Consider the following 57,124-nt stretch of genomic DNA (forward strand, 5'->3'; position numbering starts at 1 on the left):
TCTGTCTACATTCATTAACAGAGCGAGGTTCAGTGTCATCGCCTTTTATTATTTCAGTAGCTACTGCGAATGAGAATATATTGTCTATGATCATATCTCTACAATCCCACAACTCATTGGTGTACACGTAGTTTACGGAAATTTTCTTATTTTCAGGTACCTGAGCCTCTTCATGGGCTGGTGTCTCACCGATGTCATTTTCCTCTTCTGTAGTCACAGAATCATGAATTGTGGATCAGACATTAATGTCTTGCCCAATATTCTCTTCAGGGGCGATTTCATTAGGATTCAGATGTGCCTTTGTTTTCCTCTTTCTAGGAACTGAATCTTTTGAACCTACAGGTCTGCCACGCTTCAGGCGTGCAGTAGATGGCTCATTGGCCGCCACATTATTTTGTCCAATTTGGACATTAATTCTTGCCAGTGCATTTATTGCTGAGATATGTGATCTTGTCACTTTTGCTGTGTCAGTGAATGCATCAGGCATTGTGTTAGCAATATTTTGAAGGTGCAGAATCCTTCGTACTTCAATTTCACTTTCTTTAGTACGAGGGTCAAGATGAGATATAGTGGGTACAGTCCACATTAATTCACGACGTTCATTTGGAACAGTCTTATCTCCCCCTAACGGCGGGAATATTGTCTCATCAAAATGGCAATCTGCAAACCGTGCGGTGAAGGTATCACCCGTCATGGGTTCTAAATACCGAATAATGGATGGTGAATCAAAACCAATGTAGATTCCCAATCGACGTTGAGGGCCCATTTTCGTTCGTTGTGGCGGTGCAATAGGCACATAAACAGCACAACCAAATGTTCGAAGATGGGAGATATTGGGCTGGCTCCCAGAAACAAGTTGTAATGGGGAATATTGATGGTTGGCTATGGGCCTCAACCGAATTAAAGCTGCTGCATGCAAAATTGCATGCCCCCAAGCAGAAACTGGCATCTTTGTTTTCATTAGCAAAGTGCGAGCTATTATTTGAAGTCTCTTAATAAGAGCTTCTGCCAAACCATTTTGTGTATGAACATGAGGAACTGAATGTTCAATTTCAATTCCCATAGACAAGCAGTAATCATCAAAGGTTTGAGATGTAAATTCACCAGCATTGTCTAGACGAATGGACTTGATAGTGTAGTCCGGGAATTGAGCTCGTAATTTAATTATCTGAGCAAGTAGTTTGGCAAATGCCACATTACGGGTAGACAGGAGGCAAACGTGTGACCATCTCGTAGAGGCATCAACTAGGACCATAAAATATCGGAATGGTCCACAAGATGGGTCAATCGGTCCGTAAATGTCCCCTTGAATTCTTTGTAGAAAAGATGGGGATTCGATATCTACCTTTGCATAAGATGGTTTAACCACCAATTTCCCTTGTGAGCAAGCTTTGCAAGGGTTGCTTGGCAAAACAATATGTTTAGTCATCAATGGATGTCCATTGGAATTTGTAATAATCCTACGCATCATGGTGGATCCGGGGTGACCCAAACGGTCATGCCAAAGCATAAATGTATGTTGATTTTTGAACTGCTGGTTCACAACATGCATGGTATGCCTCAATTGGTTGAATGGTTATGAAATACAACCCAGATGATAGGGCAACCAATTTTTCCAATATCTGCTTCTGGCAGTTTTTATCGGACATAATGCAAAGATATTCCACATGATTATCATTTGTGGTCTCAATGTGGTATCCATTTAAACGGATATCTCTAAAACTGAGGAGATTTCTTCTGGATCTCGAAGAGTATAAAGCCTCTTGAATGGACAATTGAGTTCCATTGGGTAGCCTAATGTGGGCTCTTCCGAAGCCTTCACACTACAAAAAAGAATTCATTTGGCTTCACCAATTAGCGTCGGCGTCAGAATGCCGTCGCCATTGATCAAAAATTCGCTACGGCAAATACGGCGTCGCAAAGAGAAAAATTATTTGCGACGGCAACGCCATGACGTCGCATAAATATGCCTTCAATTGCTACGGCAATATATTTCCGTCGCCAGAATTTACTTTTTTTTCGATAAGATAAAAACTCGGGCCAAACCCAGATCTCTCCAGACTCTCCATCTCATCTCGTTTCCTCTTCTTCTCTTCATCCTCGCTCGACGCCATCCCATTGATGTAAAGGCCAAAGCCAATAATCCGGTCATTAGGTGAGTGAATATGTCTCTCCCAAATTCAATTGGGGTTTCTCTCTCTTCTCCAAATCCCTCTCTCCTGCTCTGGGCGGCCCTTCGAGGCTTCCACCGCCAGATGTGTATGCATCCATTGCCTCTCTCAGGTACTTCGGCCGCTCTCTCTTTGTCTCTCTTTCTCTGTATCTATCGCTGTTTGTATTTACCTGATCTAATTTTTCAATCAAAAGCTTCAAACTTGGGTGGTTTTTAGGGATTTCGAGGTTTTATCTCATCGCCGCTTCCCTATCTCTATCTGTGTGGTTCAGTTTTTGGTTTAATTTGTTGTATTTTTTTGGGTTTTAGGGGTTGAAGTAGTTTTTGCAATAGAGAAAGCTGCGGTAGAGATATGACTACTGTAAGATCAAGCTTGCCGTCTAAGATTCAGCAACTTCAGTTCGCCGAAGGTGCTCTCGGGCTGTCTATCAAACTCGACTCCAAGCCGGTGAGTTCCTTCCCTTTCGCTTTCGGTTTGGTTTGATTTTTACATGGTGGAGTTGTATTGTGTATAACTTGTGAGAATTTTCTACTGTTTTTTGTTTAAGTGTTTTAGAGATTAGGATTTCATAGGTTAGGGTTTCTGAATGGTCCATCTGTTTAGTTCTTTGGAGGTAGTCAAGCGTTTGGGGTCCTTAAGATATGTGATTGTACATCTGATTGATTTGTTACCATATTTTTGTGGCAGGATTATCACATAGATGCTGATTATCAAGTGGGTGATGGCTTCTCTTTCAGTGGAGGTGCCTATTCTCTTTTCCACTACCTCTTTCAGTGGAAAACACCTTTCTCTGTATTCCATTAGTAACTAAGAAAATTCGAACTATTGCTTTCTGTATGTTTGCAGGTGGAATGGGAAGAGAACATCGATCCTGATAACATGACATATGAGGTATGTTATAGATACCTTGTCCTTTTGTGGCTTGTCTCTTTTAGATATTAGAGCTAAACCACCTTTTGTTTTTCATGGGAGGGACGTTAAGCAATAACACAAACCTGAGTGGTTGCACATTCATGACCACATGAAACTTTGTTCGGCTGCTTGTTTGAATTTATCAATGCATGATGGTCTTTTGATGAATCTATAGGTTTCAAAATAAATTGAACAATGAATATGTAAAAGCCAAGGAGTGAATGAATTGTGATCTCTTATGTCCCGGGACCAAGGCTGGTGGCCATTATAATATAATAGAGACTTATTTGCCTGGTCATAGGTGGGTGTGTGTGTGAGTGTGTGTGTGTGTCATATTTATAGTACAGTTACCTATTTCTTCTATGCAGAAGCTTAATAGGATTTGCAGTGTTGTCAATGTCATCCTTTTATGACACTCTGCTTTAAGCATATATTGTATGAAACATAGACGGACTTTGAAAGATTATCACATGACTTTGAAAGATTATTATAAATTTGACTTTGAAAGATTATCACATTTCTTTCTAAAGTGTTTTGGATATGTTTAGTTTACTAGATGAGGCCTAACTACCACCCAGAAGGCTCATTTTAAGAAAACAAAGTAGCTGGAAAGAGTCAATAACCTAATGAGTTCAACTTCTCTTAGCTTTGGATATTAGGAGGGTCTTTTGGTGAAGATCTGAACAACATTGAAGCTGGTTGGCAGGTATTATTTTTTATTCACTTTAATCCTTAAGGCCAGAAATGATTGAATCCTTATTTTTTCTTTTTGAAGGTTGAATTATAAATCTTGATACTTGTTGGTGCATAACAATAGGTTAGCCCAGACCTCTATGGTGACAGCAACACGACTGTTTTTATCGATCTCAAAGGTCTCTGTTTTCCCCTCTTTTAAGTTTTTCACTTAAAGTTGATTCTTTTTTTAGCAATGTTAGTAAACTTATCTTCAATGTCTATGGGGGATTCCTTCTTGTTATAGGAATTGGTGATCAATTTCATATTAGTACTTGTGAAGTTATGTTGCGAATTTCCCTTCATTGATACTTGAAGCTTGATGATACATTTGTGATTTGTATAGCTTAGTAGTTGACTAGGATTTGTATAGCTCAGTAGTTTGGATGATTTTTATATCAAGGAAGGTTATCTAAACTAGTAGTTTTTTACGTATCAAGGATGCTCTATTGTTAGGATGACTTGCATGTTAATGTGAATACCGCATTGAATGTTGATTCTGTGTTGCAGGTAATCACAAAAGGTTGTAAAGCAACTCAAATAAGAAGCTCAGACACAAGAAGATGGTTCATATAAGTCTGTCTTGGCTCTATCTTAGATTCTGTATAAAATTTAAGAAAATCAAACAGAAAGTGGCAGCATCGCATGGGTGAACTGCCTAGTTTTAGCTAAGGTTTAAATATTAGTGCATTTTTGTATCTGTATAATCATACCTCAAATATTATCTATCCAAGGATTCCAAGCTTTGTATTTCAATTTTGTTGGCTCTGTACTTATAGATTATCTTGTTTGCATAATTAAGTAATTGAACAGAATGTCAATTGTATGCGTTTTGTTAAAAAAGAAAAGATTTTTTTTTAATTAACAATTTATATTTTGCGACGGCATTGTTTCCGTCGCAAAAATTCCGTTGCGGTAGGTGGCGTCGCTATTGACCTTTGCGATGGCGTAGTTGCCGTAGTCAAACTGCAAGCTACGGCGTAATTGCCGTAGCAAATAGCAATGGCGACGCCCTCAACGACAACGGCAAAATTGCCGTCGCCATTGGTCTTTTGCGACGACAATTTGACTTTCTGCGACGGCGTTGCGCCGTGGCCATTTGAATTCTTTTTTGTAGTGTTCAATCAGGTCTGCAGGACCTGAGATAGTAGTCACATTGGCTTTAGAAGGTGTTAAAGTGGAGAAATAAACCCGATCGCGAAGGATCGTATGTGTAGTGGCACTGTCAGCAAGACATATTTCTTTTCCATCCTTCGTAAGTTGAGAGCATCCAAAATCCATTTTCATGCGTTGTAGAGAGTAAAGAGTTACATCTATATAACACGTTTTGGACTCTGAACGTCTTGCCATGATCCACTTCTGGTGGCATTTCATGGTGTAGCAGTAGTGAAACTTCAGGTTCACTTGTATTATGAATAGTAAGTATGCTTGATAAAACAGATAAGATAAATTTATTTAAATACATATTAAATATGCGATAAGTAATGAAACAGAAAACATATATTGTTAACGGCATACATACATACATATATATATATATATATATATATATATATATATAGGAATCGTGTTAAACCATCAGTTTACGAAACCATATGAACTAATGGTTACTCAATATCAATAAAGAGAGAGGTAGGGTCATATATGAACTAATAGTAAGGGAGACCAAACCATCATTCGGATATGTACTCGAATCATGGATCATATGAAACCATATATATATATATATATATATATATATATATATATATATATATATGCAGAACTAAAGTGGAATCGTATTAAACTATATATATAGAAGCAAAGTGCAGTTAGAGATCATAATTAGCAAACATAAGAGAAAGCTTTGACGCATGCTTGCCAATAAAGATTATACAGTAAACGTAAAAATTGCTGCAAAAAGTAAATTGAAATATAAGACTCATAGATCTTGAGTAATGGTTAGAAGCAATAGAGTTGCACCATAAGGACTCATGGATCATCATAGAGTTTTAAAGAAAAGAATAGAGCGTGCTGATAACGTGTTATAAAATATCAACTTACGTTGTAGAGAGTAAAGAATGTATAAAGAGAGATGAGGGAAAATAGAGAAGTGTATTATTCAGTCTCAGAGGCCTCCCTTATATAGAGGTAGGGTTTACATGATAAGTGTTCACACTATTGAGATATTACATGTAGGTCCCTAACTAATAACGTGGACAGCCACATAAGAAATAATATTTACAACAAAAATATAAATATACACATCTTTGACAATTGTGTTTCTAAAAAGCCACTCAAAAAAACTATAAGATTGGACACGCACAAAAAATAACGTAAAGAGGGACATACTCGCTCTATCTAGAGTGTACTAGTGTAGCATTCCACCACTTAGCCTAGTAGCACAAACTCCCATAACTCCATTTTCACAATATAAATTGATCACATTTAGCTCGCGGTTAAAAATTAATAATTTATGAATGAATGAGAATGACTAGAAACCCTAGTTTTAACTCCAACTTCTAAAATTATCTTCTATTATTTAATAGTTGATATTGAAGTTTGAAGCTTCTTTATAAGTATTTCTATTGCATATATCTTATGAATTTGATTTTCAGTTATTAAGTTTATCGTAATTTGATCTTGGTTTTCAATTGCAAGGGAAAAGAAAAGTTTCTAGGGTGGTGCTATTCACACACCTCTTTTCTCTATTCACACACCCCCTCTATTTTTCTATTACTTTAATTTAATTGTTTTTTACAAATTACCCTAACTACCCTCATTTGTAATTTTATTTCTTTTTCTTTTTCTTTTTTATATTTGGCAAGTCAATCATGAATCAAGCATCATTATACAATAAATCAATTTTTTTTACCTATAATGAAGGAAAATAATACGTTCATTAAGTGGAATTAATAATCCAAATGAATCCAAATTGCAAAGATCTTCCAAGTAACACTAATTTTCTGCAGTAAATATGGTTTTCCTCTTCACACTCTGATTGTTAGGTAGAAATGTACTAGACCTAATTCAACATTGTGAAGAGAAAGCCAATCCAATAGCTAGTTGGTTATTTAGAGTATTAGTTACAGTTAGTGAACTGAAACGTATAAATGGTTGGTTGATGAGGTAGCAGTTACAAAACCATAATATATCAAATTGATTGGAATCTTGTGTAATATTTTACCCTTATCTTGTGAATGTAATTGCTAATTAAGAAGAAGAAGAAAAAATAAACAAACGTGATTGGCAGACAAAATGTTAACTGTCAAAAGTCCAGCACTTAGTGTGGTAAAGTTTAGAGCTCAGATGAAAAATCACTATGTGACTGAATTTGGGAATTTAGGTATGTCATGACTGCTATACAGAATTGAAGAAAGGTATAAGCATATCACCTAAACTAAAGGAGATCCAAAACCTCTCACATCTGCTTCAGCAATGTTAATTCAAGATACCATTCCTAGTGTTTTAGCCATTGTTCCACTGGTGGAATTAAGCATTCTATAAATTGGTGATATGGCTAATTTGTTCAATCCTTAATTTAATCTGTCTGTGTAGCGAAAATAGAAAACAATTATAAGAATGTATTATGCAAGGCCATGATAATCAAAATATGATCGAACATGCAATTGTCAACAATAAGAGATTATGATTTAGGAATGATTGACTTGCTAAATAGAAAAAAGAAAAAAGAAAAAAGAAAAGAAAAAAAAAATTCCAAGAGAGGGTAGTAAGGGTAATTTGTAAAAAAAAAATTGAATTAAAGTAATAGATAAATAAAAGGGGTGTGTGAATAGATAAAATGGGTGTGTGAATAGCACCACTCAAGTTTCTATTGTAATACATTCATCCATCGTGTTATGATGAAATTTTTATTTTAGGTTCAAATATACTTGTTAGTTGAAAGAAAATACTTCCATATAGGGAATGATTTCTAGCGCTGTGAATTTACTTCACCTTGAGCCCTAGATTCTCATAACCGACCCTACTTTTGATTGCTCAATTTGGGACTGAGAATGACTAAAGAGGCAATTTATGTTGGGTGGCATGCTTTGTTGTGGTAGTTTTGGCTTTCTTCTCCGACAACACGATTTTTTGCACTTTCCCTCTCATCCCAAATTACAAGTGTAAGAGTGGGACGCAAGGAAGTAGGAGATCTGATGCCAGGAACCGTACACGTACTTGCATTGCATTTTCTCAATAGTTACTCTTCCATTAACTGCTCTAAGTGGCTCTCCCATTTGTGGAGGATATGATTGTTCAACCCAATATAGTGAAAGTCACTAGCTTTCTCTGATGTGGTACAGGAGCAATGATTTGCCAGCTGTATGAACAAATTAGTTGATACACTTTTAGAAAGTTTACACTCTTGCAGTTGATACCATACAAGTGTGTTTTCGGGTTCCAAAATTCGATGTGAATATGTTTTGTTTAAGCCTTTAAGGTGCTAATGAACACAATGTGCTTGTGCTGAGGTCATAACAGCAGAAAGTGTGACTGTTACAGTAATGCTCAGTTCTTTAATCAAAGAATAGTTCATGTCAAGGCAATTAGTGTATGCATGATGTTGAAAAGTTTAGAAAAGATTTGTATATGTTTGTGAATTTGTGTTCAAAGAATAGCATTAAGTTGAACTCCAAACAGTGACCATTTTAGAATAGGTAGAGTATGCTTAGAATAGGTTGAGTGTGTTGCAGTCTACTACTCATAAGCCAAAGGACGCAGATGCTTGTTTCTCTTGTTATATGAAAACCAAATGGTTCACAGAAGAAAGATGGCTTGAAAGAACTTGCAGTTTGCCATACATGTAATCGGGGTATCTCTATTGTGGCAGTAATGAGTGACCGTTGTTCATATGATTGGAAGAAAGAGTTGTCCAAATTCAAATCGTCCAAACTAGGGGTGTTACAACTTACAACTATTCCTATTAGATCTTGAAGAAAACCATAGATCATAATACTTGAGGTAAAGGTTTGTGACAATGATCAAAGGTATTGTTCAAGTCGGAGCCGTTTTGTTCGCAGCAGCCAAAGTACTATCTTTCAAAGTGCCTTACATCAGCTCTGTTTCAGATTGTTCAAGTAACAGTGTTTTTGTAACGTAGCGCTTGGACTGGAAATGGTTTTTTGTTAGAGGCGCATAGAATTTTTGTATAATTTTTTTTTAAGTGTTTAATTTATGTAAAAATCTATCTTAGGAAGTGCTTATTAACAAAGCATATTCAATTTTTTTTTTTTTTTATAGAAACCACAACTTTTTTCCCACTCCACCAATCTCAACTCGACACATTAAATGTCAAATAGAATTAATAAGGGTCTTTCTAAATCACCCAGCAAATATCTAAATAGACCCAGCATTTATAGAATTATCCTGAACTTTCCAACTATACCCTTATGTTAAAAAGACTTCTAAACACACCCAGCATCGATCTGGCTTTCTGCTTCCACTCCTACCCCGTTTGCAATCTTCAACATTAGCAATAAGTATAGATTGATATTGAAATATGAAATCTGAGGGATATGAGGAGCAAACCCATGGTAGGTAGCAAGGCTGCAACGGAACCAATCAACTTTATTGTCTTATGCATGCAAATGATGCAATCATACCCCACAGATCTGTGATTCATGTTTTCAGTTATTTAATAGTTCCAATCATATATTTTAGTTAATTGGATAATATTTGCAACTAGTTCAGAAGAAAGGATAAGCAAGAATATATACATATTGGAGGATTCAAACAATAGTTAATCAGCAAACCCACTGTTCGAGAAGCGGTCGAAGAAATTTGGTATCAAAGGGGAGTTACTTCCCAAGAGGGATTTGACCCAATTCATTAAATTCCAAGGCTGTTCAGATTAAGAGGAAGAAAATGATCCTCAAGCAGAGGTTGAAGCTTCCTCCAACTTTGAATCAGTTCACCAAGACCCTTGACAAAAACCTCGCTACAAGCCTGTTCCAGATGCTTTTGAAGTACAAGCCTGAGGACAAAGCAGAGAAGAGCGTCTTTTGAAAAGTCCCTTATTTTCCTTCATAAGGGACTGTCGTACGATAAGGTCGAGTGGTCGACAGCGAAATCTGATGCGGAGTTGGAGAATGCTAGGTGCTGGGTGCGTTGAAATATAGGGGTAGACTTGGAAATTTATGGATAAAAAGTGAATGTTGGGTGTGTTTAGATTTTTGCTGGGTCTATTTAGAAAGACCCATTAATAATCACTAAATTAACCTCATGTTACAGTTTTCTTCTCAAACCATTTTGTTCAAAGCACATTTATTTGAATTTCAAGTTTTTCTGTGTGTAATCCATAAAACATTGAACTAGTAGGCAAATGGACGACGAAGATTAAGATTCACCAACCCCAATATACTTCTCTTTATCTTGGTCAGACGAGGATTCTGATTTCTTCAAACCTCAAAAGAAAAATCCCTCTGACTCTCTGAGTACACTTGTTTCAAATCTGGCATATGATAAACACAAAACATGTCAAAGACGCAAAGAAATCAGCTGCCTTCTGATAAACTTCTCAAATGTTAATGTTTCTCGTGGTTGGTTACAGCCAATCCTGAATGTGCCAAAACTCAAATCGAATTGGCTATGAAATTATAAGTGCTCTTCCTCTATTCTAATCAAGGATATTTTTATAGTTTCATAGACCTCCTCAGTGCGTTACAACCAAACATGATGGCTTTGGTAGTTTGTTAGGTTTGGATTAGTCCCACTTGTTTATAGCCCATAGCTATTATTCTAAAAAAAAAAAGAAAAAAAAAAGAAGCCCATAGCTATTAGCTAAACTTCACGAGGATGTCTAGTAAGTCATACATGTCTATCAGATTAATTATCAATAGATAGTGGCTTATTCAAATTGTTGCGACTACCTTGAGTAGTTTCCAAATGGATGAAATGAAGACCATGTATTACAAGAATTCAATCCTCTCACGTTGTTCTACTATTATTGTGTGGCTTGATATAATTGACGAGCGTGGATAAAATTAATCTCACATCACAATATTAGATCAAGGTCGATCTTTGAGACGAAACTCTATATTTAGAACAATAGTTAAGTTATCAATAATATCGATGCGGATAAGGATTAATAGTATGTGGTCACTAGCTCGATGACTTGTTCACCAAAAATAAGTGCATCTTACATGCATGCGGAACCTCTGAGGAGTCGCATTATGCATTACAAAGGATTTGAATTCTCTAAAGTTAATTTACATAAATTTCATAAAATTCTAATCCTCCTTCTAATCTAATGAGTTTAACTGTGCCACATAAGCTAAAAATCTTTCTTGGATTTTTGTTTTTCTCAAATCAATCTTAACGTCGTTAAAATACCACAAGAAGAAGAAGAAGAAGAAGAAAAAAGAAAAAAAAAACTAGTCTTCGAACTAAATTCAGATCGAATGAAGTTAGGGATTTCTAGTCATTTTTATTTCTCCTCTGCCTCCAATTCCTTCTTTGTGCTTCATTTGCTATTTCTCTTGGCATCCATGGATGCATTAACCATGAAATTGACTTCTTGCAGTTCTATTAATTGGAAAATTCATCAAGAAATAATGATCCTATGCTATTTAATTTGTTTTCATAAGTACAAATTCGATGTGTTCTGTACAACATAAGTTTAGGGCTCCTGAAAATTTTGATTTGAAGATACCCAAATTAAACATAGGAATCAATATATTTGAATAGGAAAAGCATGAACACGAAAACTGATGGGAATGCACACATTGAATTTGGCAAGACTGGTTTTCCCTTGCTGCACGTTGTCCCTAATAGATTGAATTTCCAGTCATGGTTCAAGACTATCAGTCCTCATTGAAGATCCCTTTTTGAAGCTTGGTCTGTTACACTACAAACAATCCTCATGAGGATTGGAGGTCAAAGCCAAATTATGGCGCATAACTACCTTTCTACCAAAGGATGTTATGAATGCAGCAGTGCTTTGGACGCACTGGCTGGAGAAAGATTGACCCCGTTAAGAGTTAAACCCTTTTTTTTTTAGACCCATTAAGCGGTGTTTACACAAAATTTTTAAAGATTGGTGATAAGAGTGATGTGTTCAGTGTTAGGACCATTAGATTATATGGAGAGTCAAGATTTTATGAACTTGACATAACTTCACATCCTCCCTCACTTTAGAGGAGACGGATCCCATTAGAAATTGCAATTTGCGTCACAAAATCAGAAATTCTATGACTCTTTGCTCTTTTTCAAGCCTTTGCATATGGTCATGTAGCTGGTTTTGTGAATGAGATTATACAAAATTGTTGTATCCAAAACTTCCTGCTTCTCTTACTCAAATTGTTCAATGTTTTTCTATCTCTCTCGTCATATGACCTCACATTGCATTGAGAAACTACAGTAATGGTCCCCAAATGTAATGATTAATTACTAAAGAAGCTACATTATTTTGCAGGTACAAAGAACAAGATACAAAAGTTTGCTAGAGTACCATTTGCAAATGTATAATATCCTCTCCATCTACAAACTAATCTGTTCATCAGAAATGGGATTGGAAGGGGGTCCATTAACAAAGGGTTCCACGTAGAAAGTACACGTTATCAATTCAATCCTAAACTGCAGCTCCAGCTTCTTCTGTACTCTGTAGTTCCAAAGTGGAGGAAAAAGGTAGATTAATACCACCTCAACATGCACCTACTCATGTCATGCCTCTACTATAAATATAGGACTCAGATACCTTTGCTCTCTCACATCACAGCAACCTCCTAAACTCTTTTGCTTCTAGCTACCTGAGCTTGCATTGCTTGGCCGGTTTCATTGTTTAGGGAACTTGTTTGTTAAAGACATGGGTGGTTTTCATTTTTTTCTTGCTATCCTAGGCCTAGTGCTCTTGCCAACACTATGCACCTCTCAAGATACATTTACACGCTCCAGAGCAACCTATTATGGTAGCCCTGATTGCTATGGAACCCCAAGTACGCAACCTTTTCTTTTCTTTGTATACCATGGTAGAGGCCTAGCTAGGATGCATCTTACATATATGTGTGATCTTTTTTGGTGATGGACATTAACTATTTTGTTATTCTTATTTCAAAATGTCATTGTCTATTTCAAAGCCAATATTTTATTATTTCTAAATTCCCATAAAGAATGTAAAAGAAGTGCAAGCAACTTTATGAGCGTGTTAACAACGTTATTGAGTACACATACTTATATATGCGATATTTTCAGTAAATGTAGTCATCTTTTTTGTAAATTACGCAAATTTGACCTTGGTTGCCAAAACAAATTGATCGGGGATAGCTATTCAAAAGATGTTTACCCGAAAGGAGTTGTATTATGTGTCCATATATATAAGCCTGCATGAAAGAATGCATATTTCGCTTGTAAGTAGCAAGTACTATTGGATTGTTGACTAGCATGCATTTTGGACAGTCTTTATATTAGAAAGAAGCCAAAGCAGCCTTCTTTTTTGGCCAATAAGCCAAAGCTAGCAAAGTTATATTGCAAACTGATAGCCTTAATTAATGTCCAAATGCTTAACCAGTTTTGGTTTATCATCTAAAATGGTTTAATTATAATTAATGATCTATATGCTCATCATGTAGCTGGAGCTTGTGGCTATGGAGAATATGGAAGGACCGTAAATGATGGTCAAGTATCTGCAGTTGCTAGGCTCTACAGAAATGGCACTGGCTGTGGTGGATGTTACCAGGTACAGTACTTGAACTTAGTTTATCATTCTAGCTAACCTAGAAATGTTTTAATATTCAAAGTTGATTACCTAGCTATAATCATGCTGATTAGCACTAACAATAAGCTAAAACAAGTGCCTTCTTTAATTAATAGCTATAATGAACTTTCTGTGGGTGTACTGTGATTCAGGTTAGATGCACATACCCTTCACATTGCAGTAATGATGGGGTGAATGCGGTGGTGACTGACTACGGCGAAGGAGACAGAACTGACTTCATCTTCAGCCCTAGAGCCTATGCAAAGTTGGCAAACAACCCAGCTTCAACGGAGGTTTTATTTGATTATGGTGTGGTTGATATAGAATTCAGAAGAATCCCTTGCCGGTATTCTACACCCAACCTGGTTTTCAAGGTCCATGAACATAGCAAATTTCCTGAATACTTGGCTATAGTCGTTCAATATGTAGCTGGCCGGAATGATATCACAGCTGTTGAGTTCTGGCAGGTAAAATTTATCTCAATTGCAAGACTATTATATAGTTGGAACTATTCTTTTATCCGTCCAATTGACGATGTAGCAATATAACATATGACTCGTAATATTAACTATGCATATAGTAAACATAGATGATATTTTTCAACAATTTTAAAGTGGACTGAATATTTAAAAATTAAAAAAAAAACACACACACAGTTTTGTTTGGTTCGAAGGGGTTTTGAATTTGAATAAGAACTGGCTCGACACAGAACCTCATTGCCAATTTGCAGAATCCACTTTTGAATTTCATCTCCGGTACGTCTAATCTATATAGATCGATCAATATTCACATTTTGTTTGGCAGGAGGATTGCAAACAATGGATCAGCATGCGTAGAGCATATGGAGCAGTATGGGACACTCCAACCCCACCTAGGCGTTCCATTGACATGAGGTTCCAAGTGAGTGGCAGCTCAGGGATCAAATGGGTGCAGGCATCCAACGCCATCCCTGCTGATTGGAAGGCCGGGGCTGCCTATACATCAGCCATTCAGCTCAATTAGTCTACCTACTTCACTACCTGCAGCTATATATATACACTCCATCTTTATATTATTGAGATGAGCCTTTATCCAATTAATTAGGATAGATATTAAGTTTCCCTGTGATCACATTTCATGTTAGTTGCTTGCTTGTTATATTATTGTAATGTATGCCGGGTATTAGGCGCAAGTGCACTTGCCGCCCAAGTAGTGGGATTCTGTACTTCTTTTTTTTTTTTTAGAATAATGGGATTCTGTACTTTGGATTCTGTAATATGAATAAAGTTCCTTGCTTTTGGACCCTTTAATTTATTTATTTAATTCGCAGTTCTATTCCTTTTTTTTTTTTTTTTTTTTTTTTTTAAGGAGGACGTCAAGCCTTTAAAATAAACAAATATGGGTTGATGCATGACTTACTCAAGAGCTCACGTAAATATTAAGTCGTGCAAGTTATCCTAGAGCAACCTAATCAAATTACCATAGTAAGAGTACCAAGAACCAAAATCTAGACAATGTTAAGGGGAGAGAAAAGAAAAAAGGAACCTAACTTATTCAACAAAACTCAGGACCTTCCTATGTAGAGGGGGCATCCCTGGGCACCACAGTAATAAGAGCCATTGAGGTGTCCATGTAGCCTCAGCAGGGGCGGAGCTACCCATTAGCCAAACGGTGCCCAGGCACCCGCCAAACTTTCTGAAAACATGTTAGTTTACTGTGTTATTAATAGGATTGAAGGGGTTAGCTCTATAATTATAAAGGTTTGGCCCCCCTTTTCCAATAATATCATGACACGTTACAACTTACAACTAGTTTGATTTTGAATTATACAATTTTCTTCTCTCGACTGCCATATTCATCATCAAAATTTAATCAATTCTAGCTTTTGTAAATTTTATTTTGCTTTATTAACTATTAGTTCTACATATATTTATATCTAGTCATGTGCCTATACATAATCTTAAATGAAATTCTACAACAGATAGACAACTTTAGAGTTCAAAATTATGCATAAATAAGAAGTTCGGTTTCAATTGATACATAATGCTGTCAATCGATTTGAAATTGTAACATTTTTTTCGTATGTTAAATCTCGGCCCCCCTAAACCTACAGTCCTAGCTCCGCCCCTGTCTCAGCCACCACCGGATCCTCCTCCATCTCTAACACTCACTTAGCTGAGATAAATTAATGTTTGTTTTTTCACTTTCTTCGACCCCAAGGCATTTGCATCAAGCATCCAAGGGTTAACATTCTCAAACTTAGGCTTGTTCTTAGCACCTAGTGGCCTCCCAACCTTACGCTTCCAAGAAGATGAACTAATGCATTCACATCTTCAACAATATAAATGCCTACCATATATGCTTGTTAGAATACATAGATTTAGTAGAGAATCTCGATATTATTTTTAAATGTTCTTTTGAGGCTTATTGTTATGTGGGGTTTAGGCATCATGTCCTCCCATTATATTCTGCGGTTTCATTAATGATCAAGACTTGAGTACAACCATTTTGGCCCTTCCTTTAAAAAAAAAAAAAATGCCTACCATCAATGGGGATTCTTTATGACCTAAAATCACAAGAAGAAGAAAAATGAACATCAATTATTGTACAACAGTTACTTTTGAAAAGAGTAATCACAAATTTATCATGCACATACTATAACCGCATTTTCAATTTCATAACCCATAAACTCACGTACTGATCATGTCTCGGATTTTCCAGTTCACCTTGCAGTAAAGGGTGTACGTAATTTTATATAAACAAATGGAAAACTCTCTCCGACCTTTCCTATGCCCTAGCTGCCTCTCTGCACCTATCAAAGGCTGGTCTTGCTTGACACACATCCAACCAATTTCGACGCCTTGCAATTTGGACATCGGATCTTGTTTCGCTGAAAGAATTGGTGGTCTAAGTGATGCCCCAGCAATTGGATTTTTTGCTAGATTGGGAATGGATGAGCCGACCGCGTCGGGCCAGACTTCAGAACTTTGATGATCGAATTTAGCTTGGACAACAGCCTCTGGGCAAAACGGCGGGGGAATGGATTACGGCCTCGAGGCTTAACGACACCGGTCATTAGTGGTCTTTAATCTCCGTTCTATGAGGGCAGTGGCGAGTGGTTGTATGCTTGGGGATGCGACGGCGAGTTCTTTTAAGCATAAAGATCTACCAAACGACGGTGTAGCCGCTGCGTTGACTGCGGTGCCATCTGTCGTCGACATAGAGGCTGCCACAGATGGTGGTGGCGTGGTGCTACTGCTCGTCATAGGTGGATGCCTGGATCACCTTGGGTGTCCAAAGTAATTCTGAAGGAGGCCCAGAACATTTTGAAGGCCCAATCATTGGTGGCCCAAATCGGAAATGGGTTGTGGGTGGCCAAAACAGATGTTTTCTGGACTTGGGCTCTTTCATGGACCGAACTAACGAGCTCCGGCTCTCTAGGATTTCGTATTTGGGATCTAGGAGGATTGACTCGGCTAAAGTTGTTTACAGTAGGTCTATGTACTATGTCTATTTTTCATAGTGTAATAGACATGCATGCTAGAAATAAGTGGGCGTTGGATGTTCAATGAGTGGATCTATTTCTATATACCACCACAACTTCTTGCCTGTCTCTACTAATGGCCGCGGAAGGATATGTAGTTGAACAGTTGAACGACTGGGGTTTTGTAGTTGACCGTGAAACCTTCAAGCGGGATTTGAATTCCAGTTTTTGTGGGAATCATATATATCTCATGGCATGGAAGAAGGGGAAGAAGAAGGTGCTCACAATTACAAAAAGAAAGTGGGATTTACATGAATATAACGATAGTTTAGCAGATAATTACGTTTGAATGAATAGTTATATCAAGAATTTATTTAGTTAAGATGATCTCTTGCTCAAATCTTATTCAAGAAAGATAATCTTGAATTTAAAAACTCTTTTTTGTACCACATTGGAGACACAGCAAAGCTTATGTCTGAGTAATTGCTAAAAATAAGATGAAAAATGTGATTTACCTAGCATTACTCAAATAAAATAAAATAAATATGCCTAATTACATTCAGAACGAACCGTAAACTGATAAGTAAGGAAAAGCGAGCTAACAACTCAAAAATTGGGGCATAAATTTTTGAAATTGGGGCATAAATTTTTTGGAGGGGTTATAGGCTGGCCGATGCGTTGACGCTGCTTACTTTGTAGAACTCGCTCGCGCGGGCCACACCAAAACATTTTTTTTTTCTTTTTTCTTTTTTGATTTGCTACCCACCCATTGAGGATGAGGTTTCCTACTAACCCGAGGGTGGGCGTGCGCAGCAGTGCTCACCGAAGTGAACTACAAATCAAGACCCCGACATCTCTCCTGGCATGGTTTGGCAATCAATTCACTTTAATGCCCCGCTTAGTTACAAACCCACGCTACTGGGCTCGGCCGGGCCACACGAAAACATACTTCAAACGTTTTGATCACTTTTACCTCTCTTACCTTGAGAAAGCCATTGACATTCTTTGGTTTTCAAATGATGAGGTTGATGAGATAGCCTTAGACCTAGCTTGACCGTGTGATGAGAGGGATTCAGAGCCATAGTAGGAATCACGAAGCAGGAAAAGAGACTGACTAAGAAAATACTATAATGGCGCAATAGCTAGGGTTTCGTAAATGCTTGAACGATTAGGGTTTTATAGTACTATGAAAGTTTCAAGCGGCCGGATTTGAAATCCAGTTCCTGTGGGAATCATATATCTCGTGGCATGGAGTTAAGTTAAGAAAAGAAGGTGCATGCTCACAATTACAAAAAGAAAGTGAGTCTTATAATATAGAGTTAATTACTGGTTACTCCCTATACTTATAGGGTTTCGTCGTTTCAGTCCATGACCTTCGAATTTCACCTAAAAACTCCTCAAACTCTCAATTTCTTAACAATTAGTCCCTGCCGTCAAGCTCCGTTCAAATTAACCGTTAAATTGCTAACGTGACATCCATTTCACTTCAAAATGTCTATTTTACCCTCAATTGTTTTTTTTTTTTTTTTTTAACTCTCTCTCTCTCTCTTTCCTTTTGACCTCATCTTCTTCCTCCAGGCTGTCTTTCCTCCTCTATTTATCTCCATCTTCTTCTTCTAAAAGCAAACCCCAACCCAGCTCTCTCTTTCTCTCTCTATCTCTTCTTCTTTGGAGATGAATATGTCTAACAAACATTGCCGGATTTCACTATGTTTTTCTCGCCTTAATTTATTCAATTTCATGGCAACAACCACATCTACTACTACTTCTCTCAAAGCTCACCCCCATCAACAGCCAACCATCAAACCCAGACGCTGCAACAACAACAACAACCTGACTCGAAAGCTCGACCCGCCGACGATTGTCTCTCCCGAGAACTCCTGGTGCTATCCTGCCTCAAAACCAATCCCGACCCATTCCCGCCGCGGCGGACTACCCATTCCAGAAACAATCAGAGCTCTCGATCCGTTTCTGCTTGTCGACGACCCGAAGCCACGACCCGGACAAAGTTCCTCCGTCCGGCCACCTCTCCAAGCTGGACCACTGGCATTCTTCTCGTCTCGTCTTCGCCGACGTGCCTATGGTGATGGATCATCCATGCACAGTTCATGAAGGGAGATTCGAAGCTCAGAAGGTGTGAAGCTCTTTCGGCAATTTCTGATTTTCCGGCGACTCCAGCCACCATCTGGGTTGTCTGAGGTACGAAACGAAATCCTCTTGAAGATTTCTGCATCTGTGTATAATTAGTTTTCAATTTTGGTTGGGTTTGATAGACTGATGTTTTGGGTGTCTTCGGCCTCGTTGGCGTTACCGTGCACGGCGGCGAATTCTGGAACATCTGGGCTTTGTTTTTGATGATGGTTCTCGTCCTAGAACACTAATCGGTGCTTGGTCCAGTTAATCTCACGATTTGGGCAGTGGAAGAGTAGCCGAGTTTTTTATTTCTGGTTAGGATGCTTCTGCTCGGAGTTTGTTTCAAATCGTAGGTAAATTAAAGTACTGCTTGGCTTTCATTTAGTATTAAGGTCAGTTGGGTTATGTTTGGAAATTTTGAGGATCATGAGAGTGTTTGAAATTCTGGTTGTTCATGTTGATGCTTACTGTAATTTGTGTTATGAGATTGAGGAATTGGACTTGGTTTCAATCTTGGATAACTAGTTATAACATGCAGAATTGAGAAATTGAGTTGTTATGATTTTGAGAAGCATAGTTGATGTACTGTTGTACTGATTGGAATGGAACCAAGTACTTCAGAAGCACTTCAGATCCACCAAAACAGCGTCGCGCCGCCGCCGCAGAGGACTACCCACATGGGAGGTCGTTAACATTAGTTTAGGGAAGAGAGAGAGAGAGAGAACAGAGAGAGAGAGAGAGCGAAGAGAGAGCCTGGAAGAAGACGAGGTAAAAAAGGAAAAAGGTAATTGAGGGTAAAATAGATATTTTGGCGTGAAATTGATGCTAAGTAAGCAATTTAACGGTTAATTTGGACGGAGTTTGACGGCAGGGACGAAATGAGAGGAAATTGAGAGTTCAGGGACTTTTTAGGTGAAATTCGAAGGTCAGGGACTGAAACGACGAAACCCTATAAGTATAGGGAGTAACCAGTAATTAACTCTATAATATAACTATAACGATAGTTTAGCGGATAATTACAATTGAATGTATAGTGATCTTATGAAATGTTTGCGAAACATTGTTGCGAAATTTGCACATTAAGAACAATTCGGCACTTTCACGTATCAAAAGTGACATTTTTTTTTTTGTAACTTTCTATAAAAATTGTTTATGTTTAGGTGCCAATCGATTTAAATAATTTACCTTTATTTACATGTTTCTACACTGGTATGTAATTGGCCCCAAGTTGTATAATCTGATTTCACTCGCAACAAACGCAATAATTTCTTGCAATCTCAAAGGCACATTGTTCAGACTAAAACTTCATCATTGAAGTAGAACACACAACTTTACATATTTTTTTTTTTTTCGGTTCCACAACTCATAATACTTGAGAGCGGTCGAAAGGAAATTAAACATTCAAAACACTATTCCGCGTTCCACATTGAAACAAAAGAGAAGCTCTGTCCAAGTCCTATAAATTAGAGATGCTTATTAACAAGAAAAGTATTTCTAAACCCTTTTGTGTCCCACATCCGAGACACAGTAAAGCTTTGTGGAAACAGAGAGATATAAATAAGATATTAGGGCGTACATTCAGAACTAGCCGCAAACTGATGAGTAAGGAAAACAAAGCGAGCACTGAGAGCTGCTCGCGGTGCTACTGACTCAATCTTTGGAAGGGTTATAGGCTGGCCTATGCGTTGACGCTGCCTACTTTGCAGAACTCGCTCGTGCGGGCCTCCCCAAAACATAGTTCAAACGTTTTTAACCACTTTTACCTCTGTTATTTTACTTTTTTGACCCACGTACTGTTAGTTTTCTGTTTTACTCGTGATCACTTATATTTGTTGTTAACGTTAAATGGATTCGGGGACTTTTCTTTGTTGTTACTAGCCTTCAAACCCGCGCCTTCTCTCGGAGAGACAACGAAGAGAGAAGAAGTTTTTACCCCCTCAGTACCATCCTTCCACACTGTTCTTAATTAGCCTAAGAAGGATGGTGCATAATTAGGCATAATGAATCAAAGATTCATAGCAAATGGAAATTCAAAAAATAAGAAAAAGAAAAAAAGAAATGCACCAAGCTACCTGATCTGATCTTTGCATTTGCAAGAAACCTCTACAGCTTCGTCGAGAAGTACCTTTAGTTAAAAAAATCTCAAGTTGCAGACTGTATTGTACGTGATGGACTTAACTGCAAAACTTGGAACCAAAAGAAATTTTTTACTACAACCAGTACAACCAAATACAATTACAATATGCATCATATGGAACAATAACCCAGAAGAACTCTTCATGTTGGAATTTATCCTGAACTTCAGTCTCTGCATCTTAGACCGGCCTCTATATTGGCATTTATAGATGCTTTTACTCTTTTAAATAACTGTGTGACAGTTAATGAAAGTGGGATGAGGAAGTAGTCATGACAGGTCATGCTCTTGATCGATTCTCCCTCCCGCGATCTCTAGTTTAGAATTGCTTTGTTTTTGTTGTTGTTTTTTTTTATATTTCTCTTCTGATTCATCCTTTAGTTTATCAATTTTTTTTTTTTATAAAAATAACCCTTAGAAATGCATTAAACTATTAGTTTGTAGAAGGATATTTTGGGACATTTAAAATTTGGTGAAGCCTAGCCTTCGACACCAAAAGAAGGCCTGGCTTTATAGTAGTAGAGATTAGGTTTTCCTATTGCGGATGTAAGAAAGTCATAAGGTTTTCTCAGGAATCATTTTTGGTGTAGGTTTTCTCCATCTATTGCAGACGTAAGAAAGTCATAAGGTTTTCTCAGGAATCCTTGTTGGTGTAGGTTTTCTCCATCTATTGCCAACGTAACTCACGTAAGAAAGTCATTAACCGGGGACTTCTGTTTGTTGTTGTAAGCAACTCCAACAGTTTCCCTATAATTTTTGTATTATAAGGAAGCAAAAGTCAAAGCTTTAAGCAATTTTTGATCTCCAACTCCAACAGATTCCTTATTTTGCAGCAATCTCTAAAATCTTAATAATTATTCCTTAAATTTTAGAGATTGCTGTAAATTTAGGAAATTTGTTTTCTATTTCCTCACTATCTCCAAAATATGGATAGTTATAGAGAATCTATTGGAGCAAAAGAAGGTCATTTTTCCCTAAAATAGAGAAAAATCAAAATATGGGGAATCTGTTGGAGTTGCTCTAAGTTTTCTCCATTAATTACAGTGCATGTGAATAAATCGTTCAACTCATCATCTATTTAATTACCATAATTTGATTAAAGTCCAAAAGAATATAAGGTCTGATTGTAGTCCGCATCAATTTTCTTGTTAATTGCAGTCCAATGACTCAGCTGCCACCTCGGATTTAACCCTCATTAATTTTTCTTTTTTACATGACTAATATGCCCTTATTGAATGTTTTTGCATGCACATTAAAGTTAAGAATTTATAGGATTAAAATTAGCAATCTGATTAGTAATTTAAAATCATATTTGATGTATATCTTTATTAAATTATTCTCATTGATCCGGCATAAAATTTTGGAATTGATATGACATTGAATACCATATTTAATGTAAATCATTACTAAATTTATTCTAACTAGCCCCTTAATATGTGCTCTGAACATGTCAATTGGCTTTTATTTTAATTTTTTTAAATTAAAAAAGTTATCTCTCCTGATTTTAGGGAAGTTTCTCCTTTTTTCATGGGAGGTATTACAATTTTTTGAAATATGATATAATCAATTGACTATCTTATCCTCATATAGAAATTATTTATTTATTAAACCTGTATTATGTGAGGACATATATGGTAGTTCAAAAATTTAATCATTCCCTCAAGAATTAGCTTAATTATATAAGATTTAAAACATGTCTTCTATAAGTTATGAATCTTTCTAAAGCAATTTTTTGATAATGTTTTTCTTCTTCAACACCAAAGCTTCTATGGTTATGCCGTCATGGCTCTAGCATGTAATGTCATATTTTTTTATGAAGTGGTTCTCCTTCATCAATATTAAGCTTTCTATGGTCAAGATATTTTCTTGTCAGCCTTACATGATTGTGATCATTTTGGTGTTCGATTTTCTTTTTCCTCCATCCATAGATAGTAGCTTTTCTTCTTGTTCTTGTTCTTCATTTTTTACATTTCCTTCTTAACTTACCTTTAACCTAGAAATGAACATACATATACAAATCACTATTTTAACTCATTCTAAGGTAAACATTACGCAATTTTTGCGGTAGATGTATTAAGAGCTCAAAAATTCAGCATTTCAGTATACCTCATATATAGGTAGTCTTTCTCATCATATGTATCTCGATTATATATACCTACAATAAAAGAAAACTAATCCGTAAATTTATATCTCTTACTTAAGTACAATCTCAATTATAGTAATCAAAGAACATTAATCCATATATATATATATCTCTTACTTAGAGTATCTTCAACAATGGTAGCCATTTTTTAGTCAAATTTTAGCCAAAATAGCTAAAAAGTCATTTTGGCTAGCCACTTTAGAAATACGTCTGCATCAGTACTTTCTATTTTAGCTAGTTTTGAATTTATATTATTTTTTAAATGAAGATTAAATAGTTTAAATGTATTTATAAATTATATAAAATAACTTAAAATGAATGTTTTAAATTATAGAGAGCCTCAACTCGCTCTCTGTGGGAGTGGTCAAATTTTGCTGGGCCCGCAATTAAGGCGATTAACTCTGTAGTTAGTATGGCGTTAAATTTCAGTCATAAATGCGGCGATTACTACGACAATAACTACGTACAATGATTACGATTATAAGTGCGCAATGAATGACAGTCGAAAGTACGCAATGATTAACTGTTATTAGTGCAGCAATAATTGTCATCATAAGTGTGTAAATAAATGCAGCCATAAAAGCAGAAATAATGGTCGCTTGTCCCCCAAGTAAGTCATCGCCTATATAAAGGAGGCTCGATGTCCAGGTAATCATCGAATTTCAATTCTCTCTACTCCACTACTAAGAAACGTACTGACTTAGGCATCAGAGAGTTTTCTGCAGGTACCCCCCTCCTCCTCGAGCTGACGGTCAAACTTCGAGTCAACGCTCGAGGGAAGCTTCTCGATCATTCCCGGTCAGCTCCCGCTCCAATCCGCATTCATTGGTGAGTCAAACTCCTCTACGGAATTTTTCGTCACCAACACTCTCCATATTTAGAAGTGAGATAGCTAAAAGTTATAATGGAGAGCCACTTAGGAGTTTGGTGCAACTGATAAAATAGATAAAAAGCTAAACATGCTCTTGTAAACACGAAAAATCCTGCAACGAATGAAAGAAGGACACGTGTACAAAATAATATATTTTTATTAATGAATTTGCGGGTTACAATCTCTGTAGATGCTCTTTCACAAGATTCTCCTCTGATTCGATCTCTGACGTTGATTTAATCCAAGGGTGCGTGAATTTGCGGGATTTTGCTGACTCACAAGCCACGTGGACAATTTGCGGGACCCACATGCTGACTAAATTTGTTCGGTCATAATTTCAAGTGGTGACCGAATTATTTGATGAATTTTATTTTCATTAAATTTTTGGTGTCTATAGCTCCCTAACATAGCTAAGGAGCCAAGATAGAGAGTCTGCTAAAGATGCTCTTAGGTACGTATCTCTTACTTATAGTATACCTACAATCAGTGGCGTAGCCAAAAATCCCACTTAGGAGGGTCAAAATTTATTAACTAACAAATTAAACTCATTTTCAGTCATTCTCTAGAATTAACAAATTTTTTTGCCAAAAAAATTATAATAATACTATATTAGTATAAGAAAATTTAAGTGTAATATTTCCTGTACTAATGTGGAAATCGAAAGACCCTTAAATCATGTTAAATAAATTTTGGGATTTGAGATGAACGATAAATATAGAAAAAATTATGTGTTACTTCGGTCAACAAAGAATCGTAAATATGCACATATGGGCATATAACAATCAATAAGATAAGGAAACATTGAAAAGATTCATATTAATTGGATATACGTAGTGTATTAATAGTGTAAAATATTATTCCATTCCATTAAAGTTCAAGGATAGCTAAGACTAATTAAAATAAATATTAAATTTAGTCTTATTAAGAATTTTTGAAAAATTGAGAAGGGTCAATTTTATTTCATTCCATTAAAATTCATAAATAATTAAGACTAATTAAAGATTTTTCAAAATTGAGAAGGGTCAATTGACCTTCTCGCCCTAGGCTAGCTACGCCCTTGCCTACAATAGAAGAAAGTTAATCCGTATATCTCTTACTTTGTATATAGCTCGATTATTTATACCTACAATAGAAGAAATCTAATCCAAAAATTTATATCTCTTACTTAAGTACATATCTCGATTATAGTAATCAAATAACATTAATCCGCAATCGTGTATCTCTTACTTAAGTATGTATCTCTTATTTATGGCATACCTAGACTAGAATAAATCCTTAAATTTATATCTCTTATTTATATTATACGTATCTTTTAGCTAGAATGTTTTGGTGAACTTTTTTTTATACCTTCCAATTTAGGTTGATTTCTCATCTCTATTTGCTAGTTTTATAATAATAATTATATTTTGAATTATTGCAGGTTCATCAGGCGTTCAAAATTCAAATTGAAAAAAAAAATGAATTAATCAATGCTTAAAAGCAATTAAGTTGTTTCTATATTGAACTCAAGGGGCCAAATAGGCATGAAAATATGACAAAAGTTTTTTTTTTTTTTTTTTGAGTAGAAGGAGGTCAGCCATTTTTATTCAATATGGAAAAAGCAATATTACACAGTGACCCGCCCCTGTGGGGCCGTCAGAAAGAGACACCGCTAAACGCAATATCACTCCACCTATTGAGTGAAGCTCAGGGGAGAGTAAACTAATAAGAAACTGACAATAAAATTTTCCGCAGAATCTATCAGTAGACTCGCTGACAACCTCAAACCAATAATCCCTACAGTTCCTCGTAGGCATTGATCCCAATAAAAAATTAGGTATCGAGATGCAAATCGTCCTGGATCCCAAATTTTTATAGAAAATCCACCAGGATCCCAAATCCGGATCCAGAACAAAGAGAGCCCACATAATGCAACCCTAGTCAGCCCAACTGGGCCCAAGCCCAAATCTGGAAAGCATCGCAAAGCCCAAATGCAATTGGGTTTTGCCCTTGCAGCCAACTTAGCGGAGCTTGTGATCTTGCCGCCGTCGCACCAACCCGCCAGCAAGCCTCCGGAAATCCGGCACCGCTGAACCAGTGAAACGTCCCTGACTCCCGTACCAACAGACGACCCAAATGGAGAGATGCGACGACATCAAACACCTCGGGAAGCCACATAGCCCTCGAAGACGTAAGACTCCGGCGGACCTGCAACATCCCCACAACTCCAGCAACCTTGCTTCTTCTCCACAGCCATGTCCATTTGAACGCGCCCTCGCCGCCATCCGTGGAGGACGGACTCCAGCCGAACCCGATCAAATCCCGGCTCAGTCGAAACCGTGAAACGCCCTGGATCCCAAATCTTCCAACCACCAGTTCAGTTGGCAGCCAAACGAAGCTCAGCCTCAAACCCTGATGCGAACCAAATTGAGAAGGAGAGAAAGCCCTCGATCTCGACTTAAAGGAGAAAACAGGGAGGATGGACTGAAAAGTACTCAATAGCTGCGACCCCAGGGGAAGGGCCTGAATTTTTCTCCATCGGAGATGGAGGCAGGTACAGAGGCGCTTAGCCATGGCCGACGCTCTCTCAAACCCTAGCAGAGAGGGTTAAATTGAGAGAAAAAATTATTGGTTTCCTTAATGTAATGACAAAAGTTAATAGACCTAGATTGATAATAAAATTATCTATAGACTGTATCCATTATGACAGAATGAAAGTATTTTATTTTATAACTTGAAGTTATAGGATCCAACCTAGACAATATTAGCCGTCAGAGATGTGATTAATGAAAATCATAATCAAAATAATATAATAATTAGAATAACAAAATTGGTTTTTATATAATTCGTGTATACGTAATCCACTCATGGGTGTTGGGCGCTGTCACTATGGAAGTATGGTGCATCTTATGTACTTAGACTGAAAAGACATATCTTTAGAAAAAGCTTGGGTAGAATGATAGTGAAAAGATGACGGTTGGGAGAGTCTAGCCCTTCATTTGAGATGTTGTCTGACATGCAAATTCTGACCCACGCAGATGACTGAGGAAACTTGGAAGATTGGGAATTTTTAACTTATACAACATTCCATTTTTTTTAATCGGAGGTCAGTCAATTTTATAATTCAGCAAGCAGTACCAGAAATGACACACTCCAGAGGGGCCGACAGAAAGAGCTATCCTTTAGGACATACAAATGATCTATTCTAAGAAAATAGAGCCTCGCACTCCAGGGTACACCCACCTTTTAAGGACAATCAAGCACCTTTATTCTAACAAAACCTAGAAACTCAGAAGCTAATAAAATAAATGTGACAACCGAGCAACTAGGTCTTGCAACCCAAGAGAAAATTAAACAGTGCTAGTAGAAAAGGATACCATAGCATCCCCTACAACGCCTCCAGTTTTTAGCATTTCCTCCATCACAGCCCACGGGGAACCCAACATCCAAACTTGGGCCCAAAAGCCCTAACAATTAGCCAAGGTCCACCCCAGGCCCAACAAACCTGGAACCCAGCGGTAAACCCTAGTGTCCCTATAGCTAGCGGCCAATTGTAGTCTTCCCACGCGTCAGCCTCATCCACCCCATTGCTGCACCATAAGCCGTTGCCTCCACCGCGTAGGTCCACCATCAGACCAACCCGCATCAGGATCAAATTTGACAAGGAGAATAGAGCTCCACCACCCGCATCAAAGTCCAAAACCAATCCAACTGTGAGCGTTGCTGCCGAAGAGAAAACGGGATCTCCACCAAGCCCTGCGTCCTCGAACACCAAAAACAACCAATCTCATTCGATCAGATTTGAGCCCAAGTTGCCCTGATTAACAGAGCCATCTTCAAATCTCCATCCAACACCCCCTATTCCAGAGGCAATAACAATCTCCCAATTCCAACCAGACGCAACAGCATAAGTGCCGGTCCTCGCACTATCACACCAACCCCTACTCGATCTCAGATCAAGCCCAGAACCACCAGAGCTACCATCACCGGCCTCCAGCGATAGTAGCAAGCAGAAAAAGCCCAAAGCCCAGGAGCAAGGGGTGCCGTAGAAAACAGCCGTCAAAGAATTAGACCAAAGAGAGGTGAAAAGACACCCCTCCCCTTCAAAGGTAACGAACCACCACCAGAGAGAACTGGTCGCCGTCGAGAAGTCTCTCTTTCGAGAGTCAGAAGAGAGAGCATATTTTTGCTATTGCTTTAAGATTTTGATGAAGATGGTAAAAAGTAGAACTTATACAACATTCCATGATTTAGTTTCTTTCAATTATTCAATATGTCAAATTTCTTTAATGTTTTTAAGATAATTGAGAGGAACAACATATTAGAAGGATGAAAGAAGAATTGGCAGGTGCTCCTTTGATAACCAAGATATGGTGGCGTGCCTTCGTGAAATGTTACAAACTCAACAGAAAAGTAATGGTTAAAGCCATTTTCAATCTAACTGTAAAGTCTACTCTTTTCAAATTGAAAACAAAATATGAGTTTACATATAAAAATCAAAATAGTAAAATATCGTAGCTTAGCCCTTATATTACCCTGTCTTTTTCATGATATTTAAATAGTGACTTGTGAACCTGATTGTCATATGAACAAAATTACACACAATATATGAACTGGTTATACACTTGTACCAATACATTATGCCCAATAAGGGTTTACCGCAGGGGAGAGGATGTTTCGGATCTAAGAGGATCTTTTAGATCCGGAGCTAAGTTCTCACCTGAGCTATCTAAGCTTTAAAAGATATAGTGACACGTGGATATTATATTTTTTTTCTCTCTGCTGTTTTTCAAGGCCCTAGAAGCCTTCCGGGTTCCATTTCTTGAGCAATGGTAATTCCGGTCCCAACATTTAAAGGTACAAGTGTTTTCTCATCCACCCAACCCTTGAAAACGTTTCCAAGTCTCTCTCTCTCTCTCAATAGCAGATCTCCGCAGAGAAGACGTTCGCTCTCTGTTAAGTTCTTGAATCCTGACTCATCTGTAAGCAAATTTGATGAACCCGACATTGTATAGAACCTAAGTATATATTCATATATGATTTAGTTTTGAATTCAAATGTCAAGTATAAGTTAAGGACTTAAGAAAGTCATTTTGGTCAAACTTATCACATCTGCTAGAATTTGAAATTCGTAAATACAGTTACGAGTTTATCTAGTTTTTGAAAAAGCAGTTAGGAGGAATTGTACGTCAGTTTCTTGATGGAAGAAACTGACAATACGATGCTTTATATACCAGATATTTTGGTCCCTTTTGATGCACGATTCATTCTCATCAATTAGTCCCATCACTGAGAGAATGCTAAAGGTGAAATCAGGAGAAGACTAAGATGGAAAACTCTACTGTGTCAAGTAAGTTTGTTCTGTCTGTTTTCTGGTGTTTATGTATTCTGCAGATACAAGATTGATATAACGACTTCAATCCCAAGCCTAAATGCAGAATCTGATGATGCACAGTGATTTCATTTATATTGTTTTACATGCAATACAGTTCATACAATATGTATACATAGGATAAACATGATATTTCAATCCTATATGCTAATTACGATCACTGCTGCACTGCTACATATATTTTCATAGAAATGTTTGTTTACATGTATTCATGCTAAAATAGATTTACAGCAATAGAACTGAGAGTAAGTTATAACATCGTCCTTATGGGTTTTGGTGATTGATAAATTTCTTCTGGGATTGGTTGGGATTCAATTGATGGGTTCCATTTTTGGGGCTGGGTTTTCCACTGATGTGCTTCTTCCCTGAAAAATTTCATAACTAATGGAATATGATTATTGAACAATCCCCATCTGAAAAACCAATTTCTCTATACAATGAAAAGAACAAGTATCAGAATCCATCGAGGTCAGTGGTGAACGACAGTGTATAAGCTCCAATTCGCACTGCTCGAAGGCGCCATCATCTCCTGCTCCGACTACAACTCGCACTGTAAAATTTCAATAACTAATGGATTACCATCAACCTGCTTTCTTTCTTCAAGCACTGCGGGGGATCGACTACACCCATTAATTTGGTCTCTCTCTTTTATTTGAGAAAATCAAATTTGTTCCATATCAAATATCATTTAAACCACTTGATTAGTTGATATATGGATTGGTGCTGAGTGAAGTAAATGAAGAACAGGGGAGAGAGAGAGATGGACTCTGAATGATGCTATGTTCGTCTTGCATTTTGTAATTCATCAGTTCCCAGTATATTAGTCTGCATATACCCAATATTTCAAGCTACTCTTCTCTACTTGTTTACAGCTGAGACTTTCAAGTTGAGAGTATGCTATTGAGAATCCACTATGAGATTTATATAAGGTTCTACCTGCAGGTGGCGTGGTTGAAGGTTGAATTATGCAAGCTGCTGGAGGAAAAAAGATTTGCTTAACTCAGGTTAATATTTTATCTCGTGTTGTTATAGTTTTTTGCTTATAAAATCTATACCTGCATAGGATGAAGGTATGGACTATGGAATATGTTTAGTGACATTGACATACTCTTGGTCCTAATGATTTTTCAGAGCTGAGGAGCTGGAGACAGCATGTTAGTCCAAAACTGAAAACTAATACAATTGCATATAAACACAAACACATATATTGCACTCACATACACAGATGCACATATAATTATAGAGAAATAATTATGCAGATCTTTAGAACAAGATGTATACCTGCTGTAACTGATGAAGCCATCTCAAATACAGATCTTCTGCACTTCTCTTTGTTTGCTATCTATCTATGGGGCAAGAACTGAATAGCTCGTGTCAAAGAGGGTACAGGGACCTAGTATTTATAGTGAAAACATCCTAATACAATGCCCTCCCATAAAGGATAATTGTAATCACAATAATGTCTGTAATCACTATGAAATATGTATTCCGACATCTTAGTGCTTGATTCAAGCTATTTAGGTTTCCCAATATATTCATTTGATTCATATAATAAATATATTTAACAGGGAATATGAATTACTTAATATCTCTAATTACTTGCTCTATTAGTAACAGTAATTGTTGTGCTAAATATAAGCTTGTAATTGTTCAATATCAACTTACAATCTCCCACTTGAACATTTATAAGTTTATACAACAAGAGTACTGTAGTTCTAGACATAGTAATTAATCCAAAGTGTGCACCTGAGATAAAAATATTCAAGTACCTAATCAAATCTCTGTCAATCCATAATCATGATGAAGAACTGCAGAAAAGGTTGCACTTAAAAGCACAGCTACTCCACAATCACATATCATCACAACCATGAACTACATGAGACACAAAGATGTCACTTAATATATACCATGCAGGTTTAATGAATCTTCTAAATGCATTTGTATATGGTCCTCTAAATGGTTCCATATGCCTGAACCTCAACACATAATTGCATCAGCAACTATTCCGAATGTGTTATCCAGCTCAAGTCTGGAATGAAACTAAAATGATTCAAAATAACTCATAAACTGAAGTTGTATACAATTATGAAATAGTTATTTGAAAGAATCACAAGAATAAAACAAGTACTGCAGTAACAAAAATTACGCAATTGGATCCAGTAAAAGAAAATTTTTATTGTACATAAATTCATAAGATTCACAACTCAATGAGATCTCAAAAATACAACCAAAAGAAAATTCTGCAACTTAATGGAATAAAATTTCCAGCTTTACTATATGAACACTAACTCCCACTGAAACTAGCAATCAAACTCCCACAAAACTCAAGTATCTATAGTAGACAGAATGCCTATGTTTTCAGTGTGTTTTTCAAAAGCTGCAATGGTTAATGGCTTAGTGAAAGGGTCTGCTAATTGGTTCAAAGTGTTGATTTTGGCAATAATCAACTCATTATGCTTTACTCTCTCTCGGACACTATAATACTTCAAGTCAATGTGCTTGGAGTTGGTGGATCTCTTGTTATTCTTTGTGAAATAAACTGCTGCAGAGTTGTCACAATGAATCTTCAAGGGTCTTGAAATGATGCTATCAACTAGTTTAGTCTGTGCAAGAAAATTCTTCAGCCATAGTCCCTGACATGTAGCCTCATAAATAGCAATAAATTCTGCCATCATAGTAGAGGTTGCTATTTGTGTTTGCTTTACACTCTTCCAAGCTATAGCACCCCCAGCTAACATAAAGACATAGCCTGATGTCGATTTTCCTGAAGCTGGAAAATGTCCTGCAAAATCTGCATCAGAATAACCTTCCACTTCAAGATCTTTGACTCTTCTATACACCAAACTATAACCCTTGGTTTTCTGAAGATATCTTAACCCCTTCTTTCCAGCAATCCAGTGTTCATGTCCTGGATTTGACTGAAATCTTGCCAACATACCCACTGCATAGGCTAAATCAGGCCTAGTGCACACTTGTGCATACATTAGGCTTCCCACCAATCTGGAATAAGGTTTGGTTTTCATGTCTTCCTTCTCTAACTCATTCTTAGGACACTGATTTTTGTTCAACTTGTCACCTTTTGACATAGGTGCAGCTCCAGGTGAACAAGTATGCATTTCAAATCTCTTCAACACTTTTGAAATGTAGGCTTGCTGAGATAAACCTAAAAGATGTTTAGATCTATCCCTGGTAATTTCAATCCCCAGAACATATGAAGCATCTCCCAAATCCTTCATGTCAAAATTTTCAGAAAGAAAATGCTTTGTTTGCTGCAATAACCCTTTATCAGTGCTTGCTAACAGAATATCATCAACATATAAGACCAGAAAAATAAAATTTCTGCCGCTGATTTTCATGTACACACATTCATCAACAAGATTTTCAACAAAGCCAAAAGAAGTAACTACTGCATCAAATTTTAGGTACCACTGCCTTGATGCCTGCTTCAATCCATAAATGGATTTATTCAATCTACACACTAAGTGTTCATTTCCAGGCTCTATGAAACCTACTGGTTGTTTCATATAAATCTCCTCATCCAAATCTCCGTTGAGGAATGCAGTTTTACATCCATTTGATGTAATTCCATATCATAATGAGCTACTAGAGCCATTATGATTCGGAGTGCATCTTTGGTAGATACTGGTGAAAAGGTTTCATTAAAATCTATTCCTTCTTGTTGTGTGAACCCTTTCGCCACTAGTCTAGCTTTAAATCTCTCCACTGACCCATCAGCACACCTTTTAGTTTTGAAAACCCATTTGCAACCAATCGGTTTATGACTCCCAGTAGGCTCAACCAACTCCCAAACATTGTTATCATACATGGACTGCAGCTCTGCTTCCATTGCCTCTGTCCACTTTAAGCTTTGATCACTATTAATGGCTTGATTAAAATTTTCCGGATCATTATCTTCTCCCCAATCAAATTCAGCTTCCTGCAAATACACTATATACTCCTGTGAGTTGATGGCAGGTTTTCTAATTCTTCCAGATCTTCTAAGTTGTTGAGGAGCTGCTTCAGGATTAACTTGTGCTTCTTGCATGTTTTGAGGCTCAGGTTCTTGCTCTAGTTCATTTAGATCACCCACTGCATTTTCAAAATTGTTATTTTGATTTTCTGCAACAACTTCAAGTTGAGGTTGTTCAATATCTCCAGCTGCAGTTTCAAAAGTGATGGGAATGGCAATGTTTTCAGACTCATCTTCAGGTAACTCTTGAAACTCAAGTTCTAGGTTTTCATATGAGTGAGAATAATTGATTTCATCAAGGAAAACAGCCTTGTTGGTCTCAATTATTCTTGTGGTGTGAGAAGGGCAGTAGAACCTGTAACCTCTAGAATTATCTGGATATCCAATGAAGTGGGCCGAGATTGTCTTTGGATCTAATTTTCCTTCTTGAGGGTTATATGGTCGAGCTTCAGCCTTACAACCCCAAACATGCACATGATGCACACTTGGTTTTCTGTTTTTCCACAGCTCAAAAGAAGTCTTAGCCACAGCTTTGCTTGGAGTCCTATTTGTAATGTAATTTGCAGTTTTAAGAGCCTCTCCCCATAAGAATCTCGGCAAACCTGATGTGCACATCATACTCCTCACCATATTAAGAAGAGTTCTATTTCTTCTCTCTAACACACCATTTGATTCTGGTGTACCTAGAGTTGTATACTGAGCTTGTATCCCATGCTCCTGCAGATACAAAGCAAAAGGCCCCTTCTGCTGTCCAGCTTCAGTATATCTACCATAATATTCCCCTCCTCTATCTGACCTCACTGCCTTAATTTCTTTTCCCAATTCTTTTTCTGCTTCAGTTCTAAAAATTTTGAATTTTTCTAGGCTCTGTGATTTTTCCGAAATGAGGGAAACAGTACAATATCGGGTGTAGTCATCTATAAAGGTAATAAAATATTTATTACCACATATAGTTTGGTGTGCAAAAGGTCCACAAATGTCTGTGTGGATAAGTTGCAATGGCTCTGTGCTTCTATTGGATTCCTTATTTCTGGATTTAGTCATTTTTCCCTTTACACATTCAATGCAGGTGTCAAAATCTGAAAAATCTAGTGCAGGCAGCAAGTTTTCTTTCACCATTCTCTGTAATCTATCTTTAGATATGTGTGCAAGCCTTCGATGCCAAAGATAAGCTGAGTTCTCACTGTGTTTTCTCGTTTTACTTATATCTTTCGGTGCATTCTCAATCAGCAATATTTCTTTAGGATAAGAACATTCAAGAGACCAATAATCATTCAAGAAAGAAGCTGAGCCAATATAACGAGAATCATGGGAGATTTTTATTCCGAAAGAGTCGATGTAAAAAGTAAATCTTTGTTTCACTAACTGAGAAACAGAAATTAAATTCCTCTTCATCGAGGGAATGTAGAAAACATTGCTCAAATCAAAATGAGTGCCTGAGCCTAACACTAAACGGACTGTGCCTATAGCCTTCACAGTCACTCCCATGCCATTCCCAACTGCTACTTGCACCTCATTTTTCCTTGGAGCTCTCTTGCTTAGAAAGCCCTGCAATGAATTCGTAATGTGAATCGGTGAGCCGGTGTCAATCCACCAAGAACTAGGAGATAAATCAACTAAATTAACTTCAATAGAGAAAGTATCTAACTGTGACTTACCCTTCTTTGCCATCCAATCCTTGAATCCCTGGCAATTTTTCTTCATATGACCTTCCTTTTTACAAAAGAAGCATTTGAAGACTCCCGGTTTCTTACCCTTGCTGTTTACAGATTTCTTGGGGCCAAGTTTGTAAGGCTTGGTCCCACTGGTACCTTCTCCAGAATTAACTGCACTAGAGGCAACAGCTTTGCCTTTTCCCTTCCATTTCGACTTTGAGATCAGATTCACAACAAGTGGTCCATCCCTCTTGATCCTATCTTCCTCTTGCACACATATCGCTATTAGCTCATTCAAATCCCACTTATCCTTCTGTGTAAAATAAGTGGTCTTCAACTGACCAAAAGAGGCAGGCAGGGTTCTTAGGGACTGATGCACTATAAATTCAGCAGGCAGGGGTATCTCAAGATCTCCAAGCCTAGTGGTGATGTCTATGATCTTCATGATATGCTCACGGACACTCTTAGAGGAATCATACTTGATCCCCATCAACATATCCAGCAGAAGAGAAATCTCTGCCTTCTCATTCTCTCGAAACTTCAAAGCAATAGCAGCCATAAACTCAGTGGCTGTGTCTTTGTCAGCAATACTCCCCCTAACCACAGCAGTCATGGTTTGCTTAAGAATAAGCTTGGTCATCCTGTTGGCTCTAACCCATTCTCTATGTTTCACAATCACTAGGTCAGAGCTAGTGTCATCTATTAGCGGTTCGGGTTCAGTCAGACACCAATCAATTCCCTGAAGGCCAAGGTAAAGCTCTATGGATTCCTTCCACTTCTTAAAGTTACAACCATTGAGAGGTTCAATGGTTGCAAGGGACAATCCTGAGGCGTTCAAAGCTGGGAAAGAAAAGAAAAGAAAACTTTAGTTTTCGGCCTTAGTTTCTGTCTAAAACACATTTCAGAAAACTATGAATACAACAGAAATCAAGTCATAACAAAACAACTTGAAATCAAACCAGAATATATAGTAATCAGAATCCCCAATATATGCATATTAATTTTCAATAACAAATCTTACCTGTATGGCAAAAGAATATGTTATTGCTGAAGTTTCTTATTTTGCAAAACCAAAATACTAAAAACCAAAGTATCCCTGGAACAGTCAACACATGTATAGCAAGAAGAAAAGTCCAGTTCTCTGAATTTAGTTGTTAATACTTCATGATGCACTGTTTTATTTTTAAGAACATAAAGTTAATCCTTCTGTTGAAGATACAATTTGTTCCAAAAGAAATAAAGACACAATTTTCCTAATTCTATATCCAAATGATTTCAAAACAATACATTGACAGATTGATGTGTACAATATGCGTCAATATATCATCTTGCAATCTAGAACTAGTGGTTATTACTCCTTAATTTTTAACAAAGCAAGCTAAGTTAAAACCAAAGAAAAAGAACAACCTGTTCATCAACGAATTTCCATGAGCAAGATTATGAAAGTTGGATTACCAAAATGGGAGATTATCTTGTCAACAATTCAAGACAAACAAATGTATATATAATTCAACCAGAATTCAAGAGCAGACAATTGATCATTCAGAAATTTTCAACCAATTCCAAACATCAAAAATTCAAGATCAATCATGCTAAAGTAAATTTCATCTGGTCCCCATGTACTCTAACCTAGGTGCACGCCAGGAATGCTTCTAGTGTTTCAGATGCTCAATCAAGAATCATATATACATAAAAAAATATTGAAAACGGGAACTAACCCGGTGTTCTTGCTGCTGCTGGAGTTAATCGGAGCAAGATAAACATTTACAGCAACAGACAAAGGCATATCGAAATTGTATCTTACAGCAATTTGGTTCAAAAACGCGGAATTTACAGGATCAATACTGATTTTCTCTAGAACCCTAATTCCCAATTCTGGGAAAACTGAAGAAGACAGCAATGGTCAAATTGGGGTCGTGATTTTGCATAAATGCACTATGTGTATGTGGTCTTGTGGACCCGAAAGCAGGAGAAGTGTTGGTTTTGTTGGAAACAAACTTTACATTTTAATAAGTTATTGCTCTTATTTTATTATATTTTGTTTAGGAAGAAAACGTGCAAAACCCAACATACAAAACTGAAGTGGTTTATGACATATGCAATAAAGCTCTGATACCAATTGTTAGTCCAAAACTGAAAACTAATACAATTGCATATAAACACAAACACATATATTGCACTCACATACACAGATGCACATATAATTATAGAGAAATAATTATGCAGATCTTTAGAACAAGATGTATACCTGCTGTAACTGATGAAGCCATCTCAAATACAGATCTTCTGCACTTCTCTTTGTTTGCTATCTATCTATGGGGCAAGAACTGAATAGCTCGTGTCAAAGAGGGTACAGGGACCTAGTATTTATAGTGAAAACATCCTAATACAATGCCCTCCCATAAAGGATAATTGTAATCACAATAATGTCTGTAATCACTATGAAATATGTATTCCGACATCTTAGTGCTTGATTCAAGCTATTTAGGTTTCCCAATATATTCATTTGATTCATATAATAAATATATTTAACAGGGAATATGAATTACTTAATATCTCTAATTACTTGCTCTATTAGTAACAGTAATTGTTGTGCTAAATATAAGCTTGTAATTGTTCAATATCAACTTACACAGCATTGATGGAGATGGTTAAGAAGGTTAGTATTGTGAGGAAAGTAAAGAAGGTTGTAGTTAAGATTCTAGTAACGTTTTATTTTTATTATCAGTCTCAGATCCAGATTTCTGAATTGTTGGTAATTATGTGATTACTCCTGCATGTTTCTGTAATGCCATATAGTCAAATTGCGGTTTGCAAGTGGCTAAACTCCAGTGTACATAATCTTGTTCTCAGGTTTATTATTATTATTAAAGAGTACAAATTTGTGCATGCACAAAAATGATATCTCCATTAAATTCTGATCAGAGTTATGATCTAATGTGTGCATATGTCATATTTCTTTTTCAGAGAAATTTTGTATGAAGATGAACAGTTTGGTCTGCATCAAAGGCAACTGGCTGCATTGCTTGTTTCAAAGAGACCTACAGATATATCATCACCTAGACTTGATGAGCAGCAGCAACAAGAAGCAGATCGATGTGCAGAAAATGCAGCGGCTGCTATTATCAATCTTGTTTGTACCAAAGAGTATGACAAATGTGCCAAGGATCTCGTTTACTTTCTTCAGCTAGTTATAGTCATTAGAATGTTAAGAATGCCTGTTATTTCTGCCTGTCCTACCTAATTTGACCCCCATCTCCATGTCAGTAGTTAGTTATAGCCAAGGATCTCTAATTGTAGTTGATTGAGATAATTGTACTTCTATTTCGATTCAATAAATATCTGAACATGATATGGCTAATGGCTGCAATGTTTGGGTGACCCTCAATTAATCGATTTTTTTTTTTAATTTTGCAAAAGACATTTACAGCATGCAGTGCGCGCCATAAATAAAAATTTACGGCGTGCGTTAAGTACATTTACGGCGTGTATCTTGAATGCCGTAAAATTGAAAAATTCAGTTCAATTTTACGGCGCGATCTATAAGGACACATATCCGGGCGCCATAAAAAGTCATTTACGGCATTTTTTGGGTGCCGTAAATGGCATATTTTCCTGTAGTGATTTTTTTAAATACATGTATGTGTATTGAAAACTATAGCGCGCATATAAAGCTAGTATTTAGATAATCGGTCAACTGGGTATTTACCAAAACCAAACCAACTTTTTTGATAATTTTTGATTTCGGTTCTATAGATCGAGATCTGAGTTACCAAAAAGTCAGTTTACCAAACCTAAAACATCGGTCGGTATTCGGTCAGTATTCGGTCGCTTTGGTAATTACCAAACCAAGTGGCAGCCCTACTCAATACCCATATAATGTGAAAGTACAAAACATCCCAAAAATTTGAATTAGTTCCTGATAATACCAACTAATTTGACGAAAGAAGTTGAATCCTCAAGAACCTTGAGAATTGTGTGTTGAAAATATTTCCCATTTCAACTGCATGAAATAGGATATATTTTCAAAAAAGACCTAAAGGAAATACAGCTTTCATGAAGACCCAAACAGTTTATGCTTAGATACAATAATTTGTCATTTGTCGTTGCCATGGTTAACAAATGATCATGTCATACATATTGAAGCTCCACCCAAATTAATGGCATGGGAGAACTGGTTACAAATAATGAAGTGAATACATTAATTACATACTAGAACATATCAAACACATGTTACAATCACATCCAATTCCCTAATTAAAATACAGTTGATATGAAGGAATCGGTCATTGAGAATTAGTATGACATATGAACAATATATTTGAGGAAGTGGTAACCTGTTAGCCCCTAAAACAAAAAAAAAAACCAAAAAAATGAAGCTCCTATTAGGAAAAACTCATTCCTGTTTAAGAAAAACTGAATTGGAAGAGAATTGAGTCGTACTTTCATTGATAATAGGAGCCTCTTTATATAGAGGATTACAAGACATAGAATCAAAGTTGTACAATGAAAGATAATCGTACAATTAATCGGATATCTATGAATATCTCCGAAAATATCTCTAATTCATAACTCTATTACAACTAGGTCAAGTAACCTAGAGTTTGGGCTAGACACATATTCTGGATTTACTTGAATAATTCCTATATTTTCTTTTAATCTACACTCGATCATTCACATAATTAAACATTCCTTATAGGTTTTAAGTCTATACACTATGCCAAAAAACCCTTCAGACGACAGACTTTGACTGTCGTCTGATATGAAGAAAATCTGTCGTCTATTAAGCTGATATCTGATTGGTGTTCAGACGACAGTCAATGCCCGACGTCAGAAGGTGACTCAGACGACAGTCACCAAAAATATATCTGTCGTCTGAATGTTGCTCAGATATGCATAAAATGGTAGTATATGTGGTTAAATATGATATCAGACGACAGTCAAATGTTGTTGTTGTTTAACTTTAGCAACAGACTTTAATAACATTCTATTGTTTGATGTTGTTTAAAAAGACATTTATATGTCGTCTGAATATGGAGATAGTTGATGTTTCATTGTTACGTATGTTGTGAGAAAGTATCATACATCACAATATCCTGTCGTGGGAATGAGACTAAGACTATAGAATTTTATTTTTGTCTGTTGAATCTTCTTGTTTCAGACAACAGTATTTTGCTTGAATTCTGTTGTTGGACGTTCAATTGTTCCACATTTTTATATTTTGTGATTTGGTTTAAAACCACAGAATTTGGCTTCAATGTGCCATACCAGAACCTGGAAATATACATAAACCACAATATATACCAATACCATTCATTTAGAAAATGGTACCATATATTCATCAAATAACTGGAAATCACTAACATATCCACTGCAAATCATGTACTACCAAGCACAGTACAGCTGAACATAAACTCAAATAATATCAAAATAAAAACAAGGCGTAGTCAGAACATAAATCATAATTGGGTAATGCTTTCTTGAAGAGGTGACTAATCAATCTTTGCCTCTTTGGAGACTAGAGGCTGAAAGCCATGTCGAAGAGTTGCTTGCCAAACTTTGTCAATGCTGGACATGGTGTGACCACACTCGTGCTCATTCCAACCTTCCAATGCATGCACTATTCCTGCTATACGCGACGCACTCATCACCCTCCTTGGCAACCAGTTCTGATTGTCACAATATATAAGCTTTAGTTAACCAATTACCTACTAAGTAAATAACAAACTAATAATGGATGAAGAAACATTATAGAAAATTCTTTTTTGGTTACTAATTACCCACCTCACAAGAGTAAACATTCTCAAGAGACTTGGGGATCTTCATTGCTGGTGTGTAGTGGTAGAGGCAGTCTCTGCGCAACTGTTTTGGTGGAAATTGAGAGAAGGGAACAAAACTTGTTCCTTTTGGTGCACTCAACTGTTCTTTTTTACTCAACCCATCTCCCACCAACCAAATCTGCATTGAAATTCCACTGCAAATTAAGTATCAAAAAAAGTAATTTGAAGAGAACAAGTTTTCTGTGTAGCTCTAAACCGTAAACCCTAGAAAAATAGAAATCCCTATTTTCTACCTAAAAAATTGTTAAACAGAAATATATTTCTTCAATTAATTTGTTATGGTTGTTAAATATCCATAGCATATGATAGATAGAAACAATAAGAAAGCTGGTATAGAGAGCCAAATTTTCCTTACCTTTTGAGCATAGCTTCTGTCATGAACCACCTTACCCTCTGTACCATTTAATGATTTGGTGAGCTTCAAATACTCAGCCTGCTGTAATGTAACTACCTGAAAAAAATTTATCCAATATCGATCTCATCAGGTCAGAAAACATATAGGAATAGAAATATGAAGTCATATACATGAATATGTAATTGACATATACCTGGATATCTCTTTGGCACAAAGAAAAGGCAAGGGCATAAGCAACCTTTGTGAGGTTGCCTGTAAGGAGAACCTGGGTTGTCCCTTTCGGAATGCTGTTAAGGATGACGGCCACAGCCAAGCTACTCCCATCCACCACCTTGACTTTCAGCCGTGGATTCCTCTGGACATATATACCACCATAATTATTGAACCCCTCACCCTGCAATGAGATATACGAAAAAAGAGATCAATCAATATCGATGAATCACATAGAGATTCATATATATACTAGGATGGCTCTAATTTGATCACTTAACACCGTCAAGATTTTAATGACACTATTAGTTCTTTGGACCCGCTGATCTCTGTCTTTATTATTAAAACTTTACCCACATATATACACCTATGTACATGGTTACTCACATATGACGCGCACACACACACGCACACATACAGGTACCATTAATTGTGTCATCACTGATGTTGAATCTACTTCCATTCAAATAGGGAAGTCTAAGGACATATACAACACAGTAGGTCAAGAAGTTTAAGGACATAAGTGAGCTTAACTAAATAGGTCACAGTTTGATGTATCAAAGTTCTAGTTTTATAATCAAGATAAGTCTTACATCAACTGTAAAGCCATGGCTGGAGGAAACCATTTTTTCAGTTTCTCAAACTTGGCTATACCTTGGACAGCAGCGACTGGGATTGCAAAGAAAATTGTAAGAAGAGAGGCTGCAACAATGACACCTAGCCTGCAAAGTGGCAAAACTCTGTATGGTATCACCAGATTTCTCCAAGATACATCCCTCGGTTCTGGAGCCATGTCAGTTATCCAAAGAAGTGGATCTGTATGCTGCTGAGATTGGGAGACTAATGCTGCACCCAACCGAGACTTGAATGTAACAAAAGCAACAGGTAACTCCTACAAGTATACAAGAACTCGGGATGTTTATTTCATCCAAATTACAGATCGAGAATGGTTCATTCAATGATAAGCTAGAATATAAATGTATATTATCTAAAATATAGACAAAAAAGAGTTGACTAATGTTGTTGCAATTATCTTATGAAGAGTTTTAAATACAAAAATCCAAAAGAAGGGATCACATTTCAAGAATCCAAACAAATGTCTTCCAAGAACATGCCTCTGTGTTCAAATGTCTTAATCTCCCTCTTAATCTGCATAAACACCCCCACAAAGATCAACCTTCATAGACCATAAAGACTCGACTTTCGCAATTGAATCAATTAAGAACTAGACCCCAAAACCCTAATCTTTTACCTTCTTCTTCTTCACAGGCTTGAGGATTTTGATTATGCATCGCTCATTGGTATTGAGATTAATACCTTCAAAGACCTTGTTGTATTTTCCTCCCCCTACTTTCCTCACAACCTCACAATCATCTTGATCACTGCAAAATCACAATACAAAGTATAGCAGAGCCTGTAAAGAATAGTTGTTGTATTTATTATATATCAAAATAATCAATCAACATCTGAGCAAATTAAAGGTAAGCTCCATTCATATCGAGATATTTGAGAGACAATACCAATTAATCATTCAAGGCTATCGATTGACATACAATATATCATCAAACAAGAGATTTTGCCAAGATTTTTCAATTCCAAATCAAAACCCAATTGACATACCCAACCACCAAAACCAAAAAACATAATAGTTCTTCCACAAATAAGCAAGATCGAAAGAGAAGACTTACCAAGATGCAAGTTCAAAATTGATCTCACAAACTACTTCATTTTTCCAAGCTTGGTCACCAGTTCTCAACAATCAAGTCATCTCTAGATATTAATTGTAAAGTCAATATCAATTCCCAAACAAAAAGAACAGTAATGAAATATAACAAAACCTAAAACGAAGATGGAGTAAACACGAAATCAAAATACCCAACCCAAATCATGAATAAAGAGATAAACAACCCAGAAAGAGATTCAAAGCAATTACTTAAACAATAGAGAATTGGGAACTCGGTACCTTACCAGAACTTTGCGTACTCAAAGTGGCAATAACTCAGAGGCTTGGAAATAGCAAATCCACTTAAGAGCAGCGGAAGAAGACTATGGAAAAGATGACGACCTACAGTAGTAGTGATAGATAAAGAGCTACTGATTGAGACCCATGAAATTTGCAAAGAGGTTTGGATGATTTCGCGATTTAGGTTTGAAACAAAGACCCAGATGTGGAATGAGGATTTCTTCGTCTGTCGAAGAGAGATGGGGAATGGACGGAGTATGAGGTTCTGATTAGGGTGTTTCGATCTGGGTTCTGATTAGGGTGTTTCGATTTGGATTTTCATCAGTTGGAATGGACGGAGCAAGAAATTGAAGTTGGAATGGTTTCAGCTGAGCCGCGGTTTAGGTTTTAGTTTTCGTAAAGTCGGGGAGAGAATGTCATAAAGTGTTCCAAACTAAATCCCTTATTTGCCAAAAACAAAAAACTAAATCCCTTCATGTTGTGCCAAAAAAAAAAAACAGGAAAAAAAAATCCAAAGCCAATTTACTCCTTTGACGACACAACATATATCTGTCGTCTGAATACAAACAAAAAAAAGAAGCTACGACCCAAAACGAAATCAATTTATCTCCTTTGACTAGACGACAGATAACTGTTGTTTGAAAACAAACTTAATTCTCAAGACCATCTTTGTATGGTATGTTGCATATTCAGACGACAGTTTTTACACTGTCTGTCGTTAAAATATATCAGACGACAGAAACCAACATGTCTGTCGTCTGAGCTCTGTCGTCTGAAGGGTTTTTTGGCATAGTGATAATTATGATTTTTCATGTTTTTTTAGTCTGACTATTTTACCCTTCTGATTGAATAGGTAAAATATTCCTCAAATATAGCTATTGATCGACTTTTTAGTAAAATATTCATTTCACCTCATTTACCGGAAATGAAATAGAATAATCCAACACCCTCGTCATTAACTTTCACTTGCTAATTTTGGTATTTATAGATGAACCATAGGCCTAACTGTATAATTTTTCCTGAGTTCAAGATAGCATAAACCCTAAGTGGCCTCCCCTTTGCCGCACCAAACCTGTGGCGACCCGGAGACCGGATTACCACAGCGCCGCCTCCCCAAGGAACCCTACACCCGCGACACTTGGAGTAAGTGTTTTGGGCCTAAAATTCCTCAAAGAGACAAGGCCTTTAGGTTGGAAGACAAGAAATCTATAAGCTCGAAATTTTTGGGCTTGTATAGTGGGCTTGGCTCGTAATCACAAGATTACGAACTAGGCGAGGAAGAGGAAAGGAAGGTGGTGTTGTGTTGAGTTTAGAACCTACGTCATTTTTTAGTTCTTAGCCCAAGTTTACATTAGGTTCATTGAAAGGTAAGTTACGTAAGTCTTCTAGGTCTAGCCCACTAGGACCTAAACTCAAATGGAGGTTCTAACCCTAGGGTTCCACTTTGGTGGTAAGCAATCACACACACATCATCAACCATACATAACGTTACAAAAATTTAGCGAAATCAAACAAGCCAAACAAACTTTAAACAAAACAAATTTTGGCCTCCAAGGATTATCCTCCGTACCCAAGTTTCGACAACAACAGCCTGCAAACAAACTAAAGTAGGGGTTAGGCTCCTATATCCAGTCATTGCCCATGCCCGCCCCCATATCTAAGTTTAAAAACATGAGTTATCGTTTTGAGAAAAAGTAATAGATAAAAACCGGTTTACGATTCCACGTGATCGTCACCACATAATTACAATCCCACGGCAATTGATCTTCTTTCACACTTCCATCACAACCGTCCATCTAGCCAATCACTTTCCGGAATTCAATTATCACAAGGCTAGAGACAAAGGGGGTAATTCAATAACAAGGGCATGGTGCACACTGCCCACAACCAGTGGTTCAAGGAGGAACTGACCTCTCCTTACATCCCCATCAATTGCCAACACATCAATCCAATCCACGCAAACCATTTCAATTGTAAAACAGATAATTTTCAAAACCATGCAGGAGGCCTCATATAAAACATAGTATATGCAAGAAAAACATAGATAGAGTTAAAGCCTCAATGCAACCTGGAACTCGAGCTTTCTCTTGCAGCACTTGGCCTCAATGCAACCTTGTAGCAACCACCACTTCACAAGATCCTACCAAGATATCAAGCCTAGACCAAATAAGTGACATTAATCACGATAAACTAGGCTAGCTATTCACTCTCAATACTCTCCGAAGAACACATTTCCCTTAACCTAATTACTAACTAATAACCACACCATTTGGGTTCCAAGGGAGAGTTGGTTTTTCAGGAAAAAGTGGCAGAAACAACATTAGAAGACAAGTTGTCAAAAGCTGGAAAACAGAGTTTAAGTAGGAACTATTAAGGGCCAAGGAAGAGTGTCCAAAATACTTGAGGTAATTCTTGGAAAAATTTTGGAAAGAAGATGGTTTAACAACCTACTCAGTAAGAATGAAATGGTTATTGAATTTCAAGTGAAACCAAACAAAGAGTAAAGGTTTTAAAGGCTAAAGTAAAACAATGTGCAGATTCTTTCCAGAAATACCAGCTTCTGTACACCTTTTTCAAAAATTCATAACTAACTCTAGAAGAAACTGATCCCAAATTCCTAACGGTTTAGCACCAGTTTTGAAATAAATGCAACTGGGTCAGAATGTACCGAAAAGTGAAAAACTGCAGAAAGTTGCTCTTTTGCTCAAAGTTCTTTTGGTACCCAATATGGCCAGTCAAAGCTAACCCAACACACTTAAGAGGCATGTCTAATGCTCCTAATGATCTATAGCTCAAGTTACTTTCTTATACTATATGGGCAGGTGCTGTAGCTCGATGACATAATGCATTGAAACATGATATTTGGACAGCTACAAACAACAAATAACCTTTGAACCAAATACGATTCTAATACTCAAGGTGTAGCCATGACCTAGCAGAATCCCTAGACATTAGAATGGATGAGAAATCAAAATTAAGGCAGCAAGATACCAACAACAGCAGTGACAAGTTCATAATCTCAAGAATTCGTAATAACAACCAAAAATATATAGAGTTTTATGGAAAATATGATACTCACCAAAGACTAATAAAAAAGGTGAGTTTTTCTTGAGGGTTTCAACAGGAAAGAGAGCTGAGGGAGCTGATTGGATCGAGTCCAGCCGCAGGCCAAGAAGTTCGCTCAATCTCGAACATGCAGAGTGCAACAGAAACTTCTCAATATGTGGAATAGTTGTTTTGAACGTATTGAGCCTAAAAATTGAAGAAAGAAATAGGAACTGGATAGTTCAAGAATCTTACCAACTGTTGGTATCAGTCTCAAGTAAGACGTGAGGGATTCGGGTAGAGCAAGAGAGGAAATTCAAGCAGAAATCCGGAACAGGCTCGCTTCCAAACAGCACCGCTTCGAGGGGTGTACAGATCTCAAAACGTCTCCGATGGAGCTGAAATTTAAAGACTAGATAAAGGCGACATAGACGAACAACTTTGATGAAGAAAGTTTTTTGATCGGAGGTCCCTAACTAGGAGTTTCGAGGCATGAAAACACACTGATGTGCCCAGCAAAGAGAGAAAGGGCTAGAAGAGGAGGGTGGACGACAACCTCTGGTTTGGGACTCTCCCTTTTGAATATCTGGAGTGATGTTCTTGGAGGAGTTGCCATATGCATGGTGATAACGTGAAACAGCAACTCTGATCGAGGTTTCCTTTCCCTCTGCCCAACTTTGACGTGAACAAAAAGAAAGAGGAAAGACTTAATTGGGCTTTGTATTGGTACAAGCAAGCTCAACGTATAGGTGGAAAAGGGGTTTGGATCAGCTAAGGCATGTGATAGGAAAAATAGGGTGTAAAAACCAATATGATGGGAAAATAAAAGTTGAACAAATAAATAAAAGAAAACTCAAAAATTAAAAATGTTGGCAAGACTAAATAAGAATTGGGCCTTACCAAACTTGTATGTAGATAAAAAAATGGCAAGGTAAGTTTTGTCGGAATTTTGTTTGAGTTTGAAAAATATAAGGAGTAAATAAATTATGCTTTTGAAAGTCGGTGAGATGGTTGACGAGTAAGTGTCGGGTAGGAATTCAACCAACGGGTAAGGAATAAGGTAAAACGAGAAATCGTAAACGCACGCACAAGTATATTTCAAAATTATGCAAAGATGTCATTATGAGCTACAAGAACCTTATTGGATCAAGTGAGATGTTCGGGTCAAAGGTCAACTAACTTATTTGGCTAGGTTCACTAGCATACCCGTCTGTTGGGTGTCTAAAGTAAATTTTGGACTCTAATCTTATGTTATTTTTGGGCCCAAGGCCCAAGCCCAAACTATTTCCAAAAGTCTTTGGCCAAACAAAGGTCACGAAAAATTATCCCGTCAAAAAGTGATGTTCGAAATTTCACGGGGTCTACAAAACCCTAAGCAAATGTCGACCATTGTTGTCGTCGTTCTCCACCATTTTCCAATCCCTACATCATCTCCTTCAGATCTCATCATGTCGAACATTGATTCTGTCACCAAAAGCTTTGCTACCTCATTGGCTATTGCTACCAATGAGGTTGTAGACATCTCCTTCATGGCAGATGGGGGAGCACAGCGTAATGCTCAATCGTATCTTTTGGCAAGGCCTCTGACTCCGAACCAACAAATGATGCTGATCTGCGTAGGCATTTTCGTCGCATTTGGGTGCTGAATAAAGGTTTCAGTGTCCAGCAGAAAGCTCCGAATCGTTTTCTTTTCACCTTTGATCTTAGGGGAGATAGAAACAAGGTATTAATGGGTGGACCGTGGAGTTTCAATCGGGCTTTGGTTGTTATTCAGCCTTATGATGGAGTGGCACCTCTGCAATCTGTAGAGATGGAGGATCTTTTCTTTTGGGTTCGGATCACCAATATGCCGCTTGAATATGAGTAAAGGAAAACTATTGCCAACGTTGCCTCTATTGCGGGTAAATTTCTTCATCTGGATCAAAAGCTATTTGATGCAACGCGTGATATTAGGGTTAGGGTTTCTCATGCAATTTTGAAACCCTTTTTCATGCAAAAACCCTAAAGTTTGCCACAGGGGTTGAGCAAGAGGTTCACTTCTTCTTTGAGAATCTGGTGGGCAAATGCAATACTTGCCTTTATGTGTATCTAAGGGTGATGCTTGTAAGGCTGAATATATCACGCCGACAAGCATGGCTACTCCTTCACCGATGGCAAGAAAATTGGAACTCGATGGTCCTTTTTAGGTTTTCAAGGAAATCAATTCAGGGATGGACTATTTCACTTCCAAGGTCTTACTACCCCCATTCTTCCACCTGTGGGAATGTCTCTTTTTGGAGGGGTTGAGACAAGTAAGGTACGCAAGCCCATTCTTATTCGTAATGCAGAGAAAAAACAAGCTAATGAGGATAATACTTTGGCCCTGGTACCCGTGGACACTGACCAGTCTGCAAAGAGGGATCGTCCCTTTCCATATCCAAAGAAGCTGCAATTTTTGATGTCTGATTTAGTGGAGGGTAAAACTAGCCCTATTGGTCCCTCCAAGAAGGTGAAGATGCCTGAATTCCCTACAAAGTTTAATGCAAAATCTCTTGGATTAGTGGAGACACCAGGTGGTTTGCTAGTGCCTGTGGAGGTTAATTATGATGCCTAAACCGGTAAAAATAGAGCTTCCTGGAGGCAAGAAGAAGAGAGGTAGGCCGTTGGGAGCCAAGAACAAAAATCCTCCCAAAGCAAAAAAGGTTCTTGCTGAAGATGTCCTGAGTGTTTTGTATTCAGGTAAGCCTCCAAACCCGAGTTTAAAGGGCAAGGAGAAGATATAGGGTTTTTTCTTTATGTTTAGCCTATAAACTATGTAAATGTCTGGCATAGTTATAGGATCTCTTTCAATAAGTGAGCAATAAGTTCAAATATAGTAGGTCTATCTTATGTACCATTGTGGCTCCTCCACAAAGTCTTGTCTGGCCATTATCATGTGTCAGCGGATGGGTATGTAATGGCCTTCTTGACATGAGTTTTCCATCAATGAAATTTCATTAGTTAAAAAAAAAAAAACTGTATAATTTTTCCAATCGTACGTACAGGTGTTAAATATCATGTGAGTTTTAACATAAGCAAATGATTTAGATACCTATCATTTAGGAGTTCACAATTTGTACCTATCAATCAGGGAATAACTTAAGTAGAATGAACCATAGGTAAAATTGCATAATTTTGTCTATCATTCAGGTGTTAAACATCTTGTGGGTTTTAACATAAGCAAATGATTTAGGTACCTATCATTCAGGGAGTTCACAATTTGTACCTAAATCATTCAGAGAATAACTTGGGCACCTATAATTCCAGCTTTTGAATTGGAGATTACATAACCTCCAACCCAAGTATTGATTTAGATTAGGCTTTTGAATGTGGAGATTACATAACCTCCAACCCAGGTATAGATTTCAATTGCTCTTATTTAATAGGTTTGGGTGTATACTAAAACAATCTTATAGATGGGTTTAATCTAAAAGGTGTGTGTGAATTTGGGTGTAGAAACAAATTCCCCAAACCCTAAATTAGTGAAATATCAAACAACCACAAAACGAAGCCATTCAAAAAACCAGGGTTTGGGATAGTAGACAACAGATAAACATTTCCTTTAACAAAAATTGAATTAGGTGTTAGACTTCCCAACATTTCAGAGCACACTCCTATTTCCCTGAGATGGGAACGACAATTTAACATTACATTGTCAACCAAAACCATCCTCTATCTATATGACTGTCAATTTAATACTTATATGCAACACATGATTACAGAAATAACTTGTTACTTCGTTAAAAGTTGGATACTGTAGAATAGGAAGGGAAATCTTTACACTAGAAATGTAATTCAAATTACTTTGTTGAGATAGGAGATCATAAGATTCAGAAGAAACTAGTCAAACAAAAATCACTTGTTTGTTTAACGAGATGAAGTAATGGAAATAACTTTGTAATTAAAAACAAGTTTCTCTTTGAGAAAAGAGAAGATTAAATTACATGTAGCCTAGCCTACGTCGACCCAGAAAATTGTCCAACGAATCTCGAATCTAATAAACAGAGGAAATCCAACCCTAGAACAAACCACGTGCATTGGCCGTGGGTAGCTAGCTAGGATTAGGATTTTGATGGCTCACCACCGACAGCAGCAACTCAAATTCACTAAACCCATCTGAAGTTTTTTAAATCAATTCACAGCGGGGGGGGGGAATGAATTATAAGATTCTGAACTGGCACAACAGAATACCCTGAAACTTTATAAAGTAAAGTTAGATGAAACCATAATAGTTGAAATAGTGTAATCCATACAAGGATTTTGAGAAAAGGAAATGAGCCGGTGACTAAGTGGCTTGGTACGTCAATTGAAGTGAAGAAGCTGATGAACTCTTGCAGAGTTTTCTCGACTTTCAAGCTTGAGATCAAGCTCAGTTTCGAGGGGGTTGGAATATTTTATGAATTTGACCCAAACCATAGTATCCCGTTCTAATTAGGAGAAGTATGCTTGCTTTTTATTCTAATTACCGATTACATTAGTAGTAATTGAAAAAAAAATAACAAAATAACTTTTCCGAAGAAGTTAAAAAGAAAAAAAAGTGTTTATTTACAAAAGAAACTAAAAACTGAAAAGATAATACATTAGCAGTTTAACATGAGGGAAAACAAAGTGAGCCCCAGTGGATCGAACCTGGGCGCTGCCAAAGTCAACAAGATTTTTCTGCGACTTTTCCATATTGAGAGGATAATATCTACAAGTCAAGTTAATGTGCCTAATCATACAAGAAGTGCCATTCTTAGAACTTTCAACAGCAAAATCACCAACCTTTCCCCTAGGACAGTAGATGCAATGAGCTCTCTTATGAACTATCTGGATGTCTTTTCCATCAGCATCTTTAGCATGTTCAATCTTATCATACTCTTTAAAATGCTCCCAAACAAAGCTACGTTTTATACCTGATTTTTCAGAAGGAGCCTCACCTACAGATGCAGCAGCTTCACTTCCAGAAGGTTGACTTGCAGCTTGTTCAAGAGTTGGATTTGCACCTTCAGGTTGGCTTGTAGCTTCGAGTAGTGCAGGAAAAGACGGTGATGTGGCTGTTGAAGAATCCTCAAGACCAGAAGCATCTAATCGAGCTCGAGCTGTTTTCTTCCCTCTAGCCATCAGCTTCTTCAAGCTGCAAGATATTGTTGAACTGAAATTGATGACTCGGAACTCGATTTGGGAATTGGTGATTTTGATGACTTGAGGTGCTGAATTGATGAGCGGTGAATTGGGGATTTAGGGTTCTAAGCTTGGAATCGAGTGAGTGGTAAATGACTGAAGGGATGAGAATTGGCGAATTGGGGATTAGGGTTGGGTTTGTGCATCTATGATGATGAAATCGTACGTTGATGAATTGGTGAAGGTGACTAGGGAATGATGGTTGAATTGAGAATTGCATAATATGGGTTTATCAAATGAGAAAGAGAGAGTGAAGAGATGGTTGAGAGAGAGAGATTGATTGACTGAGATTAAGTCTCCAGACTCGGGTATGAGACTCTGAGAGAGATGAGAGATAGAGACTGAGTAGAATATGGTGTGGTAGAGTCTATAATAGAAGTATAGGCTTAACCAAATAACTAATCACACTGAGACGTGTTAAAACCAAAAATATATATATAAAATCTATTATTTCGGTACGGGCCGGGCCCGTCCCGTTTTCTATATATAAACTGAAACCGAAGCCCGTCCCGTTTTCTCGATACAGGCCGGCCGGGACAAAACAGTAAAAAAATGACTTTTCAAACCGACCCGTCCCGGCCGGGATCGGTTGTTCGGTTTGTAGTGCCCAGCCCTAGCTGTACTACCCGTCCGGACGTAGAATTCTCGCAAAAAACATGAATATATACATAAAATTGTCGTCAGCCGGCCTTGGGAAACTTGGGGGATCCATATTAGCCGGCCCAAATTAAAATTAACCCCGGTAAAAGGCCGTCATCATACAGCGGGAAAATTAAAAAGTTTTCACTTTCGCGCACTCGGAGTCGGCGAACTCAAAAGTAAATTTTATTTACCAAAAAATATTCAAAACCTCTTTAAAACCCCCTCCCCCCCTTTTTCATTTCTTTGGTGGGTTTTTCAGTCTTTCTGGGTTCCAAACGCTTCGTCTTCTCGCTCTCCAGAGATCACATTGCTCATCATTCGGTTTCTGGGTAAGTTCTCTCTTCCTATATGGTTTTGTTTCTTGATTTTGATAAACCGGGTTTGCTTTATCTCATTGAATTTTGCTGTTCTTCATTGTATTGGTTTGTGTATGCGTTCACTTAAAATTTGATTCTTGATTTCTTGGGCAAATGTGCTTCATTCTTTTGCATAGTGGGTCTGTTTATTTGCCATCTTTTCTTGGTTTTCCTTTTTCTTTTTTGGTGAAAGTTCTTGGGATTTGGGGGTTTGAGGTTAGGGTTAGCATGAGGATCGTTCTGTTCTCCAGTTTTCAATTCGGGTAGTTCTTCAAAATTTGGTTTTGAACTGAATGTTCTTTTACTTTCCAGCATCATTTTCATCGTTCGATTCTGTGATCATCAAGAAAGGAATTCTAATTGTCATTGAGAAAAAAGGGTTTTGGTCTAAAAATAGTAGTTGATTGATCATTAGGAGGCTTTTTTGGTATTAATATTATGTGTCTAATTAGGGCCTTAATGATGGGATCAAAACCAGTTAAACATTCATGAGTGAATATATTGTTTCTCACCGTTTATAACCAAACTGGGTCCTTGCTAGTGTTAGAAATGAAAGCAAGAATTGACTCCTGATTGTGGTTGGAAGAGAAGGGTTCTGGTCTAAAAGTGGTATTTGATTGATCATAACGGAGTGAATTGAGTCCTAATTAGGACATTAATGACGGGATAAGACATGTTAATCATCGCTGAGTGAATGGATTCAAAATGGGTCCTTGCTATTGTTACAAATTAAAGCAAGAACTCCTAATTGTGGTTGGAGGAGAATTTCACTCCAAGCAAACCACATTTGGCTTGTTAAACTAGCTTTGAGTGATCATTACTAGGCTTTTGATTTAATACGAGTTTAATTAGGACCTAGATGAAATATGATTGAGGGGATGAGGTAGATGCGAGTGGGACTGAAATAGGGTCTTCGCCTTGCCTTTTCCTATAACCAAATTGGGTCCTTACTCGTGGTTCTTTCTTAGAGCTAGCACTGTTGCTTCTTTTGTTTTATATCTGATTGATTACTCTGGCTTTTCAGATAATTGCATTTGATTACATTTGGTTGGGACTGGAAACGAAACTTGTAGACGACATGACTTCGGAATCGACGGCGGAAGGAATTGACTCACCGACTAAGAGGAGAATCAGAGTTTATGTTTCTTCAGCTGAGGATATGGGTGGTAGGGATACTTCAAAGGAACTGGGTGGTAGACTTTTGTTACCAGATGGTCTGGACAGTGTTGTCAGTACTTCAGTAGAGGTTCGAAGGAACTTTTTGTTAGCTGACGGTCAGGAGAGGGGTGTGGGTACTGCAGTGGAGGCTAGAAAAAGAGTGAAGGATACATTAATGTCTTTTAGTACCGAGTGTTGTAGACTCATGCAAAAGGGAGACCGGAGGTTTCATGACACTGCCTATCATATTGTGAAAAACAGAGGACAGTTTGTCAATACAGACAAGATTTTTGGAAATGTCCCAGGAGTGAAAGTGGGTGACAAGTTTCGGTATAGGGTGCAACTAAGAATGATTGGTTTACATGCCCCTCTGATGAATGGGATCGATTATCGCAAGTATCGGGGTAAGCTGTATGCTACTAGTATTGTGGCTTCTGGTGATTATGAAGATGAGCTGCAGGAAAGGCATTCAATTGTTTATGTTGGTCAAGGAGCAGGTGCGAAGATTAATCAAGTGCTTGAAGGGGCTAATTTGGCTTTGGCTAATAGTATTGATCTTCAGAATCCTGTGAGAGTGATCCGGTACTTCATGTCTTTGAATAAAAAGAGGATTTTTTACTACGATGGGCTCTACAAAGTGCAAAGCTATCGGGAAGAGAGAGACCACAATGGCAAAAGTGCATACAAGTTCAAGCTCCACCGAGATGATGAAAGCTAGTCTGCTTGAATAGGCCATGCAAGTGGATGTTGCAGTACGTTCAATTTGACAAGGGATGTTGCAGTTCAATTTGATAAGGCTGTATATGATTCATGCAATATGCTATTGGATGTTGTAGTTCAATTTGTTAAGGCTGTACATGATTCATGCAATATGCTATTGGATGTTAAGGCTGTATATGATTCATGCAATATGCTATTGGATGTTGTAGTTCGGTTTGATATATAATAATAATGCTGGACAGTGTCTTTTGACTTTATAACTATGTATCTTTTGTTTTTCATGTGATTGTTTATTGTGTTTCAAAAATCCATTGGAAGTTAAATAAGATCTTTTTGGTGTGGATAGAGTACTCTATATATAGATGTTGCATGTGGATCCGATGTTTGAGATGTGTCTCGCTGTTGTTGCTGCTAGACTCCCTCCCCACCAATATTCCACTCACTAGACCATAAACAACATAGTAGCTGTCAACCCTCCGGGTCTTTCTAGAGCTAGCTAGCTAGGAATGGCAGACCCTGAACTCCTTTCAAGAAGCTGCCCAAAATCCTTGATGTATCTAGCTACCCCAAGAATGATAGAGTAGGGCAACAAATAAACCCGACATCAAATACATATAAGAAGGATAAGTTTCAAATGATTCTCAAAGCAGGATTAATCCAGCCAAATACAAATGAAATTCAAATGTGTTGCTTGCCACCGCCATCTACGTGCGTGCATGTCTACTGCAGCATACATAGATATCACATCGTTGAGATTGGTGCATGCAAAAAGAGTAATGACCCACAAGTATTAATACGGCAATGACGTTTGACAATTGAGTGTTTTGACATTCAATTGTAATAAATAGTGAAATATTAACACTAACGGCAATTTATAAATTATCACCTTTTACCACAATTCATTATTTCTTTGATAAAATAGTTCTCAAACTTGTAGTAGCTAGTGAAGTGTTAACACTGATAACAACTTGATTACCATATTTTACCACAACTTGCGGTCTTATGGCTTAGACTTGGAATATTGAAACATTACTACAAATAGAACTTTGATTACTATTTTTAACCTTAATTATCATAAAATCAAGATAGAATGCCATTAAATAAGTAATTAACTCATGACTGCAATTGTAACAGAGAATCTCATTACACCGTTAAGAACTCAGCCTCAATTTTTTAGCACACATTTTCGCACATTTTAATTGCGCATACAATTAAAAAAATCCTTGACAAAAATAGAAGAAAAAGAAGCTTGACAAAAAAAAAAAAAATCACTCAACCCCAACTCGAGTCTAACTCTGTCGGACTCTAACTCTAACTCTAACGCTGAAGCTCCGAGGTCATCCTCTGCCTCGACTCCGCTGTCGCTGCCGACCTCAGGCTCCAGCTTGTCCACGAACCCAAGAAACCTCTCGCTGTTTCTTGGGTAACTAAGGAAGAATCACCAATAGTCTCTCCAATCGTCATCTGCAGTTTCTAGGTAATATAGCTATGTTTCTTCTTCTTCTCCCAATTCTCTGATATCTTACTTTCTTTCTCTTCAATTTGTTGATTTCTATCATGGTATCAAGAGCCAAGTTCGATCGGGAATCGGTATCAAAACTGTAGCTACTTGTGTTTCATGAAGCCTCTGCATCTCCTTGCTTTTGTTTTCATATCAGAGTTTGGTTCAAGCTTAATTCAAATAAGTTCATCATCTTGATAGATTTGGAAAATTTGGGAATTTCATCGAGATTATTGAAATTTCTTGATATTTGTGACTCCATTGCGGTAGATTACTTCACTTTTTCATCAAGGATTGCAGACTGTCTGAGTCTGAGAGCTGCATCTCTTGTCATTAGCCATGCAGGTATAGTTACGGTAGTGTGTTTTATTCCTCTGCCTTTTGCTACCACCTCCGGTATCCATGGATTTTGGCTGTTAAAATATTGGCTCATACAACCTCAGATCGGAGAATCACTACTTCACATATGTGTCTAACATTGACATTTTTCCGAAGTCACATGATGCATATTTGCTTTTATGAGGGCACTTTCTATATGCTTGCTACTTTCATATTGTAGATCACTCAAAACTATATTAGCTAAGAAGAGAAATTCTGTTGATTCTGAGCCCTTTTTACATTTTTTATGCTTGATATTTTATGCCTATATTTTACTGTGTCAGGGAGCATATTTGAGATATATGATGGCTTAATTGTATAATGCTTTTATATATGGAAAAATCTGGATATGTGGAGCTACTCTTTTATTTGGGTACACATATCTCATATCTCAAGCTCAAGCTTAATTGTATATTTTATGCCTATATTTTACTGTGTCAGGATGCAGAAAGTTTCTACACTACAAATCTGGATTTTGTATAAAGTATTGTACTACACTTGTACAAATACATGAAAAATACACTCACTCTTGGGGACACTTAAT

The 57,124-nt window shown here is 37.3% G+C and overlaps 3 protein-coding genes, 3 long non-coding RNA genes and 1 other non-coding gene across 9 annotated transcripts; 5 read left to right on the forward strand and 2 right to left on the reverse strand.

Moving 5' to 3' along the window:
• The first annotated feature begins 1,923 nt into the window (after nt 1–1,923).
• On the forward strand, nt 1,924–4,567 carry LOC133706675 (uncharacterized). Its single transcript, XR_009844664.1, has 7 exons — nt 1,924–2,155; nt 2,483–2,621; nt 2,862–2,916; nt 3,021–3,065; nt 3,635–3,792; nt 3,862–3,958; nt 4,329–4,567. It is a non-coding gene; the product is annotated as an uncharacterized LOC133706675 (long non-coding RNA).
• Nucleotides 4,568–12,499: 7,932 nt separating this feature from the next.
• Nucleotides 12,500–14,773, forward strand: LOC133745774 (expansin-like B1). Its single transcript, XM_062173893.1, has 4 exons — nt 12,500–12,733; nt 13,367–13,473; nt 13,644–13,958; nt 14,296–14,773. Exons 1-4 carry the CDS (start codon nt 12,604–12,606, stop codon nt 14,491–14,493), a joined length of 750 nt encoding a protein of 249 aa, XP_062029877.1. The 5' UTR covers nt 12,500–12,603; the 3' UTR covers nt 14,494–14,773.
• Nucleotides 14,774–20,672: 5,899 nt separating this feature from the next.
• Nucleotides 20,673–20,817, forward strand: LOC133707600 (U12 minor spliceosomal RNA). Its single transcript, XR_009845213.1, has one exon. It is a non-coding gene; the product is annotated as a U12 minor spliceosomal RNA (small nuclear RNA).
• A 6,680-nt stretch (nt 20,818–27,497) lies between these two features.
• On the forward strand, nt 27,498–31,128 carry LOC133706944 (uncharacterized). Its single transcript, XR_009844817.1, has 3 exons — nt 27,498–29,564; nt 30,549–30,610; nt 30,738–31,128. It is a non-coding gene; the product is annotated as an uncharacterized LOC133706944 (long non-coding RNA).
• A 9,444-nt stretch (nt 31,129–40,572) lies between these two features.
• Nucleotides 40,573–42,246, reverse strand: LOC133744793 (very-long-chain aldehyde decarbonylase CER1-like). Its single transcript, XM_062172835.1, has 6 exons — nt 42,230–42,246; nt 42,055–42,113; nt 41,620–41,840; nt 41,427–41,522; nt 41,016–41,189; nt 40,573–40,900 (listed from the first exon to the last, which is right to left on the reverse strand). Exons 1-6 carry the CDS (start codon nt 42,244–42,246, stop codon nt 40,724–40,726), a joined length of 744 nt encoding a protein of 247 aa, XP_062028819.1. The 3' UTR covers nt 40,573–40,723.
• Nucleotides 42,247–42,312: 66 nt separating this feature from the next.
• LOC133742230 (uncharacterized) lies at nt 42,313–43,700 on the reverse strand. 3 transcript variants are annotated; one of them, XR_009862436.1, is made up of 5 exons: nt 43,605–43,700; nt 43,325–43,406; nt 42,889–43,018; nt 42,714–42,785; nt 42,313–42,528 (listed from the first exon to the last, which is right to left on the reverse strand). It is a non-coding gene; the product is annotated as an uncharacterized LOC133742230 (long non-coding RNA). The 3 variants fall into 3 exon arrangements; XR_009862435.1 differs by lacking the exon at nt 42,313–42,528 and having other exon boundaries at nt 42,538–42,785; XR_009862437.1 differs by lacking the exon at nt 42,313–42,528 and having other exon boundaries at nt 42,538–42,785; nt 43,600–43,698.
• Nucleotides 43,701–53,901: 10,201 nt separating this feature from the next.
• Nucleotides 53,902–54,699, forward strand: LOC133744794 (histone-lysine N-methyltransferase, H3 lysine-9 specific SUVH5-like). Its single transcript, XM_062172836.1, has one exon. The coding sequence runs from the start codon at nt 53,902–53,904 to the stop codon at nt 54,697–54,699; it is 798 nt and encodes a 265-aa protein (XP_062028820.1).
• The last annotated feature ends 2,425 nt before the right edge of the window (nt 54,700–57,124 follow it).

The sequence above is a fragment of the Rosa rugosa genome, chromosome 4 (genome assembly GCF_958449725.1).
Source record: "Rosa rugosa chromosome 4, drRosRugo1.1, whole genome shotgun sequence".
Lineage (NCBI taxonomy): Eukaryota > Viridiplantae > Streptophyta > Magnoliopsida > Rosales > Rosaceae > Rosa > Rosa rugosa.

Excerpts from the sequence above, each read along its gene's own strand:
- LOC133745774 (XM_062173893.1), top strand. The coding sequence starts at position 12,604 with ATGGGTGGTTTTCATTTTTTTCTTGCTATCCTAGGCCTAGTGCTCTTG. Across the intron at positions 13,474-13,643 it reads GCTGTGGTGGATGTTACCAG|GTTAGATGCACATACCCTTC; the intron begins GTACAGTACTTG and ends ACTGTGATTCAG. Across the intron at positions 13,959-14,295 it reads CAGCTGTTGAGTTCTGGCAG|GAGGATTGCAAACAATGGAT; the intron begins GTAAAATTTATC and ends TTTGTTTGGCAG.
- LOC133744793 (XM_062172835.1), bottom strand. Across the intron at positions 41,841-42,054 it reads TGACACAATTAATGGTACCT|TTTCGTATATCTCATTGCAG; the intron begins GTATGTGTGCGT and ends ATTGATCTCTTT. Across the intron at positions 41,190-41,426 it reads ACAGAAGCTATGCTCAAAAG|ATTTGGTTGGTGGGAGATGG; the intron begins GTAAGGAAAATT and ends ATTTCAATGCAG.
- LOC133744794 (XM_062172836.1), top strand. The coding sequence starts at position 53,902 with ATGACTTCGGAATCGACGGCGGAAGGAATTGACTCACCGACTAAGAGG.